The sequence below is a fragment of the Callospermophilus lateralis genome, chromosome 13 (genome assembly GCF_048772815.1).
Source record: "Callospermophilus lateralis isolate mCalLat2 chromosome 13, mCalLat2.hap1, whole genome shotgun sequence".
NCBI lineage: Eukaryota > Metazoa > Chordata > Mammalia > Rodentia > Sciuridae > Callospermophilus > Callospermophilus lateralis.
The window spans coordinates 75,180,725-75,251,392 of record NC_135317.1 but is presented as its reverse complement, the minus strand read 5'-3'; the positions used below and the strand labels follow the sequence as shown (position 1 = coordinate 75,251,392).

At 41.3% G+C, this 70,668-nt stretch overlaps 4 protein-coding genes across 6 annotated transcripts in view; 2 read left to right on the top strand and 2 right to left on the bottom strand.

Annotated features, from left to right (window-relative positions):
• Positions 1-6,049: 6,049 nt before the first annotated feature.
• On the bottom strand, positions 6,050-11,567 carry C13H1orf116 (chromosome 13 C1orf116 homolog). The gene is made up of 3 exons (XM_076832328.1): positions 11,463-11,567; positions 8,776-8,953; positions 6,050-7,590 (listed from the first exon to the last, which is right to left on the bottom strand). The coding sequence occupies exons 1-3, from the start codon at positions 11,565-11,567 to the stop codon at positions 6,050-6,052; spliced, it is 1,824 nt and encodes a 607-aa protein (XP_076688443.1).
• Positions 11,568-28,612: 17,045 nt separating this feature from the next.
• Yod1 (YOD1 deubiquitinase) lies at positions 28,613-35,710 on the bottom strand. The gene is made up of 2 exons (XM_076832327.1): positions 35,368-35,710; positions 28,613-34,266 (listed from the first exon to the last, which is right to left on the bottom strand). Exons 1-2 carry the CDS (start codon positions 35,708-35,710, stop codon positions 33,563-33,565), a joined length of 1,047 nt encoding a protein of 348 aa, XP_076688442.1. The 3' UTR covers positions 28,613-33,562.
• Positions 35,711-37,435: 1,725 nt separating this feature from the next.
• Pfkfb2 (6-phosphofructo-2-kinase/fructose-2,6-biphosphatase 2) lies at positions 37,436-62,645 on the top strand. 3 transcript variants are annotated; one of them, XM_076832326.1, is made up of 17 exons: positions 37,625-37,714; positions 38,735-38,845; positions 45,501-45,626; positions 46,161-46,257; positions 46,897-46,963; positions 47,084-47,158; positions 47,508-47,564; positions 48,461-48,585; positions 50,215-50,422; positions 50,869-51,015; positions 51,773-51,877; positions 52,673-52,802; positions 53,453-53,515; positions 53,755-53,819; positions 54,431-54,610; positions 55,237-55,305; positions 55,526-55,706. In XM_076832326.1, the coding sequence occupies exons 2-17, from the start codon at positions 38,755-38,757 to the stop codon at positions 55,565-55,567; spliced, it is 1,647 nt and encodes a 548-aa protein (XP_076688441.1). In that variant the 5' UTR covers positions 37,625-37,714; positions 38,735-38,754; the 3' UTR covers positions 55,568-55,706. The 3 variants fall into 3 exon arrangements, with proteins under 3 accessions (XP_076688440.1, XP_076688441.1, XP_076688439.1); XM_076832325.1 differs by lacking the exons at positions 37,625-37,714; positions 55,237-55,305; positions 55,526-55,706 and adding exons at positions 37,436-37,552; positions 60,667-62,645 and having other exon boundaries at positions 54,431-54,622; XM_076832324.1 differs by lacking the exons at positions 55,237-55,305; positions 55,526-55,706 and adding an exon at positions 60,667-62,645 and having other exon boundaries at positions 54,431-54,622.
• A 3,077-nt stretch (positions 62,646-65,722) lies between these two features.
• Positions 65,723-70,668, top strand: part of C4bpb (complement component 4 binding protein beta) — a 10,460-nt gene continuing 5,514 nt past the window's right edge. The window contains exons 1-4 of the mRNA XM_076831813.1: positions 65,723-66,705; positions 67,087-67,192; positions 67,772-67,942; positions 68,980-69,156. Coding sequence (XP_076687928.1) covers positions 67,132-67,192; positions 67,772-67,942; positions 68,980-69,156 — 409 coding nt within the window. The 5' untranslated portion in view covers positions 65,723-66,705; positions 67,087-67,131. The remainder of the gene's footprint in view (positions 66,706-67,086; positions 67,193-67,771; positions 67,943-68,979; positions 69,157-70,668) is intronic.

The window sequence follows — 70,668 nt, the reverse complement described above, 5'->3', positions numbered from 1 at the left end:
ATTGGAGGAACACTCCACTGTTTCAGCTTGAGGAAAGCTATGATTAATGTAGTCTTCGTATGGTGGGGAGTCGGAATCTAAATTACATATGTAGTTGATAGCAACTACATTGTGTGCTAAGTGTTTTTATACATATATTATCTACTTTGTTTCTATTCTTAGAACTGCATGGAGTGTTTATATAGGATATGAGGTGTCCCCCCAAAGCTCCTGTTAATGCAGGCCTATTCCGAGGTAAAATGATTAGTCCATCCTAGTTTGAATGGACTGACTGGGTTGCAATCCTAGGCAGGTGAGGTATGGCTGGAGGAGGTGGGTCACTGGGGGCATGCTCTGGAAGGGTGCATCTTCCCTACAACCCCTTCTCATCTATCTATCTATCTATCTATCTATCTATCTATCTATCTCTGTCTCTCCTTCCTGACCCTATCAGGAGCTGAACCCTTCATTCACTGGGCCCTTCCTTCACTGTTCTGTCTCACTTTGAGCCTGGAGGAATGGAGTCGGCTGTCTATGGACTGAGACCTCTGAAACCGTGAGCCCCAAATAAACTTTTACTCCTTTAAGTTGTTCTTGTCAGGTGAATTGGTCACAGTGACAAAACTGACTAAAACAAATATTATTATTGTCTTACTTTATAAGATTTGATCCTGTTTTAATTTGAGTTCATTTTTCCTCCATTAAAAAAAAAAAGTCAGATGTGACTATAGGTCTGTAGTAACTACAGCTCTCAGGGAATTTTGCAAGTTTGAGGCCAGCCTCAACAACTTAGTGAGGTCCTGTCTCAAAATAAAATAAAAAGGGCTGGGGATGTAGCTCAGTGGAAGAGCACCTTTCTAGCACGCAAAAGACCCTAGGTTCAATTTCCAGTACCAAAAAATAAAATAAAATATAATAAACAATAACCGTTGAACAGCATATAGTTCCCTGAACTACACAGAAAAAGAATATAAAGAAGGTACAAAGAAATAACTGGGAAAGGAACTAAGGTAGAGAGACCTTGGAAACCTGCCTCCCAAGCCTATGCTCTTGGCTACTCCAAGTTCCCAATCTTTCTCCTGTCTCCTTTCATCTGTCCATACATACATGCATACATTCATACATACATTTTATTCAGCTATTTTGCCACTGTGACCAAAAGACCCAACCAGAACAATTGTAGAGGAGGAAAAGTTGATTTAAGGCTCACAGTTTCAGAAGTCTTAATCCATAGACAGTGGAGTCCAGTCCTCTAGGTTCAAGGTGAGGCTGAACATCATGGCAGAACAATGTGGAAGAGGGAAGCAGCTCACATCATGATAATCAGAAAGCAGAGAGAGCATCCACTCTCCAGATACAAATATATATCCAAAGCCACACCCCAATTCCCACCTCCTCCAGCCACGCCCTACCACTTCAGTTACACTCAGTTAATTCCTGTCAGGGGATTAAATCACTGATTGGGTTAAGACTCTTACAGTCCAGTCATTTCTCCTTTGAGCCTTCTTGCACTGTCTCACATGTGAGCTTTTGTCTCACACCCAAACCATAACACCATCGGTCCATCCATCCATCCATCCATTTTTCTCTTTAAGTTGGGGCTTGAGTTGCATTATAAAACCTAAGCTTTCTTAGACTGGATTGTGGTTATTTTGGGTTAGGGTGTTGATCTTCCTAACTGACTTATTTAGACTCATGAAAAATACATTCCATGGATGTCATGGATCTAGGAGATAGTCCATTCTAAGCCCCCCATTTTATGAGTGACATGAAATCATCTTCTAGAGTTCACCTGGTCTGCAGCTCTGCCTGATACCATCGTTTTTCATACTATTTTGAACTCAGGATCCAGAGCAAGTGGTGAACAGGGACAATGATTCAACTAGGTAATGAGCAAGAGAGAGTAACAGCCTGAAATCAGACTGTCACCATTTTTTACCTCACTGGTGTGCTAAGTGTCAATGATGGTGGTGATGACTCAAGCAATTCACAGGGTCACCACACCAGGAAGGATGTGGAGAAGCCATCCCATGGGCTTTGACATCCTGATAAATCATGCCTCATCCAGAAAGATGTCTACCCTATTTTTTAAAAAATATTTCTCCAGGAATCTTGAAACCTTTTTTAAAGTTTCTATCTCTTTCTGCTTTTAGCAAAAGTTCCCACTTGTTATGTAAGTTTTTCCTCCTCTTTCCTAAAAATAAATAACTATAGAACAGCATATAGCTCCATGAACCACATAGCAAAAAGGAAGTTAGGGAAAACTTGAAGAACCAAACTATATGCTCATAAAATGCATGAGACACAATTGAGGGGAAACTGGGTTCGAGAATTCAGAAACGGAAGCAGTGGGCTCATCCTCACCAAGATGCAAACATCAAACTCAAATTCCGGAAACATGGCGTGGGTGAAGTTGAGTCACCTGCAGGGTGTGCCAAAGACTAGTTGTTACTTTGGACTTTTATAGGCAACAAGCTCTCTTTTATTTCTTCTCAGAACAGAATTAGGTGTGCACTTGGCTTCCAACCCTCTCTCTGTTTGCTCCCTTTGAGAAGGAAAGAACAAGTCCCTAAAGATAGTACTATAATTATGGAGCCAAGTGCCAAGTACTAAACTTGACATATTTTATATCACCTTTCCATCCCAACAATCTTTAAAGAACAGTGGTATTTCCTCCATTTCACAGATGAGAATTCTGAAGTTCAAAAGTTAAAGTATCACTCCCAGGGCTCCTGATTGGCCCATGACGGAGGTTGACTTTGAGTCTAGAGTTGTATGCTTTATAGTCATTCACATGAGGAAAAGAGTATTCCTTCTTAGGTTCTGATAAATACGTTCAGGATTCCTCCTTCTCACCCCTTGGTCTCCACTTCCACTAATCTAAGAGATGTAGTTTCATATTTGCATAGTGTTATCCTTCTTTGCCTACATAGGCAACCAGGGATCCAGAGAAAGAGGGGTTCATCTCATATACTTGTGCATTCTGTAGACTCTTCAACCTTCTCCTCCAGCTTAAATCTAGAACATCAATTAGGACCTGCTTTCCTATCTTTCACCCGATCTTCCTTCCTTGAAACAATCAGCAATGTTTGCACACCTGCTCCCTCCAGATTACAGGATGAACTCTGCCAGACCACACTTCCCTCTGTGGAAGAAGGCAGGTAAGAGGTGAGTGGCCCTGACCCAACTTCAGTGCAAGATGGCCTGTAGGTCGGCCTTGCCACCACCCTGCAGTCAGAATGCAGAATTCCCAAATGAGCACAGGAGTGGTGACTCGGAGGAGCAGCTGACAGCACCTCTGAAAACACAGATCCCACTGCACCAGGCTGAAGAGTGGTCACTTCTTTATTCTGAGAATAGTTTTTGCCTAAGAGCAGCAAGACTATAGTGCTGTAAAGCAGAAATCCAAGGTCAAGAGCTATCACTTTGGTTTTTCAGATCAAATTGATGGTCTTTACAAATTTCCTCCCAAAATTCTTTGAAAAAAAATAACAAAACCCATTCTCACCTTCCACCGAACCAGTCCAAGCTGAGTGAAGAGAAATCCTATACGAGCACAAGAGAACAGACCCAATTACCTCAGGTCTAACGTCACCTCAGGTGGGTCTAGCATCACCCTCAGGGAGGTAGATCCATCCTCACTGGGTCTCCTTTTTCTCTTCAAAATGAGATGACTTCATTTAGATTTATTATTTTATTCCTGAATTCCAAAGACTATCCTTAAAGCAGAATATATTTTTTGAAGGACAAGGACATGAAGAGCATGGTATCCTTAAATAACCAGGTAAAAGCGTCTTTCAGATTATGAAACTGGGGAAGCCAGCTCACCACTAGGATGAGGATGCTGATGGGCAAAGTGCAGGCTGTTTGTAACTCTGCTTTGTCTGGGAGAGAAGTTTCATTTCCCAGGGGCGGAAACGAAACAGGTGGTAGTCCTGACCAACCAGTGTAGGTTAGCATTGTGTTGATGCCAGGGCTCTGGATTCCCACCAAGTCTCAGTTGATGGCTAGTCTTATGTTTCCCTATTAATCAAGGTAATTCATGAATAAGGAAGAAAGCTATCATTCCTCAGGTTGTGTCTTGAAACTTACACACGAAGCAGCTCAAAATAATCCAGTATGTCCATTCGTTTCTCTAGAAGGTGGCTTTCTCTCCTTATGGGAGTCTGTAATAAGATATAGCTTGGCTAGTGTGGGAGTCCCCATCAGCTGTGACAGAATGGGTCCTCACTCAGGGCTAGGAATGAGGCACCAGGCTTTTGGGTGTGAGTGTGTGTGAGAAGTGTACATAGAAACCGCCACACCCACACCCCACATACCAGGGCAGGGCGGAGCCATCTGTTATCCTTACCCTAACCTTCTCATCATGTTCAGAAATTCTGAGTTTGACAGTGATGGGTCTTTGAGGACATGGGCCAGAAATGCTCAGCAGAGCTGCAGGGCACCTTTCCAACAACAGTCCCTTTATCTACCCCTCACACCTGGTCATGCTGAACTCCAACCAAGTCATAGGCATAAGACGTATTTCCTAAGGGGAAGTGAGGGTCATGTCTAGCCATGTCTAATCCAGCTTGTACTCACAAGTCCACACCACCTACTCATATTACCCTCTTTTGGCATTTGCTCAAATTGTACAGCTTGGTCAGAGAATTTGCAGGAAGAGGCGTTCTGGTTAAGAATGAGCTATTATATAACCACTTTCTGAAGGTGGAATAAAAACTACAACGCTAAATATCCTGAACATTTAGTCCTGGTTGCTTCAGAAGACACTAGGGTCTTGAAGGACCTTAGGGATCAGGCTTCGACAGTGATTATGGACTTTTAAGGTGGTACGTGGAAGTACAAGAGCATGGTTAAGGGAGGCAGCAGAGAATGGGGATCAGGAGCCCCAGATCCTTGATTCAGCTATTTACCAAATGCAGAGTGACCATGAGTGAGTCTCTGCCCTTCCCCAGCAGGGTTGGATAGGAGCTCTTCTAAGATTCCTCTCAGCTCCAATTTTCTATGTATTGTGCTGATTTCTTATCCTTGGAACTGTGGACATTTGAAAATGATCTACAATAACATAGGTCTGAAACAGTTCTGTGGTATTTATAAAACCTCTGGGCTGGGGGCTTCCACCTCAGTATTGACCAGTCTTCTAGTCAGTCATGTGCAGAGTGAGAAAAAGAGCAAGAGAGCAGGAAGCATTGTAATACCAGAGTCATGGACCACAGCACAGTTTATTATCGAATTTCTCAAGCCCACCGACAAGAACTCTCACCAGTGCAGGCAGAGGTATGAGTGTGTGGCCTCTTATCCTGCCTTCAAGACTGACAAGAGCTGTCCTCTATCAGTGAACTAGGAGGTTTAGTCACAGGGAGGGGTCCTCCAGTGGGACTGGTGACACTTAGAAGGCAGTGGGTGAAGAGATAACACACCAACTTCTCTAGGCTCAAGGCCTTGTCCAGAAGGCCTGAACTGAGAGAGGGATCCAACAAGGTATGAACCAGTCTCCATTTCCCGCAGGGATTCTAGGAGGCCCACATTCATGTGAACCTTTATGTGTAGATTATAACTCTTCTTTTTGGGGGGTGGTGGTGGTGCTGGGATTGAATCCAGGGCCTTGTGCATGAGAGGCAAGCACTCTACCAACTGAGCTATATCCCCAGCCCCACTATAACTCTTCTTTCATATCACTTGCATTTCCATCATCCCATTTGATTTTTTCTGGCCTCCTTTCTCCATTGAAAGAAAATTTTCAACAAGAGCAGAACTCTGAACAATGCCTTTTTGTGTTACATAAAGAGTGCCAGTGATATGTACAGCTCCCCCAAATACACGTGCACATGCCCCCCCGCCCTTGTCTATTTCTTCTTCAGAGTGATCTGTAGAGATGGTCAACGGCACAACCACTCTGAACTCAACACATGCTTGAACAAAAGTCTCTCCTTCCCATTCGCCTCCAAGAGCGCAGAACCGGTGAGAGGAGCCCATGCCTGCCCCAGCCCTAAGCCGTGAGGTCACAAGGCTCCTAAGTGGAGCCCGCAGCAGTCTCTCCTCTTGGTTTCATCTTGGTGGCACTGGTGGCCTACTCCTTCAGCAGCCCCAGCTTCTTCAAGGCCTCCCTCCTATGTTCATCAGAGACGCCCTTTGGGGAAATCTTGACACTGACACAAGGGGGTCGAGGAAGCTTGTCACGGCTCTGTCCTTGGTAGGACAGCCGCTTGGAGCTCTGGCCCTGATCCAGGTCAGTCAGCTTGCCCACCTGGATACCTGCAAAGTCCTTCCCAGTGCCCAGGGAGGCAGGGCGGGGCCGAGAATTACGCCAGACACTGGGTGAGATCTTGTCCAAGAAGGAACCCTTTCCCAGAGAAGTGCTGGTTTTGGGACTCGGGTCTTTCTCAGCAGAGAGGTAGCTGCTCAGTCCCACACCCGAACGCTCCAGAGTGTTGGACTTGAAGTTCATCTGTCTCAGGCCAGGGATGTTGCTCTCCTGGAGAGTCAGTCCTGAGTCTGGCTTTGGCTGAGTTAAGCCACTATTTGCCTTTGGGGCCTTAGGGATAGGGATTGGTGTGGATTTGGTAGCTGCAACTTTCCCAAGAGAGGGTTCCTGGGCGGGAATCCCAGTCTTGCCTGGATAGGGCCCCTGAGCTAGAGCTGATGCTGGAGGCTTCATGGGGGAAGGTCCCTGAGCTGGAATCTTCTCTGCAGCAGGAGCAATTGCAGCTATGGGAGCTGGAGCGGATGGCTGAGCTGGAGCTGGGGCTGGGGGACCATGGCCCTGAGCCTCCTTGAGTCTGATGGAGCTGGTGGGCCTACTCAAAGGGAGACTGGGCTCCTCTGGGTCCTGGGGTAGCCCCAGCTTCTCCAGTGCTTCTCTGCGTGCTTTCCTTTGGTCCTGCAGTGAAGAGGACACCAGGCCAGATTCTCCAGCCTCATGGTGTCGGGACAGCCTGTTCTGGGGATCGCTGTGGAAGCTGCTTCGGCTGCTCTTCAGAACAATGTTGGGTGGCAGCTTCCGGGGCTTCGGGGCTGTGAGGGGAGCCATTCTGGAATTTGGATCAGCCCCTGGTGGGAGGGAAGCATCTTCAGCTCTGGCATTCCAAGTCAACTCAGCAGGAGGAGGCTGTGGCTTTCCTGAGGCCCCTGTGGAGCCTTTCCCACTGGCTGAGTGGGACATGGCCTCTGAATCCCCCTCCACTCTCTCCAGGGGGCTGAATGGTGGGTGGAGTTGGGGCCTAGGCTCTCCTGGCCCCTTGGGCAGGCTGTCTTTCCTACCCTGCTCTGGCTGGGCGTCCTGAAAAGCCGCAGGCGGGGGGATGAGTACCACGTCCAGGTCAGGGGCAGTCCCCAGGGGATTAGCTGGTGCCTGGCCGGGCTCCCTGCTCTGGCTGGCTTGCTTTTTCTCAGGTTTAACTATGAGTCCCTCAGATTCTCCAGGGAAGTGGCTGTTAGTCTGGGTGGTGCTTTTCCTGAGGTTCTGATTTCCGCCAATGTGGATATTTCTGGGGAGGCTGTAGGAGCCAGACTTGAAGCCCAAGCTGTGAGGCTCAGGGGGACGGAATGAGGAGGAATGAGTCACCTTCCTTGGCTCTGGTCCTTGCTGAATGATTGTCTTCTCTGAGTTTCCTGCGAGGGTCAGGGAGAACAGGTAGAGAGTGGAAAGAGGTGAGAACCCTGCTGCAGAGGGGAAAACAAATACTTGAACTCTGCTCTCCAACTAAGCAAGGAATGGGTTTCGTTTTTTATTTTATTTTATTTTTTTGCTTTTAAAGGGCACCACTCTTGTCTGGAGGTCATCTAGTCTAATAGATCAATAACAGCAGATTCCTTTTGACTGAGGATTATTTTTTCATGATGGCTGGGGAGAGGCTGACCCCTGATTGCTCCACATCCTTTACTCAGGCTTCTCCAAACTTCTTCAAATGCATCAAAATCAAGGTTGGATTTAGAATTGGTTCTCTCTAGTTATCTTGGGGCTCCTGGGTAACTGAGCCCAATAGAAATATTTGAACAAGTGATTTGCTCTTGATCTGACCAGTCTGTCTTCTGCTTTCACTTTCTATGAGCCCCTGGCCAATTCTATAATAGCACAGTGTCCAGCACCAGAGTGACATGACCTCTTTCCTTCTTGCAAGCTCAGCAGGTGCCTCAGGTGCTGCAAGGGGCACAGCCCATTAATTACTCTATCTATAGGGAGGGTGTAACACATTGTCAATAAATATGTGATAAATAAATTAATAAATAATTGTAACCCTGAAACCAATGGGACTTTCATTGATAGTAAAGTCCTCCCTAAACTCTGGGACATATGACCCATGCTTATGTGCCTTCCTGTCCTGTCCTCTTCTACTGAGCCTGAATGCCACCCTCTTCAAGAAGGGCCTCTAGGTACCACCCACTGCAGCTGGGGAGTCCTTCCCTCTTCTTATCTCCTGTGGCCCTGTCCTCTGGGTCGTCCAGATTAGCTCCCTGGAATGACTCGGTCTGGCTAGAGCCAACCACCCAGCCTTCCCTGAATTCCCTCCTCCACCTGGGGGTCATGTCTCTTTAGAATTTTACCACAAAAGGATATTAGCTAGCCAAACCCCTTCCCCTCCCGGCCTCTGATACTTCACAGAAAGACATAAAGGACTGGTTTGTCCGCAGTCCCTCCTTCCCTCTAGGGACAAGGCTTTATTCTGGCCAAGAGAGTGGTGAGAAGTGCAGAGTTCCTCCTGCCTGTGAACAGAGACCAGGGGAGCTGGGAAGTGACCAAGAGGCACTGATTCTCTGGGTGTTGGTACAAGTGCTCCCTCAGTTGGATGGGCTTACTCTGGGGAACCGGCTGTATGACAGGCAGTGTTCGGAAACCTCGGGGAGTTGTGGCTGGCTCAGACTCCTCCGTGGAGAGTGCACTGTCGGCCTCAGTGTCCAATGAGCCAATGGTCTCCTCCAGGAATAGCAGACACTCTTTCTCTTCCGCGGACAAGAAGTCGTAGCTACTGTCACTCTGCAGAAGGGGAGAGGGAGTGTGAGAGGGAGCTATCACTGGAGAAACTGGTGGGGCCTGAGAATCACCCTGCTGTGGGGAAAGAAGGCTGAGGAGCTAGATGCTCTCGCTGGTAGCTGGTGCAACTCTGCAAACTCAATGGAGTTGTTTCCTACATTTGCAGGCACCAGGGAGGATAGACATTGCCGGGCTGGGGCCCCTGCAGCACCCAGATCTGGTGGCTGGGCAGGCTGATGGCAAGGGTGCTTTCTTTTGCTTGATCCTGGGTGGAATGCTTCTGGGCACAGATCAGAAGCAGTTCAAGTTCTGATTTCAATTCTGTGTGACCTTTGTCAAGTATTTCAGTTTCTCTGATTTAACTCTAGATTATATGCACAATGAAATGATTTGACCTGAAACTCGAATGGTATTACTTTTAACTTTTTAAAATACTTCTGCATACTTGATCTGGTATGTCAAGGACAATATGAAGACAAACAGGAAATGCAGCCAAGTACTGGCTGCCAGGCCAATGGGAACAGTGGCATGACTAGCCACAGATAAACTTACTAAATACTTTACACTTGACTTTGAAATATGTTCCATGCTGGATTCTTTCCCCCTTATAAATTTACTTTCTTAATGGCATTTGGCTCTGGCTAATATTCAAATAAGAATGCATTTCTTAACCAAATATTAACTTAAGCAGGGAGGGTGGAGAAACTGGTTGATTAGGTAGGAAGGGAAAGCAACTAAATAGACATAAAATGGATCATTTATGTTGTGAGAAAGCACATAGGGATATTTGGAAGATGCCATCTCTGATGGTTCTGCCCATGCTGTACTAAACCAGGAAGTTTGATGAACTAGTTGATCTTCAAACAAGGAGGTTGAAGGAAAAAACCAAAAGGACAAGTGGAAATGTCCTAAGACTTTTCTTGGCCTCTCCATCTGTCCTCCTGGAATTTGGGACATCTCAGAGTTGTATATTCTCAGATCCCCTCAGATGGCCAAGGAAGATTTTAAGATTACCCTAAAAATATCCTGCAGGGAAGACAGGATGATTAAATAACCCTTCCAGTTGCCTCTTCCCTTAAAGTCATCTGTCTGATGATTGTCTGGGGCCTGCATGTCAAGGGAAGCCCCAAATATAGCTCTTGAAGTTACTGGAACAAATATCTTCTTTACTGTCTTTTTCTTCTAAAATAGCCTTGCTGGGATAAGCCAACTCTTAATTTCTCCTTTGTGGGTGATTCACTCTAAAAACCTGGAATCCCTGTCACATTCTGTGTCCAATGGAATGTGACAACTACTCATACTGGCTTCAGTCTATCAGGAACAGGATGATATCTCCCTGTCCCCATCCTCTGGGATCACAAAAAAAAATCTTGCATAGGTTGTTTGCACTGTGTGTGTGTGTGTGTGTGTGTGTGTGTGTGTCTTTGTGTTGCTTTATCTGCTCCATTTTACATATTAAAACCCATTAACTATATTAAACATCCTTGACATTCTGTAGAGATACTTATGATCTTTACATTTTCAAAGACCTCTATAAAATATGAAGCAATACAAAATAAATTCTCTGGGTTATTATGCATGTGACAATGAACAAGAAAGGGATGCTTACATTTGGATGTAGGGCAGATGGACACTTTCACACAAGCCTTACAACTGAGATTTAAATTCATGCTTCCCCAAATTATAATTTGTTACATGCCACTCACAAATAGCTGAACGGTGATTTTCAAAGTGTCTCAGTCTCTCCTAGATGGCCTTTTCTACACAGCGACAAGTGCTAAATGCTAAATGCTCATTTACTTCCTCTAAGACTCCAGTGAGTTAGGTGTTAACATTATTCCAATTTTAAAACTGAGGAGACTGGGGCTTAGGAAAATTAAGTAATTTGCTTGAAGTGACTTAACTAGAGAACCCAGATCGCTCTGGCAATAAATCTTAAGACTCCCAATTACTCCATTCTTTTTTTAAAAAGATTTTTAAAAACTTTTTTGTAGTTGTAGATGGACTGAATGCCCTCATTTTATTTGTTTATTTTGTGTAGTGCTGAGGATTGAACCCAGCGCCCCACACATGCTAGGCAAAGGCCCTGCCTCTGAGCTACAGCCCCCGCCCTCCACTCTTTTCGACCTTCCTAGATGACTGAAGTAATGCCCTTTGTTGCAGACAACTTCATGAACCCATGTGCTGCAAGGATCTGGGTTCTAGTTTCCACCATGACCTTGGTTCCTAGGCCTGCTAGGAACTCCTCCGTTGAACTCCTCAACCTAATGAAAGCTGGGGACTGGACGGGGTTCTCATTGATCCTATCATTCTCTCTCTGAGGTTGTCCCACCCTGTGCTCTATAGAACCAACGGTGACTCAGGCAGAAAGCACCCAGCGATGTGGTGATTCACTTGCTGACAAGGAAGATGAAAGAGAAGGTGCGGTGGCAATGAGGGTGGCAGGGCAGGACGGGCAGGGCGGAGCAGGGGTGCAGAGAGCGGGCCAGCCAGCAGACGCGAGAGTACATACAGATCCCGAGCGGGTGGAGGTGGCGCTCATCATGCTGTCGCAGCTGCGGATGCAGGTCACGGGTTCCGAGCCAGGCCTTGCTGGCCACAGCTCCCTCTCGGGCATCGCCCGAAGCAAGGTGCAGGGATGGTGAAAGGGACTCCCAGAGGGGAAGCGAAGAGAAGCGAAGAATGTCCCAAGCTGGGCCTGAAAAGAGAAGAATCAAAGCCACTGTGAGCCAAGGCTTCTGCGAGGCTCTGCCCAGGCCCCAGGGCAGCAGGGCTGCGAAGACATCAAGCAAGCGGAGAACAGGAAGGGGGCCTTGGAGGGCGTGCCTCCACGCCCGCAGCCTGCGCAGAAGGACATGGGACCTGGCTCAAAAACATGCACAGGGACAGACTTAGGTGGTAGAGAGGCAGTCTAGTCAGAAAGCAGCTTCTATCACTTCTCTTAGTTACCATTTTCCTCCTAACCAGGGAGCTTCACCTACATTGTCTTTAATATAAACAATAAGTATTACAAGGTTTAATCGATTGGGCTGTGGAGATAGTTGGGCCTGGGTTCAAATTCCCATTGAGCCATTTAGAATTATTTTACCTGAAGCAAATTACTCTTTGTAATAATATTTGTAATACCTCATTGAATAACGTAAGGATTAAATGAGAGAAGAGCACAGTTTAGTTGGTAGTAAATACTCAAACACTTAATGAATAAAATAAATAACTACTATTGTTCTTGTAATAAGAAAAAGGCAAGATACATCGAGGACGAAATTAAAGTGAAACAAGGGAAGTAAGAACTTAGAAAAGAAGGGTTCTGCTTAAATATAGACAATAGACTTGAGAGAGAAAAAAAAAAAAAAGCAGGGCCCTTAATTGAACTTGCTTTTTAGTCACTTTGAGAATATAATGTAATGAAAAACTCCCTGTAAAACACTTTGTGCATCGCAGGGCCTGCTGTCAACTGCTGTCAAGGTCAACTTCATCAGCGTCATCACGTCCACTGCTATGATGGCTATCATCATCTTTCTAGCCTCTGAGACATGAGCTTGGCACCTGCAGTGATTGACACTAACCTAATTTCCCTCCTGTGCATCTCTCCTCCATCATTGTATATATTCCCAATAAAATTCCCTAGCTGCCAGAGGAACAAGAGAAAAGTTCTATATAGCTTCATCTTGACTTCAGCTCCTTAGGGGAAAAAATTTCAAGTTCATGGTGACAACAGTAGTATCAAAGGAAGTCAGTGTTGTTTTCCTACTAAAAGTCCCAGTGTTGTTTTCCTACTGAAGTCAGTGCTTGTTGGAAATAGAATCGGGCAGGCCAAGAGTGACTCTTGTTAAATTAAATTCTAAAACAATTGTGATCAAAGAACAGTTTCAAGGTCAAATAAGAAGTTGGGGGAGAACTTAGAATTACAATAAAGTTTATCCAATTCGGAATCCATATTTTGCCCATAAAACCATGCTCTATTTTAATTACCTCTTCTACTTTTCCCAAGATACTAGATAAAGCACCTTAGAAAAATGTATTCTCTAGGAGATGTGAGGACTCAGGATTTGGAAGCCAGGCAGATATCCCTTTGATTTCTACCAGTAGTAGCTTCCAGTGCAAGTGTGAGGTTTGGGCAGGGTTGGGTGAATCAAGCCTTCTAACCTGTGAGAGCTGGAAAGTATAAGGCTGCATGGAACTACTCTTGGAAGGGAGGAAGGGGCAGAACACTGTAGAAAGAAGAGGGAAGATCCCCAAAGAGCCAGACACCTGGGGTTCATAAAGGTCCACAGTTCTCTCAGAAGATAAGGAGGGGAACAGAGAGTCAGAGATACCCAGGAAACCCAGTGATAAATTAACATTTAGATGGTAGAGATGACTTTTAGGGTTTCCTCTGAGGTTAGAACCTCAAAGAAAAAGGCATGTGAGAAATCATGTGGATGAAGTTCAGTCATCCCAGCCACACACCATTAATGACTGTCCAGGTTCAGAGAGCACTCACCCATACCTACATTCTTCAGGGTTGAGGCTGTTACAGCAAAGGGAACCCATCTCTCATATGCTTTAGGCACACAGGAGGCACTCAAAAAATGCTTGCCATCTGTCCTGGTGTCTGTTGGGTTGAGCTGTTGGGAGGTTTCTCCTTGGCTTCTAATCTACTCCTGTAAAATTATTCTTAAATATTTTATATCACAGATAATATATGGCTTAGTGGAATTTGGGCAATGTTTTCAGTTAAATTAATATTTATGAGCACCTAATAGGCAGCGGGGGTATAAAACAGAATAAGACAAAAGCATTGTTTTTAAGAAGTCAGTGTTGATCCAAGGGTCTGGTTTGGGGCTTCAGGTTTTTTATATGTAAAATTGGGGCAATAAATATTTAAGGTGATTCACTATAATTAATGTAATTTTCTCTCTGAATGAGTGAGCAGATGCTCCTCTTACTTTCAGAGAAAATTGCTACCCTTGATCTTCCAAGTATGCTTCAGGCTTTGCAGTGGGTCACCAGGTTTCCTTCTTCCCAGGGAGGCCTTTCGCGTTCACACTGCAGACCTTGAAGAGTAGGAATAGTCTTGCTCAGCAAGAACTTGGCCCGCTACTACTTACAAAGTGCTCCCAGATATGCTCGTTGGACCTTCAGAATAACCTGGTAACTGAGACAGTTGGTGACATTTTCTTCATTTCACAGGTGTGAAACCTGGGGCTCCTCCCACTATCTCTTACCAAGAAAAATGGTAAAAAAACCCAGAGCTACATATTCAGGACAGCTATGGATCTGGGCCCCTCCAGAGGGCTCTCAGGGACAGCCAAGTTGCCAGAGGGTTTGCACCTAAAGAGGGGTCACTGATCACTCCTGACTGAATACTAAAGACAGGATTGGCATCCTCTTCATTTATTTCATATCTTAAACCCCGTGCATTTTCTGGTTCAGACCTATATTTCCAGGACAGTTTATTGACCTAACGGCAGATACATATTTCCGGAGTAAAGAAATGACACTAGATGGGTGTGGTGGCACACTCCTGCAATCCTAGAGACTCAGAAGGCTGAGGCAAGAGAATTGCAAGTCAAAGCCAGTCCCTGAGAAATTTAGTGAGACCCTGTCTCAAAATAAAATATATTTTAAAAGGCTGGGGATGTAGCTCAGCCCCTGAGTTTAATCTCCAATATGGGGAGGGTTTCTTCGTGAGGTTAGCACCTCAAAGAAACAGACATGTGAGAAATCATGTAGATGAAGTTCAGTCATCCCAGCCACACACCATTAATGACTGTCCAGGTTCAGAGAGCACTCACCCATACCTACATTCTTCAGGGGGTGGGGGTGGGCAGGGGGATGTGCAAAGAAATGACGCTAAATGCCAGGGAAGATCATGTCATCGGGCACCGTATTAATCAATCTCTGCAGAGATGATGTGAACTTGAAACCAAGCTGAGTGAGCCCGCAGGTGCTGACACCTCATCTCTCTACGGAGCTTTCTGACCCAAAGAGTTTGAGCAGTATTCTTCCCATCTTTCCATCCCCCCTCACTGGCTTTGCCCAACCCACATACAGCATTTCCTTCTACCAACTCCATAACCTTGAAACTTGAGGGCTATATCAGGGTAGCCATCGAAACTGGAGGTATTTCTGCCAGATAAGAAACCTGAGAAACAAGCACAGCAGTCAAGGTGAGAGTGTAGTGTCTTTTCACCCTTGACCTCTTTGGGGGACTTAAGAGAAGGGGGGAATGGGCTGGGAAATATGCATAGCCTATTGTCAGAGCCACCCATCCGAAGGCACATTAAATATTAACCACTCCACTGAAACTAGCCAAGTCTTGGACAAGAGTAAATAAACCGCATGTGGCACTCTGGCATCTGAAGCCTGTGCGGTGGGAGAGGGCTCCAGTCCCAGTCTAACTTCACTGGAAGAGACTTTCTGAACAGACCCAAGCCCCGCTTATCAGCCCCTTCCATGAACCCCACCCTATATCCTCCAAGAGCTCAGCCTCTCTTCTCAGTAGTCAGAGAGGTTTTTGCTGACTACCTAGAAATGTGCCTTGGGCTGGAGAACATCCTAAGAAATATTCCAGGAAGACTGAAATCTGCACTGTGTCATCTCCCTCTCTACGAGCACAAGGACACGTTTCTGTGAGTGTCAGGAAACATTAGAATCTCTTTTTCACCAGTGATATAAGGGAAAAGATGGATAGAAATACCCTTTGCGCAGAAGGGCCTTATTAGACACAGCTGGTGACCTTCTCTGCTGACAAGTTCCCCATCACAGGCGGTCCTCAGGCAGCTGGTGTGCTGGGCTGTTTCTGTGGTATGGGGGAAGCTAACATCTAAAGTTCCATTGGCCCCTTGAAACCCCTTTGAGTACTGTGTGCACCAGGCCCTGGGATCCTGTCCCTGAGGTCTTTCCACTGCAACAGGAGGAAAAGAGGCAAAGTTAGGGACCAAAGTGTTAACCCCCAAGGTGGAATGGAACGCTGACTCTTCTACAGCCAGCTTCCTTAAGCAGGTACCCCTGCCACACAAGGGCCACCTGGGACACCTGAAGGAACATAATGCAAAACCGCTGCCCTGGTCTAGTTCTCCTCTCTGTGGACTTTGCCACACTATCTTGGCCTGAGCCCCACTTGGAACTCTGACCAGACTCAACATGCAGCCGTAAAATATCAATGTGGGCGCGGCCCCGGCACAGCCCTGTAGCTTTCCGTTTGCCAGTGTCTATATCTACTATTAGGAAAAGTTGGAAAAGTAATGAGTTGAACCCAAATAAACTTGACTTTGTAGCTAGATTATTGGTGGGTTTTCCAAAGATGAACTGGTAGCACATTTTAAGGTTTTTCTGATATCATAAGTCCTTACAAACAACCTAGCACAGTCCATACCTTACATACCTGTCCAGCAAGAACTCCATTATCAACACCACGATCGAACATATACACACTGCGCCCTTTATTTAAATACAGATAGACACTGAGTTGGTAAAGCCATGGGAGAGTTTCCAGTTAGAAATGTAATGGAAAACCAAGGCACTCTACTCACCCGAGTGAACCCCGTTTAAACTTCTTCTGCTCAAACTTTTCTCTTTCAAAATCGTACCTCAATCTCAATTGCTCAGAGATGGAAATTTCCAAAACAAGTCTATTTTCTTTTCTTGTTTGTACAATGTACAATATGCTTACCCAACCTAAATAAATGAAAAGGCTTTCCTGGTCCTGGTCTAAATACTTAAATCTCAGCTACTATCCTGCTCTGATCCCAGGCTGGACTCAAAGAATTGAACACAGGAGGAATCCTTTAGTTGGGGTGTGGAGAGACACCCCATTTCTCCCAGAAACCATGTAGCTCTGACTTCTTCTGAAACCCCTCCTCTTGCTGCAGAATAAGCAAAGTTGGTTAGTGAGTCACTCACCTTCACTGGGTCTGGGGGCTGAAGGGAGGAAAGAAATACCCTTTTATTTCAAAGGGCAGAGATGGAGACAGACACTGCTTCCCTGCCTCCTGCTGTTTTCTTCTTTTGACCTCCTCCTGACTTACCTACACAGGTAAATGCTTCATCCCTGCTGCCTCACCACACCCAGCCGCTGACTCTCAGCCAATCCTAGCTTCCCTCCCTACTTCTCATTCCAGCTGTTTCTCCAGGGAGGGTGTGGGTGGGAAATGATCGGGCGGCGCTGGTCTCACTTAGCCAATCACATCCTGCTGTCCCTTGCTCCCTCCCATCCCCCTAACATTTAGAGCCAATAAAGAGTCATTAAAAAGAAAAAAGGGCGGGGGAGGTCTGGAAGGTGGAGGAGCTGCAGTCAGTTTGAGTTAAGCATGGAGCAAAGTAGAGAAAAGAGAGGTGGCAGGGAGGCTAAAGATACTATAACTTTTAATCTTGATATAAAGAAACACGGGCTGTCCCCCTGGCCAGTGTGCTTTCTGTGGTCCTGTTTAACTCTTGGTTTCCTGTCCTTCCTCCCAACTTTCACCTGGAGAAGTATTTCCCTGAATTCTTCAGGATAAAACCCTCAATGACTAGTTTTGCTACTAGCTTTCAGAACTGCTCATGATCACTTTTGTCTCAAGCCTTTTCCTAGCAGCCCATAAAGTTAGCAACTCCAGGTCCACTGAGCAGGCACCCTAAGGCCAGGGATGCTGTAGTTGAGCCACCAGTGCCCCCACACTTGCCAACAACCCCCTTGGCCTCCTTTCTTTCTGGGGGAAATGGAACCATTTTTCTCCCTTGAGGTCCCTGTGCTGATGAAAAAGTGTCCTGACAGCTTAGAAGGAGAGAACTGGAACTCTTGTTATTTGGGTCCCTGGTTTCTTTGGGCTGCTCACGGAAGATGGTAATGGATATTAAATAAAAACAAACTAAGCTACCAACCAGTTTAGCAACTCCTGTCTCACTTCATGGGCAGGTTTTTGGCACCTGTAGGGTGAAGAGAGTAGCTAGGAGAATCCACTGCTTTCAGGAGGAACTCTTCCTCCAGGTGTGGAGGCTACTCTCCCAGATGTGGTTTTTGCCCAGAGCTGATCTTTCCTAGGTGAAGGTCATCTCAAATACCCATCAGTTTTTAAGGTATTTTGCTTACTAGCATTACAAGGGCTGGAAGAAAAACTAAGATTGATGCACATAATAATTGTCAGCTCTTGTATGCTAAATATCATGCAAAGTATTCTCATGAATAATTTCTTTTTTAATTTCAACCTCAAAAGTTAGGCACTATTTATTACTATGTAGATTTCACAGGGAGGTTAAATAACTTGCCCAAGGCCATGTTGCTAGGAAGTGTCAGAGCAGGGATTTTAATTCAGGCAATATGACCTCAGGGTTGCTATTTATCAATATGGTGCCAATCTGTCTCTATTTTGGAGAAAACCTGAGTGATAAACATAAAATACACAGACAGTTTTCTGATCTAATACTACCGCTTAAATTTATCCTTTCCTATTTCATTTATGATTTAACTATTCACATGTTTAATAAGAAGATGACACATGGCTTTCATCTTTTCTCTTTCTGTGATCATAGTTGGGTAGGAAATAAGATGTGCAATGATCCTGGGCCAAGGTGAAGGAGAGGCAGGCAAGACTTTCAGTAGGAAGGAAGTTGGAGGAAGCCTGGATACCCAGCACCTTTGCAGCAGACAGGACAGCAGAGCTGCCTAAGCACTCCAGGCTACGGCTTGCTTCCTGATATGTCATTCAAACATGTGTGATGTCATAATACTAGCAAAACAGGAAGGGCATCTCCAAATCAGAATTTAAATACCACTAGAGTTACACCCAAGGATGGAGTCACTGAAGTTGATCCAGCTTCATAGGTGTGTGATTTGAACATTTGCTAAAAGAAAAAAAAATGACTTGTGAGCATTAATTTAAAAGAGGAGAGTAGGCACCATCTGTGAACAGACATAGTTTTGCAGTTTATAATAAAATTAGGATAATAATAGGGCCCTCCATCTTTTCCCAGGTAGAAGCAGGGACACCAACAGAATGACCCTTCTTTTTCTTTTTCCCTTCAGAAATTTCCTTTCAATAATTATGAAATATTTCAGATACCATAACACAAAGCCACTGTCACTCTGTTCAAGCCAAAGCCAAACATACTTAATAAACCTTAGCTCCTCTCTCTGTCCTTCAAAGCACACATACATCTTAACTGAAAGAAATCAAGTCCTGCCTTAGTGCTTCCCACCCTTCATGTTCTTACATGTTTTCCTTGGAACTGATCTTGGTTTTGCTTTGCTTTATTTTGATTTGGAAAAAGATGAAGTCTCTTAAGGTTTCAAGAGAATTGGGAAGGTGGCCTGGACTACAGAGGAAGGAGGACTTCCAAAGTCAGAAATATTTGGAAGAATGACTCCCTCCCGATGCAGGTCATCGTTTGAGGAGCAATGTGAGTTATTGCTCTATGTGTATGAATTCACATTTGATGACCCGACTCCGAAGTCTAATTACAGGTCAGCTCACCTGAGTCAGCGATTTCCACACCCCTCCGCCATCCTCCAGGGCCTCTGCTGTGCAGTCATCTCCTTTGTTGTCAGAAGCTCCTTTCTGATTCCTCAGCATGGCCTCCCCAGTGTGGCTCTCACTTCCCCATCCAAGTGTATGCATGTGTGTGTACATACACATATACACACCACTTCAAAACCAAAATACACCACAGACAGTAATTGTTCAATCTTGCCTCTTTGGGTTCCTTACAAAGTTGAACTGAAAGAAATAGTTGTGGACCAGCATTCAAACCATCCATGATTCTTAATCCTATTATAGTCACATCTATTAGTGTCTTCTCCCTTTCCTCTCCAAAGGAAAAATGAAATTACTTTGAATGCATGCAGTCACCATCCTTAGAAAACACTTAGTGGCTTCTCTGTTTAGGGTACTATGTACTGGGGCTCAGAAGGTAACCTCTTAAAATATTGAGGACAAAAGGTTTATTATCCAAGTAGGGACTAGGAAACCAAGATCTGGCTTTAAAGAGAACATGACTAGATAAGGATTCAGATGAGGGTAATTATAACTTGGCTATAAATCAAAGGTTTGATAGACCAGATTAACTCATACAATAGATCACCCAGTTCTTACCAGAGTAATATTAATACTAAGCCTAAAGTAATTAAATAGGAACTAAGGGATATAATTAAGTAGAGTTGGATGAAGAAGTTCAGGCATTACTTACTCATTAAGTAATTTCTGAGGTGTGCTTCATTTTTTCTGTTTTTAAAAGTAGTATTTCTTTGACCTACCTACAACAGAAATTTGGAGGATGTCCTTTTCTTCCCAAAGCATGTGAAAGTTTGAGGGCTGAGATAACCCATTAGCATCGAAGAGTTGGTTAGGAACATCGAACCTTAATATGTTCAAAATTGAACTTGTATTGTCCATGTCCAAACCACTGAAAAGTGTCCTTTGTTCTCTCTCCACATGCCAGCCGACTGCGTCATACCTGTTCTCACCTAGGCGCAACAATTTCCAGCCATCCTTGAGTATCTCCTGTGAGATAGCTCTCAAGTCTGTTTCCAACCTTCATTCTCTCTACTCTGATTCAGGACTTCACTATTTGTAGGATCATGGACCGTTAAAGATGGAAGAGAAATCGCTTGCTACACATCTTCCATTTTTGTAGATACACATCAGTTATTCCTCTCCTTAAAATACTTTCATGAGTCTTCACAGCATTCAGTAGGAAATTCCAAGTCCCAATTATGGCATAAAGGGACTTTCGTGAAGTTGCCCTACATGTGTGTCCTATCACATTTTTTTCCGTTTGTATTCTTTACTATGTCCACACCCAATTTTTCTGAAACTTCCATGATTTCATGCTTCTGGGCCTCCAACATGCTATATACTTTGTTTCCCACCCTTATCCTTCTAGCTTTGTCTATCCTTCCTTCAAAGTTCAGCTCAAGCACCACCTTCTTTTGGAATAGGATATTAGGTATTATTTCACTATAATCTCTTTTTAAATTTTTTTATTAATTTTTTAAAAAAGAAAAGACAGTGGAATGCATTACAATTCTTATTACACATATACAGCACAATTTTTCATATCTCTGATTGTATATAAAGTATGTTGACACCAATTCATGTCTTCATACATGTACTTTGGATGATGATTCCAACATCCTTGCTAATCCCCTGCCCCCTCCTTTTCCCTCCCACCCCTCTGCCCTATCTAGAATTCATCTATTCCTCCCATGCTCCCCCTCCCTACCCCATATGAGTCAGCCTCCTTCTATCAGAGAAAACATTCGGCATTTGTTTTTTGGGGTTGGCTAACATCACTTAGCATTATCTTCTCCATCACCATCCATTTACCTGCAAATGCCATGATTTATTCTCTTTTATTGCTGAGTAAAATTCCATTGTGTATATATGCCACATTTTTTTTATCCATTTATTCACTGAAGGGCATCTAGGTTGGCTCCACAGTTTAGCTATTGTGAATTGTGCTGCTATAAACATTGATGTGGCTGTGTCCCTGTAATACACTGTAATCTCTTATTCTTTTATTTTTTATTTTTTTTTAAATTAATTTTTATTGTAGGTTGTTCAAAACATTACATAGTTCTTGATATATCATATTTCACACTTTGATTCAAGTGGGATATGAACTCCCATTTTTACCCAATATACAGATTGCAGAATCACATCAGTTGCACAACCATTGATTTACATATTGCCATTCTGGTGTCTGTTGTATTCTGCTGCCTTTCCTATCCTCTACTATCCCCCCTCCCCCATCCCCTCCCCTCTTCTCTCTCTACCCCCTCTACTGTAATTCATTTCTCCCCCTTATATTTTTCCTCCTTTCCCCTCACTTCCTCTTGTATGTAATTTTGTATATCCCTGAGGGTCTCCTTCCATTTACATGCAATTTCCCTTCTCTCTCCCTTTCCCTCCCACCTCTCATCCCTGTTTTTTTTTTATTGTTGGTTGTTCAAAACATTACATAGTTCTTGATATATCATATTTCACACTTTGATTCAAGTGGGTTATGAACTCCCATTTTTACCCCGTATACAAATTGCAGAATCACATCAGTTACACTTCCATTGATTTATATATTGCCATACTAGGGTCTGTTGTATTCTGCTGCCTTTCCTATCCTTTACTATCCCCCTCCCCTCCCCTCCCCTCTTCTCTCTCTACCCCCTCTACTGCAGTTCATATCTCCCCCTTGTATTATTTTTCCCTTTCCCCTCGCTACCTCTTGTATGTAATTTTGTATAACCCTGAGGGTCTCCTTCCATTTCCATGCAATTTCCCTTCTCCCTCCCTTTCCCTCCCACCTCTCGTCCCTGTTTAATGTTAATCTTCTTCTCATGCTCTTCGTCCCTACTCTGTTCTTAGTTACTCTCCTTATATCAAAGAAGACATTTGGCATTTGTTTTTAAGGGATTGGCTAGCTTCACTTAGCATAATCTGCTCTAATGCCATCCATTTCCCTCCAAATTCTATGATTTTGTCATTTCTTAATGCAGAGTAATACTCCATTGTGTATAAATGCCACATTTTTTTTTATCCATTCGTCTATTGAAGGGCATCTAGGTTGGTTCCACAGTCTTGCTATTGTGAATTGTGCTGCTATGAACATGGATGTAGCAGTGTCCCTATAGTGTGCTCTTTTTAGGTCTTTAGGGAATAGACCGAGTAGGGGAATAGCTGGATCAAATGGTGGTTCCATTCCGAGCTTTCCAAGAAATCTCCATACTGCTTTCCAAATTGGCCGCACCAATTTGCAGTCCCACCAGCAATGTACAAGAGTACCCTTTTCCCCACATCCTCGCCAGCACTTGTTGTTGTTTGACTTCCTAATGGCTGCCAATCTTACTGGAGTGAGATGGTATCTTAGGGTGGTTTTGATTTGCATTTCTTTGACTGCTAGAGATGGTGAGCATTTTTTCATATACTTGTTGATTGATTGTATGTCCTCCTCTGAGAAATTTCTGTTCAGGTCCTTGGCCCATTTGTTGATTGGGTTATTTGTTATCTTATTGTCTAATTTTTTTTAGTTCTTTGTATATTCTGGATATTAGGGCGCTGTCTGAAGTGTGAGGAGTAAAGATTTGTTCCCAGGACGCAGGCTCCCTATTTACCTCTCTTATTGTTTCTTTTGCTGAGAAAAAACTTTTTAGTTTGAGTAAGTCCCATTTGTTGATTCTAGTTATTAACACTTGTGCTATGGTTGTCCTATTGAGGAATTTGGAGCCCGACCCACGCTGTAATCTCTTAACACAAGGACATATTTCTAGCTTTAACCCACTAGGTTGTAACTGTCCTCTCTCTCTTCCTGTAAATTTTGAACTCCTGAAGGGCACTACATTTTTGTATGTATAATTCTTCTAATAATTATATATAAGGCCAAAACCAATGATAACTTTTTGGCAACTTAAGTCTTTTTTTTTTAAAGAGAGAGTGAGAGAGGGAGAGAGAGAATTTTTTAATATTTATTTTTTAGTTATCGGGGGACACAACATCTTTTTTTTTTTTTTGTATGTGGTGCTGAGGATCGAACCCGGGCGGCACGCATGCCAGGCGAGCGCGCTACCGCTTGAGCCACATCCCCAGCCCGCAACTTAAGTCTTTAACAAACTTGCCTTTTAAAAATCCATTCTTTGAGATTGCAGTGATAGATTATCCATGTACTACTATAATTTTATTATATTTTCCCTAAATTTGAATAAAGCATAGAGGTCTTTGTGTATGTGTATGCTGCATTCCACCTGAGGAAATAACTGGAAGTGTGAGAGTGCATTGTATGTATATTTATAAGAAATCATTAAACTTTTTTCCAAAGTGGTTGAACCATTTCATATCCTCTAGGGCAATGTTTTGATCCATATCCTCCATATCCAAATCATAACAATCCCTGTGAGTCTGAGATACTTACAAAGGCCTTTAGCTGATGATGCTGTACTTCATAATGATTTACAACACATATCTTGTAAGAAGTTGACTGATTTTATCTTTCTTAATAGGCTTCTAGCGTGCTTTATGTTCTTTACTCTTTGTTATGGATATCTAAAAATTGATTAGTACATAAGAAATACGTTTAATAGTACTTGCAAAGAAGCTTAGCTTATAGCAAGTATTCAGAATAGAAATCCCTGGAAACACCACTGGTCTCCTAGCAAATGTCTAACGCTCTATACAGAACTGCTTATTGAAATTGCCAATCTAATAAATCTTTCGCTTCCTAAATTTGTTATTTCGTGAACCGCTCTTTAGATAGTTTGCATAAAATACTCCATCGGTGTGAATTTATTAATATTTATTTGCTATAATGACTCATCTTATCAGTAGACAGGGTCACAGGACAGAATCAACAAGGCAATAGCCATAAGAGAGGTGAACTGATGAGACTGCGGCTGTCTCTTTCTCTAGAGTTGGCCCACATTCTCCCTTCCTTCAACCCTAAAGCCTCTTGCTGTTAAGATGACTGGCATATTCCCTTGAATATATATATATTTTTTACTTGACTCTAAAAGACATCTCTCCCTTGAGCTAGCCTTTGTTCTCTCTTGAATATGTATCTGCTTTTCTACATGAAACTGTCTCTGAAAAAAAAAAAAAAAAACTAATGAAACTGTGACTATGTTCTATTTGCTGTTGCCATTGGTTACCAGAAATGTCACCTTTAACTTTCTGCTCCATATAACCAGCATTTCCTACTCTCACTTTTGATTTGATATTATTGGGTTCCCCTGAGCCACCAACACCTCTGTGTTGATCACATGACAGTGGATTGGTACCTGTGAGATTCACAGGTAACTGCCTGACAATTGCCACGATTCTTTAGGAAGCCAAATTTCCCAAGTCTGAAGCCACTCTTTCTCCTCTTTCCTCAAACCTTCTACCTCTCTTTTACCCTTTTCACTTTCAGATAATAATTTTGCCAAAATTTTTAAAATATTTAGTGAGAAAACAGCAGCCAGGCTGTTTCCATCACCAAATTTACAAACCTACCCTTCCATTATACTCATTTTCTTTTTTGGTACAATAGAGTACATGTTCTTCCTGTAAAATTCTATCATGTACATGTGCTCTGGATCTCATATCATGAACTCAATCTCTGCAGCCTTTTCTCCTGTCACTTTGACCTTTCTACTGAAAATATCCCCACCAGCATTCAAATACACCATGGTGTAGCATAGTGCCTCGGGACCATATAGCCAGCTGCAATTCCCTAGTTTTTCATTTACTAGTTGTGTGGTTTTTCCAAGCCTCAGTTATCCTATTTATAAAATTGGGTTGATGCTCCCACTAGTAGTAGATTAGTTAATACCTGTATATAGTACTTAGGAGTGCCTGGTGCATAGTAAACACTTAATATATATGAGTTGCTGGTAGTTTAAAGCTTAAATCTTTGCTCCCATGGTCCTACATTTCTCTCTGACTGTTCTATGTCCGTTGGCTCCCCTTCACAGCCATACTTCTTGGGTTGTTAACATATCTTTCCTTACCTTTCATTTACACTTTTAAAATTTTTATTTACTTTTTAATTTCACCAAAGTTATACTTACACAAATATAGACAAATAATTCTAAAAGACTTACTAGAAAACAATACTAGATACATAATTTCCTGTTCTCCAAATTCTTTTGGGATTCCAGTCCATATGTTTATGCTTTCATATTTTCTCCTTTCTACTATGCAAGATAAGGACTTTGCTCTCTCTTATACTGTTCTTTGTCCCTCCTTATGGCATCTACACCTACATCCTCACCCCTATACATTTTTGCATTTTAATACTTAATATGTACTGCATATATATTATTTCCTTTCATGATTTAATAAGTGTTTTCCACAGTTGTGCAATGAGATATACTATGGTTACTCTTTCTTTTCCATGTTGCTTTACACGCCCCTCCCACCCATTATGTAAATCTTTTCTCAGCACTTTCAAGGACATTAGGTATTCTATTAATCTCATCCTGGAAAAAAATTTCCCAAAGAATTCTGACCTGTTTTCATTTGGCTAGGTTGTTCACAAGGGAATTCAATGACTATTGTTTTTTTAATATGTCATCATTTTTAGAAAAATCATTTCACTTTGCTCTTTTGTTGGATTATCTATAGAATTCATCTCTTCCTCTTTCTTGGGTTATCTTTCTTCTTTTGCTACAACACATTCTCCAACAACTTCCTGAGAATAAATGCATAAGATCTTGTTTGCCCAAAACAATACCATTATTCTATCCATAGGTGTGATTGATGGAATGGCTAGATAGTGTTTTGGGTTAATGTCTGCTAGCTTCAAGTGTTGTTAAAAAGCCCAAAGTATTTCTGATCCTAAATTTTAGGTCCTCCTCTTTATCGCCAATATTCTGATATTTCCATGATGGTGATGATGATGATAATGATGATGATGGTGATGTGCTAACTCTTAAAAGTCTTTATTTGAACTTCTTTTTCTAGTTCGGTCAAAACCCCTTAGAATTCCTGATTACAAGAGCTAATAAAATTCCCTTGAGAAGCCTTATTAATCTGATGTTTTCCTTAAAATGCTCTAATGTCCTCTTAATGATTTTATGATAAATATCAAGGCTAATGTGTATTTCCTTATACCTTAACTTCATTTATTCATGTTTAACTCATCAAATATATATTGAATGTCTATTATGCATCCAGTACTTCATTAGGTCCTGGGAATACAATATATAATGATAAAAGGACAGAACTGGTTGGAGTATACAAACTAATTTGGACACAAATATAAACAATCAAATACAACCTGGTAAATATTAAATGGGGTAGGTGCTTAATAGAACTAAAGGCACTCTTATCTGGGACCCTACCACTTCATTTTGAGTCCCTCTCCTTATTTAACACACTGTGGACAGAATGATGTGAAAAATACTTAATTTCCTTCTGCAATATTGTGTTTTCAAATGCTATACCTCCTACTTAGAATGTTCTTACTTTTCAACTAGTTCCCATTCATGCTTCTGTTTTTGGCTTAGATGTCACTTTCTCAAAAAGGCTTTCCTGGATTCTCCAATTTTAATTTGGTTCTCCCACCCATTATCTCTTCAACCCCTAACTTTTTATTCCTTTACAGTAGTAGGTGTTTTTATTTCTCACTCCAATATATACCCAGCACCCAGGGCAGTTCCTGGCACATCAGATCATTAAAACATACTGAATAAATTGGTATCTATGTAATCCTGAGGCATTTGACACTGTATCTTGCAACAAGTAGAAGTTCAGTAATGGTTTGTTGTTTTAACAGCTTGTCTAATTATTACTTATCTTCTTTAAGCCAAATTTAAAGTCATCTTCTGAGCCTTCATTCAAGAGTAAGAAAAAGAAAACTGGGTCTTTTGATGTTAAAGGATGAATCCAATGGGAGTATCATTTTGTAGGTCAACATAATCCAATCTGTTCCTTATTTTGTACTTTTAAAAGTGTGATTTGATCAGTTTACTGTCTTTATCATATTTCTGAGAAAAACCTTTCACCTGTTTCCTTTTTTTGGTTGGATTATCTAGAACTCATACTTTCCTTTTTCAAGCTCCAGCAAAAATAATGTAATCCAACAAAATTTAGAAAAGACTTATCCACCCCAATGTGAAGAGTTAAGCATTTAATGTTTTTTTTAGCCTGTTGAAATTTTTGAATTGCCATCCATTGTACTATCAGTCTTCAGTTTTCTCGGGATTTACATTAATCTGTAAATTTCATTAACTGGTAGTGAGTGAAAATAAATACTACTGAATAGAAGTCAGAGGTATCTCTAAAGCTCAACAATGATTTAAAACTGATTGTTGGGCCCCATCAACTTCTGAGAATTTTCATTTCTTAACAAGTTCCTAGGAAATGTGTTGAGAAGCATTGCTTATGGGCAGTTAATTTTCAACAACCTACCATCACAGAGCCAAGACTACATATAAACCTTTAATGTGGATTGGCTTACTTATGTTCAATTTATACTGAGCCCAGGATGTATTTTTGTCCTGGTACAGATTAGATTGCATTATTATGGTTCTACTTCCTTACTTTTAAAAACTTATTGCAATGAGAGTTAAATAGGTTCAATTTAGAGGGCCTAAATTCTGATCAATTCTAATAACCCTAGTATTGTTTCAAAAAAGTATTTAAATGTTGACATCAAAGACAAAATAAGTTCTTTCAGAAATATTTCCATTTTCAAACAGATGTAAATTAATACAGATTTGTCTATTATCAATGAACAGCAACCCTAGGCACAGTGGTGCACACCTGTAATCCCAGCATTTGAGGGAGGCTGAAGGAGGAGGATCGCCAAGTTTGAGGCCAGCCTTGGCAACTTCGCAGGGCCCTGTCTCAAAATTTAAAAGGGCTGGGTATATAGCTCAGTGGTAAAACCCCCTAGGTTCAATTCCTAGTACCTAATAAATGAAAAAAAAAAAAAAAAAAAAATGAACAGGAGCATTCAGTCTTCCAACTTGACAGAAATGATACTGAATTTGAGCTTTGGGGAGCAGATTTAAGGGAAAAAAATAGTTAAGGTTAATTTCAAATATTCTCTGGTGTTAAAAAGGAGAAACACATTCTCCTGTTGAGTCCACCTAAATTATAACCAAAGCAGTTGTCTGTTTGATAATATCTAACTTGAGTGTCGTGGCTGTCCATTGGCTTTCCACCCTGATCCCAAAATATGCTCAAACAACAAGGTTTTCATTCATTTATTCTTTTAAAACAAGTCACTTCATACAGCATTTATATATTTAAAGTCATACACCTCATAAATAAAATCAATGCATCTTAATAACAATGGCAAATTCACATGAATTTTACAAAATGAAATTAGGTATCTTCCAGGTAGCAGCAGTGCATTAACTTTGAAAAAGAAAAAAAAAAAAAAAAGCTGGCAAATAGACAAAGTAAGATTTTGAAAACAACACTGTTCATTATTCTTCATAGGAAAAAAATATCTTATGTTAAGAAAAACAGATTTGTTTTGTTTTGCCTTTCTCTACTACTTTTTCAAGCCATATTCTAAAGCTTTAAGTTTGACAGCCTTGTGGTTTTCTTCTTGCTTTAGGAACATCTGCCTTTACTGTATTAATGCAGGAATTGCAGAACTATTGTTATTCTTTATTCCTTTGAACAAACTATACATACTTATTCTGCAGTTTAAGCTAAGTTCAAAAATCTTAAAGGAAAATATAACTTTGCTGAGTATATTTCCTGTAAACAGCTTGAGTCCTGGATGGCACCAACGTGAACTGGAAAATTGACATGAATTAGGTCCCCTGGTCCTTTACTTAATTTATGGATTATAATTAACTACATATTCTACACCAGACATAAAGTCAGACTCACAGAATCTTAATTCTAAGTCTTTCTGATGTTAACCTTTCTGCTTATCTTTAACTTAACCAAATCATGTCTCTTCACTATCACTAAACTCCTCCTACATGTAGGTTACTATTTTAGAAAACAAAAGTATAAAAGGGAATCAGCAAAATTCATATATTCATGGTCTTATACTTTAATAACACTCCTTTTCATCTATGTCCTTGCTACATTCTATGCCAAAAAAAAAAATGGAGGAAAAGGATTGGGGCAACACAAAGGCATTGCTTGGAAATTTTTCTGAAACTCATATAATTTATGACAAGTAATGCATTCATCTGACAATCTCTTCCTTTTTAGTGGGACTTTATTCTCCTACCCCTTTTTCTCCTTTCACTCTAAAATACCACAGGTTATCAACCTCCATTAAATGCATGTGAATCAAGAATCAAGTCAGCACCTCACAATTCAGTATCAATGTAATATCTTTTTCCAAGTCAAATATTCAAAGCACTATAACAAAGTGCTAGCTAGCGTTCGGAGAAGATAAAACATTTCCCCCAAATCAGGGAAGTTTCTTTTCATGTCGGATGAAATATGGCTAAATGATGTTGGCTCTATGTGACATTTTTAAGGCTTCTGACTTAAAAATCAGCTTCCTTAAAATAAGTTTACTTAGAAACAAAGAGCTTTAAGAATCTACATCTTTCAGAAATTGTTAGTCATCTTTGTGCTACAAGGACAAATTTCAATACTGCACTGCATAACAAATAATAAATCATAATCACTTCATAGCAATAACATATTTAATGCTAGGGCACAGATCATGCTCCTAATAGTTACTGAAATTGGGTTCTACTGTTATCAAAACACCAGAATGTTTACCACTTGATACACTAAACATTTACAGCAATAGTTGATTATGAAGAGCTGATGGTTAGCAGCTCAGAAATTTTAACGTCCTCAACAAGATCCCTATAGAGCTAACATGTAAACTTTTATTTCATTTTTTAAAGTGCTGCAAACAATAAATGTGTCTCAACACATGAAAGAACATAACTCTTAAATATACGCAAGTTTAAGAAGGCCACCTGATTTTTCAAAAGAAAAAAAATCACTCTGTTGCTTAATTGTACATACTCCCCCACTGTAATTTTTTCAAAAAGATTAAAAAAAAAACTATGATTAGCCAGGATACATTGAAACACCCTTGTTTTAATCTCTACACAGGACAGAAGAAATAACCTAAAAAGTTAGGTGTGGGCACTTAGGGGCATAAATAAATAAATAAATTCCTGATAATGATTTTGCTGGGACTTGAACTTCTTGAAACAATGGAATGACTTTATAGCTTGTAACAGGTTCAAGCTGACCAGCAGACAAAGCTTCAAGGGTACCACTTGACTATGTCCATTTCTCCCATTTCTCATTCATGGGAAATAATAATTAGCAAAACATGTAACATACCAATGTCTTCATATGACTAAAACAAAATGCTCGTGGATATTAATTTCAACTTCTGAAGTCACTCTATGAGTCAATCTTCATAGTACTATACCTGATCTTTAATCAGAAGAGTAAGAAAGAACAGGCAATAGGTTGGGAAAGCAGTCTATTCATTCTGCCACTAACTGTGGCAGAATGATTCTCATTTTAATTAAAAAAAAAAAATCTTGTATGACAGGCAAAAACTGAATAGGAAGAAAGATTTCATTCTGCTCCTCCAGTGCAAACTTGGGACACAGTTTCTTTTAATACTGCTGTAAGTACTAAATCCATAGAGCTTTCAAAATTCTCAAGATAAGGGCTGGGATATAGCTCAGTTGGTAGAGTACTTGCCTCACATGCACAAGGCCATGGGTTCAATCCCCAGCACCACACACACACACACAAGAAAAAAAAGTTTACTAAATGCAGTAGGAGGAAAAAACCCTTTAAATTCTGTGAGGCTTTCAGGCTTCAGTTTAGAATACACAGTTTAAGTTTTTAATTCTTAATTATTGTCAGCAAATAGTGTCTCATCTTAAATTTTTCCATGATCAGAGAACTAAAGTATTAGTGCTGAATTTCAGCAAATATTAACTTAAAAAGTGAATTCTGAAAGCAATTTGAATATCAATGTCTACCTGGTCAATGGACAATCTAGGTAAAAGATAAAATAGAATAAGACCCCCCAAATAAATACCTGACAATATGTAAATAACAATTATAATGAAGGGGCTTAATTTTAAAATGAGTGTTCTATGTCTTCCATGTTTTAAATTAACCCACTGTAGATAACATATACTCAATTTTAAAGTGACAATAATGCATGCTGGGAAACATCAAAACATGCCAGGCACATTATAAATTACTCAATATTTGCCACACAAATAAACTTCTAAATCTAAAATTTCAGTAGCAAAGGTCAAATTTGGCTCCTGAAGTGGCACAGAAAGGAAGGCAAATGTTATGAATAATGCTCAATTTGATGGATGCTACCCAGTAGTATAATCTTAATTTATAGTTTTCAATTTAATATTTTCTGGGGGAAATAAAGGAGCTACAAAAACCATCTAGACCCAATGACAGATAGGTATGAAGAGATTTTCATATCATATTCATTTGTTCATATGATGATTGCCGAACATTATGTATCATAAGCTCAGGAGCATTATTTTTTAAGGCTCAGTAAAAAAAGAAAATGAAACACTTTCAACCTTACACTGATCATAATAACTTATAATGCCTAAAACAGCAGTGCACACAAAAGGTACTCAGGAAATGTCATCTGATGATTTAAAGCACACTTTGTGAATTGTTCCTTCAAGGAACTGTCCTCCTAAATCATTCACCTTTATGTTCCTTTATTTTACATGGCCACTGTCACTAAGTAAAAGCGCTACAGATAATCTCAAGTTTAAAACATTTGCCAAGAAGATATGTGGAGTTATAAGTGCTTTAAAGTATCTACTGGTTCTCTATGTGAGATAATAAATAATGAAAACAAGATAACAAAACATCACAATATTAGGCCTCTTTACATTGTGTAAAATACATAACAAATTATAATTTAGCATTCCCTGATCTTCATAAGAATTAAGAGGTAGGAAACTTTATCTGGAAGATCTTGTGGTGAAGCTACGTTTTAAAGGGTGTGCCTTGAGGATTAGTCCACCAAGCAAATGGCTACACATCTGATATTAGGAAGAAGCAGAATTCAGAAAGCTGAATAAGGCAAGGATTTAAAAACTTTCATATTTTGGAAGTGAAACAAATTCATTCAATAGTATTACACCAATTACTTTAAAACTGTTCAAAAGTCAAAATATGAAAAGATAAGCCAAGTACTAATTTGTAACATGGAATATTCTAAAGAGCATTAGTGGAGGGATACTGGCAGAACAAAAACACTAGGTAGGTATGCAAAAGATCTTATAAAAACCAAACCAAGGCATAGCATTATCACTTTAGATGAAGACTTTTTCTTGGAGGAAGTGCTCTTAACAAAAAAGCTGAGGAAATTAAAGCCCTTCAGGCAAACGTGTATGTTTTTTTTTTTTTTAAAAAAAAAAAGCAAAAATTGAGCACTCAAATTTTAAGGAACTTTAACTTAAATAGCATACCCTGCTTAATTTTAAAATTTTGTCCAATGTGACAAACACTAATACATAAATTGCATTAAAACATGAGGCCAATGGTCTTTTAAAGCTTCAATAAGCTGCTTCAGGCACCTTTTCCCTCATACATTCTACTTTTATACACTAGAAATCTTAAACAGGACCCAATCAATTCCTGTTTAGATAACATTCTCAAGGAATAGACTTATCCCTGCAAAAATTGCTTGCTATGTACTTATAAGTGGTTAAGTACACACTTACAAAGTCTAACAAACTGCAGTATAAAATTAGTTTTGACAATTGTGAGTATCTTCAATTGATGAATTCTTAATTTAGAAACTATTAACTCAGTTTTAAAAGGAAGCAATTACTGGAGACACTGTGGTTCATGTCCAGTGGCCTTAACATGAGGCCTTCCACATTACCCCAAATATGATGTTTTCTTCTACAAGTTAAAGCTCCTGGATGCTAGTTTGTAATACTAAAATCCAATCTTCAGGTTAGTGTCAGCAAGTGGCTGAGGACCACCTATTCTGTCACCCCAGCAGAAAGAGGGCATGTATCACCACTGTAGACACACATCTGTAAACTTGCACACTAATTTTAATCTTAACAAGGAATTTCAGTGTCTTAGTGGTTTAAGTTAAAAGGATGGTTCAAGCATTGTGTCCTTTGTTCTTCAGGGTTAAGAATAGCTTATTAGAAAACCCAGAGCTTTCTGGATCGTGAGGTAGTAGGCTTCAACCCTCATTATGCATAGATCACACTTCTCCAAAGTTGGTATGGCCTGTCTCCTTGGCATGGTCCCTTGCTTCTGCTTGTCCAGTTAATCCTTTCTGACACACCATACATCTCAGGGTGAAGCGGTTTACATCAGTAAATTGTCTCATTCTTCTAGCTTCATCTGCTAGTTCCAGTGCTTGTACAAGAACAATATCATCATTAGAGGAGAAAATGGTCAAAGGAGGGGTATCTGGATCAGGGAAGTTACGCTGAAGCGGATCATAGTGGATGCCATCATAGATCAGTAGAACCCTTTTGGTATATCCTGCATCTTCTCCAAAACGATCAATTCTTACTGTTTGTGTATCTACTACACATATTTCACATTGATAAAACTTAGACAAAATTGATATCTCAATTGCTCCCCCCCAAGTATCATCCCTTTTGATCCAGTCACAGTACTCTTGATTTGTTTTTCCCAGTATTGCCTCACTATATAAGTCTGGATCACTTGCTACAATTTGTGCTATAAGACGTCTCATCTCAGGGGCACAAGCTGGATTCAAGACTCCACCTTCAACAACATAGTACACACTGGTAAAGAGGCAAGAGTTGTCGGCTGGGACCACAGTTCTGGTAAGCACAGGCAAAGTTTCCCTGACATAACTAGGAGCACCATGTTTTGTATATGAAGGTGAAGTTTGGGGTCTGGTTTGGTCTTCTTCAACGATCAGCATGTCGCCTGTTAAAAATAAAACAAATCCAGAACTGCGGTGAAATTAGAGACGAAATTAAATTACAAACAGGAGTTAAAGCATATAGTGGAGGGAGGCTGAGGCAGGAAGACTGGGAATTCAAAGCCAGCCTCAGCAACAGTCAGGCACTGAGCAACTCAGTGAGACCCTGTCTCTAAAATTAAAAAATACAAAATAGGGCTGGGGATGTGGCTCAGTGGTTGAGTGCTCCCGAATTCAATCCACAGTACCTACCCCCAAAGAAGAATACAACTTTATAAACATTTGTTCACTGACTCTTTATAAAGATAAAAACAAAAGAAAACAAAACACTTCAGATTGCATCCCAATTTAGTGAATTGGCTTGGAGTATATCCCTTTACATATATTTAAAAAGATACATTTTGAAAACAAACTTTTCTTACTTGCTGTCTGCATTTAAAAGCACAAACATTCCAGAAAATGTTCACCATAGACTAGGCCACTAGGGGGTTCTCCTCCTTCTGAAACTTAACATATCTACCCTATTTAGTGTTTACAGAGTTCTTGACAGAACGACGGAAAGCTTTTAATTGTCAATGTTGATGTTCAAGTTTTAATACTGAGCAAAAATTAACTGCTGTTGGTTAGAACTTGAAAGGGCTTTTAGTGAATATTTTAAAAAGTTAATTCGAAAATGAGTAATATATCTGTCGAACTATATAAGAAGGGGACTGCAAGAAGAAAAGGAAAGGAAATAAAGTATGATGCAATATTCAGATATTGGGGGTGGAGGGGGGAAACGCACTAGGCAAAGAAAATAGGTCCTATATTTTTATAATTTTGTGAATGCAAAGAAAATAAAATGAACGAGTTTGTTTCCAGGTTGATCTGAAAGCAGGTTGGGGAAGAGGGACTCTTAGGCTTTCGGCTTTTCTCTCAAGCGTGTGTAAACAAAGGAGTTGCTAGACACTTGCCCTGCCTCTGTCAAGTTCTCGCTTCTTTGATCTAGCCTCTCCCCTGGCCTCAAAGCCCCCAGCTGACCCACTGCTGCCTAGCCTTGCTGGTTCTCATTTCTCCCCTCAACGTCCTTCCAGGACTTCCCCAGGCCCCTTCCCCGATTCCCTTACCTGACTGGATGGGCAAGTCCCCCAAAGTGGTATCCCCGTTGCTGAGATCCAGGCATTCGGGCGGGTATCCGACAAGGATTCGCTGATCGCCGGGAGCGATCCCGGTGATGGCGGCAATTTGGCCCTGGAGTTCTCGCAACCGGGTTCGGCTGGACAGTCCCTGCAAAACATGGGTGCCATCCTTGGCCTTGCAGCGGAGCCGCCACATTGTGTCGGCGCGGCCGCCCACAGGCCAGACACCCGCAGGGCCAGCTTTGGTCCCGCCAGCCGGTTGGGAGACGCCGCCGGGGCAACCAGCCGCGGAGTGGACTCCAAAATGGCCACCTTTTGAGGGGCCAAACATCGCGAGATGTTGCCGGTGTTACAGTTCTCGCGACACTTTGGTTCGGCCTCTGCCTCAGTACTCCTATTAAAGAGCTAACTCTCTTAAAGCGATAACTAATTTCTCCGCCCACCCTCAGGAGCCGAAGGATAAATTTGTCGGTATTCCTAAAGTACAGCTGTTCTTGCTACCTGTACAGAGAGTGAGTTGCCGCCCGCGTCGGTAGCATATATGCTCAAGCGAAGAGGGCGGGGGAAGGAGTTCCTGAATCCAGTAGAGTGGAATGTAACCTTGCACCCAGGTCGGAAATTATTAAATCGGGACTCTCAAACTACACCAGGAGAATCAGAATGATAAGAACGCAAAAGAATGCCAAGATTGGTCAGTGAGTCAAAGGCTCTGTCAAAAATAATGAGACTCGTGACTAGACTCGTGGCTGCACCAAACATTGACTCATTGGGGTTAAGGGGGCTGGACCAGTGGCCTTTCCACCTCCGTGGGACTGAAACTTGAAAACGTCTATTTGCCACCTCAGAAAGCGCAGTATGAGGTCAGCATCTGAGCCTAGGGCGATTGCCTCATTCAGGTAGTGGCAGTATAAGGAGGAATGCAGAAGACTAAGGCTTGTCATCCGAATTCCAGTTCAATTCCTGGGTGTACAAATATGAAGACTTCATTCCTGCCTTCAGTATAAGTACTTACTGTAGTCCAGAGAGAAGAGAAGGCATAAGAAACATAACCGGGGAATTTCATAGCAACGTGGTAATGCTAGTTATATGGCCATTTTCAACCTTGTGTGTCTGGAACCTAAGACTATGCCTTGAAAATATAAAGTGTTCAATAACTACTCTCTGGATGGATAAAGACAGTTTGTAGGGCAACAATAACACGCTGAGAGTTGTAAAACACCTCAAAGAGTCTGTAACTACATGGCTGATCTGTTTTGAATGATGAATAATTCTCTGCAAAGGAGAAATAAATAAGATCCTGAATGTATCCATTTTTCAAGAAATCATTGTTCTTTTTCCATCCTGAATCCACAGCAAAAGTCCCACCCTTTTAAGAGGGGATTTATAGATAAAATTAAATATCAAAAGGGCCACTGGGGAAACTATCAAAGTGTAGTTCACTTGGAATGTGCAAACTCCATTAAAAGCTTCCATCTGTGAATAAATTTCATGAAATCTTTGCGTCTTTTCATATCTTTCACGACTCAGTTTCCTTTTTCTGCAGTTCTGGGGATGGCACCCAGGGCTTTGAGCATGCTAGGCAAGCGCTCTACCTCTGAGCTATATCCCTAGCTGCCCTCTCCAGTTTTTTGCTAGTGCAGTTTTCTCCTTTGTTCTTCAAGATTACTTACCATCGCAGATGATATAGGGTGGGGAGAAAAGGAGGGTGAGCTATTGATTAAGAGCGCAGTTGACTTAGATTTTAGTGTCTGACCTATTGGTGGGAAGGTTATACAAACACTATGAGTAATCAGCTCAAGTACCTGTGGCAGCTAGCGAAGCACCTTTTAAAGCTTACGTCCCAATTCATGGATCTTCACGAGGTCTAGGACTCAGGAATGAAAGCGTTAATATTCTCAACGTTTCCACCGCAAAGTCACACCCTCTCAAGACGTCTCCTTAGTACTCCGCTCTCGCGATAATATGAAAAAAAGTCTTTTAATTAGCCCCGCCCCCAGCCTTATTAGTTACCAGGCAACGACGCAACCAACCTCCGCAGTGCTGGGAGTCCTAGGAGCTGCGGTCTTTCTCCTTCACAGATCCATCTTCCTTCTGGAGCCAGGGACCGCGATTCCGCCTGGAGCCCCGCCCACTAGGTCTTGCAAGTTCTCGATTGGTTGATGATTCTCTCCAGGTGAGCGTTGACGCGCGAGTGGGCGGAGCCAGGCAGAGCCACGTGATTTGTTGGAGACTGTGGTGCCGGGCCCCTAGCCACAGTCTGTCAGCTCGGGTCTGCAACGTTACTAGGGAAGCGCCAGTGTCGCAGCCGGGAGGGGATCTTAGAAGAGATCACAGGGTGAGCGACAGCTACGCAACACCTGCAAGTGTCTAAGCGGGCGGGATGAGGGGTCTGAGTGCGCTGGGATGCGGTGCTGGGTAGAGATGCCTCGCCCTTTCGGGAAGTGCCGGCCGCAGGGCACAGTCTGGAGTGCAGATCTATAAGGATCCCGAGTGGCCCCAGCTGCTGTTGGGTTGAGGATTTTTGCCTTCAGTGAAGGAATAGCGCAAGGGCATAGGACCTCATGCATCACGAGCCCCCTTGGTTTCTGGGTTTGGGCTCTCCCACCCCAGTTCATATCAGGATTTAAATTTTATTTTGCAGGTAACCTTAGGGAAGTCATTTACCACCTTTGCACGTCAGGTTTCACCTTTACATTGAATCCCAGGAGATAAATAGGGAACCGAGCAAGGCTTGAGAAGAACACCAGAGGAGAACTTGGGATATGTTATGGCTGTCTCAGGGTCCAGTTACATGTTTTCCTTCAGGAAACGTGTTTGAGATTTTCCCTCATGCTCATCCCTTCTCCTCATCCCCCAAGTCAGAGTCTTACCTTTAGAGTGGAATTACTTTCTTGATAATGAATTTGATCTATTCTCACTCCCACCTACTCCCAATTCCCACTACTTTTCTCCCTAGTTTTAAAACTAGAATCTGAGGCCAGGAGGAAACTTGCACTTAAGCCACTTAATTTGATTTTTCCTCAATTTTTCAGTCTGTAAAATGGAAAGAAGCAATAGTGGTAATAAAATCTGCCTTATTAGAGGGTTTTGGGGAAGCATTTCAGGAAATAAGGTATGTAAATGTAAGCTCCTCACTCAGCAAATAAATACAAAGTTCCAGTTTAACTCTCTTATAGAACAGGAAACAGAGGATGGAAGATATTTGTGACAGGTAACTGTTAACTGGGAGAAACAGGAATAGACTTGGTTCTTGACCTAGTGTTCTTTTATTTATTCCACACTGCTCCTCTGCACTGAGTGTTTTGAGGGACATGTTCTTCCTTCCCTTCCTTTGCATTCTTTTTCTCCCCTTCAGGTGCCTCCTGAAGAGCTACCATGTCTGAGAATTCTACATCTTCCCCAGTACAGAACAAGAACAGATATGAACCCAAGACCGCTAATCTCCGAATGACAGATAAGAAATGTTGTGAGTTCTAAAAAATATAGTTCTTGGGAATATAGTTGTAATATTAGACTCTGCTGCTTAGTGGGAGTGAGAAATAATTCTTTGATGCTGGAAATTTAAAACAAAATTTTCAGAGGGCAATTTCCTGTCTGAAACAAGTAGACTCTGACCTTCTGACTAGATTGCTGGTGTGGCCCAGTGGTTTCTTCTTTCTTTTCGAACATCTGTATACTTGCTTAATGCTGGAAGTTGGAGCAAGCATTGTACAAACAGTGTATAAGAGTGGTAAGTTGTAGGAATTACTTGGGGCTGCTACTATCTCAGTTTCCTTTCATCTGTTGGGCTAAGTTCCAAGTGAGTACTGCTCACTATAGAAACTGCAGGTAGGAGCCAGTGTTACCTTGTGTCACTCCTACAGGCCTCAGGGAAATGAGCCCTGACAAGTGATTTCTCCTGGTGTCTTGGGCACTTTACCTTTTCCAGGTTTAGCTATTGTACTTTGCAAACTATTACACAGGAGCATTTCCATGTCAGTCTTTTAGATAGAGATAGCAGGAGGGGCTTCAGGGGGATGAAGCATCACTTCCTGTCCCTTGTCATCTATATTCCTTAGCATTTTATAGACTGCATAGCTGCTCAGAAGTCTGGAACTTCAAGTCCCAAGATGTTTCTGGAAACCTCAAGGAATGCTAACCCTATTCTCTGCTTCCAGATTGCACCTTTCCTTTGGAATCCTCTCAGTCAGTTTTTCTCACTTCAGTGGTTATATATGTCAGCAGGTGGAAACAGCCGACCAGCAGGAGACCAGGGAATTGTCTCTTGTTCAAAGCTTTCCCTAGAGCCTTGACTTTGATGTCAAGCTCTTGTCAGTTTCATGATTAAAATGATACTATCTCTTCCCCAGTCACCCATGAGGCCTGCTGGACAGAAGCAGCTGGTTTGGATGTGATACTGAGGTTGGCACACCTCTGTGATTAGGGTCTCCTTTCTCTGCCAGGACAGGGAGCCATGTGCCAAGGGCAAAGTGCCCCAGGAGAGATAACTAATATAGCATGGTTCTTAAGTGTAACCTCTAGTGTCAATGTCATACTGCCTGAGTTTGAATCCTGCTTTTATTCTTTCTTAGCTGTGTGTCCTTGAATAAGTTGCTTTCTCTTTCCATGCCTCAGTTTACTCCTTTTCAAAATGGGAATATCAATAATATCCTCCTGAAGAGTGATGTGAGGATTAAATGAGCAAATTTAGGAAAGCACAAATATAGAAGAATTTTGGACATAGCTAATGTATTATTTTTCACAGGTAACTATCATCCTCTTGGACTTACTCTTTTAAAAAAAATTTGTAGTTATGCATGGACAGAATGCCTTAATTTCATTTGTTTATTTTTGTGTGGTGCTAAGGATGGAACCCAGTGCCTCACAGGTGCTAGGCAAGCATTTTGCCAGTGAGCTACAGCCCAGCCCCTGGATTTCTTCTGTTGAAACAATGTGTATAAATAAAATTATATTCAAATGGTGAGCTGGGAGCTCACCATTTAAAAAGAGCCCTGTGAAGAATTATTTTTTTCAGCAAAGAGTGCTTTCTTATCTTGTTTGACAATATTGTAACTCAGATTTGGTGATCTAGGATGCACTTTTTCTTTTTCTTGTACCAGGGGAACCCAGGGGCACTTAACCACTGAGCCACATCTCCACCCTCTTTTTGTTTTTTTATTAGAGACAGAGTCTTGCAAAGTTGCTTAGGGCCTTGCTAAGTTGCTGAAGCTAGTTTTGAACTTGCAATCTTCCTGCCTCAGCTTCCCAAGCAGCTGGGATTACAGGCATGCACCACCATGCCTAGTTTAGGATGTACTTCTTAAAGGGAGTACACTCATGTTACTGCAATGCTTGATTCAAAGGAGAGTGGAAATCAGTTGTGGTTTTGCATGCCTATAATCCCAGCCTTAGCAATTTAGTGAGACCCTGGTCAAAATAAAAAGGGCTAGGGATGTAGCTCAGTGGTAAAGCACCTCTGGGTTCACTCCTCAGTAGAGAGCTAGGATGGGAGTAGAGAGCTGAATTCAGAGCTGATAACTGTGGGTATTTCTTTCTTTCTTTTCTTTTCTTTATATTTTTTTTCCCAGTACCAGGGATTGAACTCAGGAGCACTGAGCTATATCCCCACCCCTTATCATCCTCAGCAGTTTTTTTGTATTTTATTTAGAGACAAAGTCTCACTGAGTTGCTTAAGTCCTTCCTAAATTGTTGAGGCTGGCCTGAACTCTCCAACCTCCTGCCTCAGCCTCCTGAGCTGCTGGGATTACAGGAATGCACCATTGTGCCCAGAAACCATGGGTATTTCTGACTACATAGGACACCCAGTGTCATTCCTGGCTCTGCCTGATTCTGCACACGAGCAGGCTCTCCTACCTGCCTTCCTACCTCTTTTGCAATTTTTCTGCTTTAAGGGCTTTTAATTAAGGAAGCAGTAATCCCAGGTTTCTTTTATGTTTTCTAGGTTCTCATTTCTGCTCTGGGTTCTTAATTTCTCTTTTCAAGCTCTATTTTCTTCTCCAAACTGCTTTTTCTCCCCAAGTAGAGGTCTCTGGTTGTCCTAAAGCCATGGTCATTCATGTTGTATACCATGTTCTTTACCTCCCAGTTGGACTGTGAGACTGTGGCACTCACAATCAAGAGAGTAGAATACACCGTTATGAGACTATGCATTAGTTTTTTTTTTTTTTCCTTTTCCTTTCCTATGTACAGAGACATATGTAAGTTTGATTCTTTTAGACATCTTATTCTGGTGTATTCTATTAATGAAAGGAAGTTCATATCATAAGTATTCTGTTCTGCCACCACATCCTTTTTAACAAACTTACTATATTATGGACAGCTTTCCATGTTGGTAAATTCAGATGCAGAATGTACCTTGCTTCAGGTTCCCTGGCTGCTTAGCATTCGTAACAGCAATTGCTTTATCACTATCTCCACTGTTGTCCCCTTGCTGTTAATTACACTTGTGCTGGCTGAACTTGAGTCTGGGAAGTGACTGGTCTTGAGGACTGAAATCGGGGCTGAAGAATGACTTCAGGGAGCCAGAACCTCCAAAGGAGCATTATTGGGACTTTGGCTGCTCCAGGAATGGCGATTCAAAGGGACTGCTGGTTGAGATCCTTTAATGTTTAATGGCTGCTTTCCTGTGCCCCTCCCCGTAATTTCTGCTTTCAGGGTTTTCTGAAAACAGGAATAGGGGAATCTACATTTGTTGTTGTTGATTCTTTTAGGTTTTTGATATCTTGAGTAGATCTGGAGCAAATTCATACATGAACCTTTCCCTAAGTAAAAAAGCAGTCCATGTTCATGAATAATCCAGACAACACAGAAAGAAAGTGAAAAGTAAAAGTCTTTTAGAATCGCTCCCATCCTTTCTAAGCTTGATTCTTGTAGACATCTTATTCTGGCACATTCTATTAAAACAGATTCATACTGTATATATTCTGTTCTGCTGCCATTTCCTTTTAATAAATAAAAATTACTATGTTGCAGGATCTTTTCCATGTTGTTAAGTCCAGATTCGCCTCATTCTCCATTGTAGGGATATGTAAATTATCTCCAGCTTTTCTACTATCACAAAGAATGCTGCAGTAAACATCCTTATACCTTTGTGCATTTGTGTCAGAAACTTTTCCTACTAAAATAATAGGAGAAATGGCAGACACATTGTAGCTATTATTGATAAGTGTTACTAATTTGCTCTCCAAGGAAATTCAGTTTTGTAAGCTGCTTCCAGTATTTCAAGATACTTAATGGAAGTTGGACACGATCATCTATAGCTGCACTGGTTGACTAAAATATCAGTTTCCTTATTATTTGGCTGCATGTAACTTGGCTTTTTTTTTGCCCATCAGTAAAATAACAGGAGATAATCAGGTTTTGTTTTGTTTTTTTTGTTTTTGTTTTTGTTTTTGTTTTTTTACTTCTGATGAATAAAAATTAGATATTACTAATGAAGCAAGCTTTATGGACCCATTTAGAGTGAATGTTGGAAGAAGACCTTGACCATGGAAAGGATAGGAACTCTTGCTCTCCAGATCATTCTTCCAGGTTAGGATGGAGAGAATAGTTATGGTTACTGTGCTGGGTTAAGTACTGACAGGAGGCCCAGGAGCTGCAGCTGGGACTAAATGGGAAGTTGTGAGACCTTGAGTCTGGTCAAGAGCCTTGACCTTGACTCTGTATTGTGGAACTGTGGGCAATGCTTCAACTTCTCTGGGCTTGAGTTTTTCTTTGTATATGAGGGAAGTCATCAAGATAACCTTCTTCTTTTCTAAGTATGCTTAGGAAGAGAAAATGAGTTTACAATTAAAAAACCAAGTTAAACTGTATAATGGAGACAGATGAGAATTTCAGGAATGAGACAGGTTTCCACTGTCTGTCAAGAGATGGCATTACAGTGTCCCTGCAATGTGAAGTAACTTCCATTCAAATTTAAAGTTGTGTGGGGTGATTTTGTTTTTTTAACATACCGAACAGAATGTTCCTCCTTCTGCCAGTGTGGCAGTCTGAGCTAGGAAGTGTGGTTTTATATTTTAGTCTGGAAGGGAGAAGTCCAGGTTATAGGAGGTGTGTGAGTGTGTTCTGAGCCAAGGCAGAAGGGGAGATGCTGAGGGCAGGTTGTAGAGTCCCTGGGGGACTGTGTTCTTTTGTTCTTAGTATTTTCTGTCCAGCCTGATAAACAATGAGCAGCTGGCTCCCTGGTTGCCTTCTGAGTCCCTGGTAAGTATCAGACCATTTTAAGCTTTGGGGAGGCTAATAGGACCTTTGGGGGAAGAGCCTAATGGGCTGGAAGGTGTGGACGAAGCAATTCTGGAAACGCAGCTAATGAACCAAATCAGGGGGGATTGAGAAGAGTGTGCACTCAGCTGGAGAAAGTGAAGACCCAGGGGATTTGACTACTTGAACCTGAGGTAGCTAATGCCAGGCAGAGTACATATGCTTGTTAGGGGTCAGCTGTTTGCTTACCTTTGGGCTCCCTGTTTGGACAGAGATGAAAATCACCTTAGCTGCTCCATTACCTATGTGGAGGGATACTCCTGCCTAGAGTCAGGAATTTCGACACGCCCAGAAGAGAAAGGGCTAAAAACCCAACCTGTGGGTGCAGAGTCTGGGCGTACCCACCTCCCACCCCCGGGCCACTTTGGCTGCCTAGTATTTCTTGCTAAACACTCTTCTTTCCATGGTCATTTCTTTTCCTGGGTCCTTCTACCTACTTCTCAGTTGAAATCTTTTACCAGTTCTTTCTCCAAAGGTGAAAGATGCATTTCCTAAGCAAATGCCCCTATTTTACTGAATAGTTTCTTAGCGTGACAGGATCATCTTGTTCTTGTAAAGAAGCAGCCACAACTTGCAGGGACCCTTTTGGAAAGTTGTGCTGGGAAGCAGAAATTTCCATTTCCTGCCATGGTTGGTTCAGAGTCTTTTCCCATCTGAGCTGGAAGATCTTGAGGCCTCCCCCTCCCCAAGACCTCAGATTGGGTCTTGGCCCCAGGAAAGGGGCTGCAGCAGTACAGGTTCCTCCCAGCTCTCCTCTGTGGCAGGATGGGCGGGGAAGAGTATGACCTATGAGCAAGCTAAGGAGGGGCCTCTTTTTATGGAGAAAAGCTGAAGAGGGAGCACAGGATCTGGATTCCTGTGCCAGCTCTACCCTTGACTCATTATGTGTCCTTAGGCAAGTCACCTGACCTCTGAGCATTTAAAATGCCCCACCTATATAGTGAGACTTTTCTCTGTAAATGAACATAAGTTCATTCATGAGATAAGTTAATTTACTAAGAACGGATTGTTCCTGCTTTTCAATTGTCTTGCTTTTCAATTGTCTTGCTTTTCAGTTGTCTTGCATCTGAGTCAGGCTGACCCAGATGCCCTAGTGAATTGGCTCTAGCATGAAGCTTCCAGAGGTCTCTTCAAACTTGTATCAAGTAGGCTTTTCCTACCAAATCTCACTTAGAAATTTCAGTTTAAGGAGGACAAAACAGGCAGGTGAGCAGTTGGCAGGCTAATGTTTTGCCTGTGGCTGTGAGGGAATGAATGGGATCCTCAAGATAGAAACTCTGTTCTAAAAGCCTGCTAGTTGGGCATTGATAAAATCACAGCTCTATCATTTTTATGTTGCTAGGCAGTCTCATGTTAAGAAGGGTGCTGTGGTCCTCTCTACTTTAGATATTTCTATGAAAACCTGAGGAATATGGGAAAGACATTCCTTGGTTTGGGTACTTTCTGGAAATCTGTATGACCCTTTAACTTTATTTCAGGAGGATCTGCTCAATATATTCTTACTTTGTCTTCCCATTCCTCTTGGACCTTTTCCCCACAAGTTTAGGATGATTAAATAAGATTATGAGCTGGGCATGGTGGCACATACCTGTAATCCCACCCACTCTGGAGATTGAGGCAGAAGGGTCACAAGTTTGAGGCCAGCCTCAGCAAATTAGTGAGACTCTGATCAACTTAGCCAGACCCTATCTCAAAATAAAAAAGAACTGGGGGTATAGCTCTGTGATAAAAAACACTCCTGGGTTCAATCCCCATTACCAAAACAAACAAACAAACAAAGAGTATGACTGAATTTTCTAGACCAGTGCATAAACCTTATGGGTCTGTAGTCATTTAGTTCTGTTTGTCTCATTTCCTTCTAGCATGGGCCTCCTACATGACCAACTCCCCGACTCTTATTGTTATGATTGGTTTGCCAGCCCGGGGTAAAACCTATGTGTCTAAGAAGCTTACACGCTACCTCAACTGGATTGGGGTGCCTACCAAAGGTAGGTGCAAGTCATTCCTTGGGAAGTGAATGATGAGTTCCTGGGCCCCACTCACCTCTGGGAGACTTAGGCTCTCTTAAGGCATTAAGGTTATTGGGTGCTTCTGGGAGAAATAGTGGTTGCTTTCTCATTTATTGGATTCTCTTTCCCTGGACTTGTCTCCTCCTGGCCTGGATAAATTGGCCCACTTTTGAGAGAAAGCCTTTGATAAGTTTATTAAGAATTCAGTGAGAATAGGACTTTCCTTTTGTGAAATCCTTGCACATGCATTATGTTATCTAACCCTAGAAGTATCTTTGTGAAATAGACAGAGAAACACAGAAAGCTGAAATTCAGACAGCTTAAGACTTGTCCCAAGATCTCCTAAATCAGGACCTGAACCCAACTGTTTTGACTCTTAATATCATATTGTCTCCAACATACCATGGTACTTTTTATTTTCAACTCCTTGGCTACTCTGACATTAGGCCAATGTCCTCTTTGGTGGGGCGATGATACTGATTTGCTGCTGAAGGATTTGGGTGTCTTCTGCAGTGTTCAATCTTGGGGTTTATCGACGTCAAGCAGTCAAATCCTATAAGTCCTACGACTTCTTTCGGCATGACAACAAAGAGGCCATGAAGATCCGCAAGTGAGTCTTTTTTTAAGAACTGACTGCCAGGTCAACTCTTTCTGGGCCATCATGAGACTGAATGTAATGGGGCTTGTTTTTTCTCAATAAGTATCTTGTGGGTATTTTAAGTGGAAGTTATCTGATGGGCAGATCACCTTGGGCTTGTTGGGTAGAAAAACAGGTCTCAGGGAGATGGCTGTAGGCTGTGCCTAGCAAGAGAAGATACATGTGTTGGGGCACAAAGGAAGGTATAAGATGATATAAAAATTTAAAAGGAGCCAGGCATGGTGTCACATGCCTGTCATACCTGGGACTCGAGACCCAGGCAGGAGGATGGCAAATTGAAAGCCAGCTTCAGCAATTTAGCAAAGCCCTGGGCCCTAAGCAACTTAGCAAGACCTTGGCTCAACATTTAAAAAGGGCTGGGAACTTAGCCCAGTGGTAAAGCACCCCTTGATTCAATCCCCAATACCTCCCACAAAAAAGAAAAAAAAAAAAAAAACTTAAGTAGGGGAAAAAGATCAAATTAAGGAAACAATTTGACCAGAGGGAAACTAAGTGAGAGGGGATGAGATTCCTGCAGCAATCCCACTGTTTGTGTCCTCCACTGAGTTTGAGCCCAGCTCTTCTTGCTGATTTTCTTTGCTCTCATGGCAGACATTGTGCCATGGTGGCCCTGGAAGACGTTAAGACCTATCTGACTGAGGAGAACGGGCAGATTGCGGTGAGCTCTGGGGTTTCCACCCTGTCGGCAGCTGAGCTCTCAGTCCCACCTTGGGTCTGCCTTGGTGTGGGGCTCCATTTCTCTGTCTCCATTCATTTACCTCATGTGTTTTCTGCCCAGGTATTTGATGCCACCAATACTACCCAGGAGAGGAGAAAAATGATTTTGAACTTTGCCGAGGAGAATTCCTTCAAGGTAGGATCTGACTCCATGGTAGATTAAAGGGAGAGTAGAGGCGGGACGTTAGGATGGGGTGTGGATCTGTTTGACTCTGGTGAGGATGGGATTGGATATCTGATTCTCTTCTCTTGGGGTATACCCCCGATCCTTCAGTGTTTTCTTTCAGGTCCTTTCTCAGACCTTTAGCCTGTATGTTTGAGTCCCAGGGGATGTGGTAAGAGCTATTTTAAAATGAGGAGGCTTGAAGGATTTTCATGAAGAAAATCCTGGGAGATGTGGTGGCTGGGTGGGGTAGGAGCATGTACTCTTAATTAACAGCTTGGTATTTTGGGCTTGTTTATAACTGCCTTCTCTCTGTGGCCAGGTATTCTTTGTGGAATCTGTTTGTGATGATCCTGATGTCATCGCTGCCAATATCCTGGTGGGTGACACCCCTATGTTTCACCCCTTTCTCACCTTTGTGGCCTGTGTATATATGTGTGTATGTATGAGGAAGGGTAGTGATAGAGAGAAATAGAAGTGTTAAATGTCACAGAATGATCTCTTTTCTCTGTCAGAGAGAAGTGCCATTTTGTATTTCCGTATTGTTCCTTAGGGAGAAAAAAATAGGCTTTGCGGAATAAAATAAGCATTAGCTGCTGAAAAGAGACCAAGTCTTAGACTGTGCGAGTCCTGGCTTGTGTTCTGTTATTATCTGGGTTCTGAGACCTAGATATTATCCTAGATCAGACTTTTCATTATCTGTTAGGGCTACCTTACAGGAATGTCATCTGCCCTGAAATTATCTAACATTCTGGTCAGCATTCTATACACCTAGCTCCTCGTGCCCTGTGCCCTGTGGGGTCACAGCACAAGACAGTCCTTATCCAGTGGGTTGTGTCGTGCTGTGCCAAGTCATCATCTGACATGCTCTCCCAGCAATGTCAGAACTGGGGTCACCTGAGGGAGAGGCACTGGGTCCCAAGTCAGGCACTGGGCCACACTGGGCCTCTTCTGAGTGGCAGTGGGAGAAAATTGGAGCCCATTCTGTTTTCCCAGGAAAGTACATAAAGGGATTGGGCCCAGGAGCAGTGTCAGCTGCGTGACTGCCTCTGTCCTTCAGCCAAGGGCAGGCACATGACTCCCCAGTTGTCTTTCCCTTCTTGGTTGCCAGGGTCACAGGACTAGGGAGGGAATGCTCAATGAATGGAGAGTGCCACCACTCCAGTGAAAGGCTACTTTTATGGACCTCTTTTTCTTTTCTTAACAGTGGCTATTTGTAGGAGGGCTGTTGAGGGCAGACCTCTGACAAGACCCTTACTATTCCTTTGATTTCAGGAGGTAAAGGTGTCCAGCCCTGACTACCCTGAAAGGAACAGGGAGAATGTGATGGAGGACTTCCTGAAGAGGATTGAGTGCTACAAAGTCACCTACCAACCCCTTGACCCAGACAACTATGACAAGTGAGGTTTTAAGGCCATGGTTAGAAGGCCCTGAAGAAGGGGTCTCATTAGGAAAAGAGCCTTTCTCACTCTGCCCCCAACTTCCTCCTAGACTTGTAGACGTTGTATTATTCCTAAGAAACAAGGTGTGGATTGTGGCTTTTATGTGAGTTGCATTTTAAACACTGACATTTTTTTTTATCATCAATTTTTCCTCTCTATTCTCTAGAGCAAAATTTTTTGCATCTCGGCATTACTGACATTGTGAATGGGATAATTTTTTGTTGTGGGGTCTATCCTATCCATTGTAAGATATTTAGCTACATCCTGGGCCTCTGCTGACTAGATGCCAGTAAAATCTTTGAGCTGTGACAACCAAAAATGTATAAAGTCATTGTGAAATGTCCCCTGGGAGACAAACCCACTTAAGAATAACTCCATATCAGTAGTTCTGAACTAGGGTGTTACAGGACATCCTGGGACATGTGTCATCATTTTTTATCAATTTTAAATGTTTATTATATGAATTATGTAATGTGAAATATGTAATATGTATGTTAATACATATGCTAATATCACATGTAATATAACACATATATAATATTGTACATATTATATTTCGCACATATAAAATGCATGTAAAGCCCTCAGAACGTTCCTGATTTAGAAATATCTGATTGATACTAACCATCATTACTATAGCAATGTCTATTGGTGAGGTGATAAAGAATATAGATGAATTCACCAAATGTAAAGTATGGGAGCCATAGTGAATGTCAAGTTCATGTTGAAGAAAAATAGTGTACACATGGAAACCTGGGGGAATGTTTCCTTGTGAAAGAGTGTGCATTCAGGGCAGTTAACGGCTCTATTCAAATAAGGATACAGCCTTGCAGCCAAGCAAATGATGAGACCAGTGTGCCTGGGACACCATTAAATTGCTGCAGTGGTCTGTTTAATGTTTTGAACAAGTGTACATATTTATAGATTTTATCTCTGGTTGTAGGATATTGGGTGATTTCTATCATTTTTGGCACTAGGGATTGAACCCAGGGACACTCTACCACTGAGCTACATCCTCAGTCCTTTCTATTTTTTTATTTTGAGACAGAGTCTTATTTAGTTGCTTGGGGCTTCACTAAGTTGCTGAGGCTGACCTTGAACTTGGGATCCTCTTGCCTCAGCCTCCTGAGTCCTGGGATTATAGATAAGCACTGCCATGCCCCACATCACTCTATTTTTTTCTTAATTTTTAAAATAAGCCCTATTACTTTTATATTGAGAAAAATCTTATGATGGCCACAAAGCAGGCCATTTTCAGCAGTGGCTCTGAGAGAGGCTTGATTAGGTAGATGGAAGGCATGGGTAGGTTTCTCTGCCTGTGATTATGCTCTCCTCCCCTCCTCTCATTTTTGGTGGCACCATATTCTTACCACCCCAGAGGGGGACTGTGCTTCTCACCAACTTTGAGGCTTAACAAACTCTTTAGGTTACCCTGTCTAGTGCCTTATGGGAAGCCTGAGTTCTGTTTGCCTTACCCATTGTATGGCACAGTTCAGGTGTGTACCACCCTGCCCAGTTCCCCTCCCCAACCTTACTTATTCTCAGATTGTTTTACCCTAGAAGTTTTGTTTTCCTTCCCTGTCCTAGGGATCTTTCTTTCATCAAAGTGATAAATGTGGGCCAGCGTTTTTTAGTCAACAAAGTCCAGGACTACATCCAGAGCAAGATTGTCTACTACCTCATGAATATTCATGTCCAGCCTCGCACCATTTACCTTTGCCGGCATGGAGAGAGCGAGTACAATCTCTTAGGAAGGATTGGGGGTGACTCTGGCCTCTCTGTGCGGGGAAAGCAGGTGAGTCATTAGCTAGCTGGCTAGATTTCCTAGGCTTAGAATTAGAAGGGCATGGTAGAGGTCATCTATTTTATCCCTGTATTAAATCCCATTTGGGCTTAGGCTGTGGTTTCAGATGGTCAGGCAAATGCTCAAGATGTTTTCTTGCTCATGGCTCCAGCTTCATGTTAAAGTATGGTTCATTTGGAACTATCTCCACTGTGATCATTCAGCCATTGAATATTTATTGGGCATGACTTGTATACTTAGCACAGAACAGGGTGCTCCAGTTCAGGTTCATTTCCTCTTGGGTTTATATTTTGATCATGGTTCAACAAATTGCCCCTTTATAGGCTGAGTTAGCAGTGTGTGTGTGTGCTTTGTATGAATGTGTGTGTGTATGTGGGTGAGTATATTGAGTATGTGTATGTTTTCTTTTTTTTTTTATTTTTATTTTTAAACCCCAGTTTTCTCAGGCTCTAAAGAAGTTTCTAGAGGAGCAGGAAATAAAAGACCTTAAAGTGTGGACAAGCCAGTTGAAGAGGACTATCCAGACTGCTGAGTCTCTTGGAGTGACCTATGAGCAGTGGAAGATTCTGAATGAGATTGATGCTGTGAGTGGAGTCTCTCATTCAGGTGGAAATTCTCAGGAGTCATGATTTGGGCAGTTTTGTCTAGAAACTAGAACCACCAAGTAAAAACTTTGAGGAAGCTGAATCCTTAGCCATGTGGGGGGGATTGGGGGAGGAAATGTGGAACACCCATCAAGGCTTCCTGCCTACTTAAAGATCAGTGCCAACGATGGGAACCAAACCAATGTTTGACCCAGCCATTCTGGTACCTGGGGAGACTGGGGCTAATGAGGACTTGTTTTGTTCTTTTGTGGGATTTCCTCCTGGGAAAAAAGAAGTAGCTAATAACCCAGTTTTTATTTTTAATTTCTACTTTGATCATTTGATCAGCTATTCTGGGAAAGTCCTTCCCCAAATTTTTCTTGGCTTTTTCTAACCCTGAACACAGAAGTAGACATTAATTTTTCCTTCCCTCCTCTCTACTAATTTATTCCTCCTTCAAGTTCTTCAGTCTCATCAGTGTCCCTCCTTCCCTGCTTCCTATTCCTTTTAACTTGTTGACTCTTCTTGACCTTTACATTCCGCACAGAAGTAGGAGAAAGTGACAGCTTTCTCTCTGCTGTGGCTCCCATCCATGGTGCCCGTGACACCCTGGTTACAGTCAGCTGCAGTCCATGAAAGGACCCAGCATAGGGCCTGACACATAGTAAGCAATCGGTGTTCTTCAGTGGCGTCTTCTTTCTGTGGGATAGGACAATGTGGGCCAGTCCACCTCCTCAGCCAGTGTGGCTTCTTGCAGGGCGTGTGTGAGGAGATGACATACGAAGAGATCGAGAAGCAGTACCCAGAGGAGTTTGCTCTTCGAGATCAAGACAAGTATCTGTATCGCTATCCTGGCGGGGAGGTGAGACTTCTCATGTGGAGTAACTACCCAGCCCTTTGCTGGTGGGGGAATAGCTTTAATTTGGAGGATGGATTGATGTGATCGTAGGGGATGTACAAAGGTAGCCTAGCCATCATTTACCTTCTAACCTTTGAGCCATCCTGTGTTTAATTCAGCTCAGGCAGTCCAATGCCTCATTAATTTGTTAAGATCTCTAGAGAAAAGAGTCAAAGATGTCCACTGAGTCGAGAATACTATGGAATCAGTCTGATCTTTTTTACTCCTTTTTTTTTTTTTTTCCATTCTGCTCCCTCAATCTCCCACTATCCAAGTGAGTCTAGTCACCAAGTAAATATATGGGGCATGAATTACTTCTCTGTCATCTTTAGTGTTTTAGACTATTTCTTTTTCTAAGTGGCTTCATATTCTAGAATGTTCAAGGCGAAAATAAATAAACCAGAATGGCAGAGGTCCAGGAAACTTCTAGAAGACTCTCATTGCCTTATGCTCTGCCTATTAGTCATGGGAACTACAACAACAAAACACACACATGCAAGTTGAATTCAAACTTGCTTTTCGTGACCTGTGATTTTCTTGGTCTTAATATTGCTATTTAAAGATCCAAGAAGTATTCTTAAGATACGGGCAGGGGTGGGGGTGGGCAGTGGCATTTAGTAAGCAACATGGAGTCACTGAGCCTCCAGGAGGAGAGCCAGCCTGGGCAAGAAGTGGCCTCTTGACTCTGGGATTCAGCCGCTGGCCTGGCTGCCAGCTTGCACCTGGCCTCTTACCAGCCTGCTCCACTTGCCCCCACAGTCATACCAGGACCTGGTACAGCGGCTGGAGCCTGTCATCATGGAGCTGGAACGTCAGGGCAATGTCCTTGTCATCTCCCACCAGGCTGTCATGCGATGCCTCCTGGCCTACTTCTTGGATAAGGGCGCAGGTGCTATTTGAGGGAAAGGCTGGGGACACATCTATGGGGAGAGAGCCTGGCTCATAGTGGCACCAGGATTCCTGGCAACTGGGCCTCCCCCTCTTCCACTCAAACTAAAGTACATTCTTCAGGCAGTGGTGTGGGGCTCCCAGCAGCCACTGGGTCAACTGCTGGCTGAATTCACTCCACTATTACAAAAGCCCCGGTGGAGGGTGGCTGCTGCTGGTGCTGCTTGATTCTAACTGCTAAGGGGCCAGTGTCCTGCTAACACTCCTGGCAGCATCAGGAAAGTGAATAGTCCCAGCTTGTCACTCTGGCTACTAGGAAGGTGGTACCTTAGAAGTATCTTCATCCTTTGGGTTGGGGGTGGGCAGCTCTTTCCAGGTAAGAATAGTAAGGAAGTGCTGTTTCCTTTTCTGATCCTTCCCTTCTCAATCTCTTTGAGCCACCAGAAGTTTACAGCTGAAATGGCCTTATTTCCTTCCTTACCACTCAGAAGAACTGGGTGGCTTCTTAGTCATGATCATTGTGTGGGGCTTAGGGAAGGAGCTGTTCAACTCTAGGTGGTGGTCAGGGTTGAAGACTAATGAGTTCAGAAAAAAAGTCACAATTACTCCATGATCTAAGACACTTCCCTCATCCAATCTTTCTGCTTTCAGATGAGCTACCATACTTGAGGTGTCCTCTCCATATCATCCTCAAACTCACTCCTGTGGCCTATGGTAACTATGAGCTCAGGGACTGGCAAGAGGTGGGGATTGAAGAAGGTCAGATGTTTGGGTTTTCTCTGAAGATTGTCCAGAAATTTGAATGCATCACGTCCATATGTCAGGGACGTTGCATTAGCATTTTGCATTTTTAAGGGGATGTATGTATAAGTGTGTGTGTTGGAGAGTTTGTTTTCCTGAGGAATTCTTCTTTGAGCTTTCTCCTGAGGGCCTTTCTTTCCCTTGTTTCTCAGGGTGCAAAGTGGAAACGATTACGCTCGGAGTGGAGGCTGTGAACACTCACCGTGAAAAACCAGCTGTAAGTATTTTCCCATGGACAAACCTGCCAGGTTCCCACCTCCCTGAGTCCTTGAACCTTTGACATAAAGAGATTGGGGGTTTCTTTTATGTACAAAAGAAAAGCTGATCCAGAATTCATGGCCTCCATAGTCTGCTTCTAAAAGGCAACCATATGGGAACTATTAATTTTAAATCAGTACCTCTTTCATGAATCTTAACCTTGAAAGTTGGCTCCTAGAAATTCAGTTAAATATGGGAAGTGCTTGGCTGAAGTGAAATCCAGACTCCCCGCCCCAGGAAGGCTCCCTTTAAAGAGCAGGGTTCAGAGGAGCTAGAAGGTGGGGTCAGCAGGTTGAGGTTGGTTCCTGCTCTGTCCCTGTGATTTGTGTGGCCTGAAGTAAACCCCTTTTTTTTGGCGGACCCCTTTCTGGTTCTGGGATCTGATGATCAGGGAGCTTTCCCCCGCTGTGACCCTTTGATTCCCCTGGGGCCAGGAGACCAGGCCACGTCCTGGGTGAGGCCAGAGGAACAGGAGGAAGGAAGCTGCTGTGGTTTCGAGCGTTATTAACCTTTGTGAGTGAGCTTCTGGCGTGGCTTTCATTTGTGTGGTGTCCCTCCATTTCCAATCAGAACAACCTCCCCAAGAACCAAACCCCTGTAAGGATGAGAAGGAACAGCTTTACGCCTCTGTCCAGTTCGAATACAATAAGGCGTCCAAGAAATTACAGTGTTGGGAGCCGGCCCCTCAAGCCCCTCAGCCCTCTCCGTGCCTTGGACATGCAAGAAGGGGCCGACCAGCCGAAGACCCAAGTCAGCATTCCGGTGGTGTAACCGTGTGTTTCCCTTTAGCCCTGGCCTCCTGCCCTTGTCACTAATCCCCAAGGAGTCATTTAACTTCTATCGCCACCCCTTCCCTCAACACCTCACCATTATTCTTAACCCAGAATATGAGATCACACATGTACAGGCCAACTCTAGTCATTCTCCAGTTGGAAACAGCTCCTCATCCAGGGGCAAGATGGCAAGTTGGGTCTTTTAGGATGGGGTGGTCTGGAGAAGGAGAAAAAGGACACATTCTCCCTGGGGGCTAAGCAGGCCTCATAACTTGGTTCTTTGTTCTCTGGTGTCTAAACTCACTCATGTCCTAGCGTTGGTGAAGTGGGGATGGTGGTGAGTGAAGGGAACCAGGAAAGCCCAGTTTTCCTTCACCTTGTCTCTTTAATGTGTATTTAACTCACAGTCCTTACTTAACTATCTCTCGTTTTCATCTCCCCTCTGGATTGTCTAGTATAATGCATGACATTGTAGTGTCTGTCAAAGAGGGAAGGGGCAGTTGGTGTGGGAGAAGTCCAGGTCCCAGTGGTGTTTTCTAGTGGGTCTAAGTGGATCTGGACTGGAGGAGTCTCTCCTTTCCCCTCTCCTTCCTCTCTAGCCAGGTCCTGAAAGGGCCAGCCCAGGTTACAGAACATCCACAGAATGCTCTGGAGCTTGCAAGTGGACATAGGGTGAGAGTTCTTATCTCTTTTCATGAGAAACAATCCTATGTTTGATGCCCTGGGGGAACCTGGCCCTGGGGATGTGGGACACATCTTGGTTTGTATTTTTACCTAGAAGAGCCAGGGGTAGTCCTTTGCTGGCTGTGGAGTGGGGTTCAGGAGAACAGGGTGGTCTCTAATCCTTGTGGGCCTCTCAGTTCAGCCAGATCTTTTTTCCTGTGGCTTTCAGGTTCTTTGCCAATCACAGCAACTTTCCTGCCACAGCCAGTGACCTCTGGGGCTTTTTAGAAGGATGGAGTTAGATTCTGGAGTCACCACTGATGTCTGAATCACTCAAAACAAAAGGCAGAGAAGAGCTCACTCCACTTCACCAAAGCTGCTTATTATTTTCCAGTAATTTCCAGCATACCCCTAAAGTTATTATTATTTTAGTAGGAGAAATTTTTTTTTCCAAGTGTGGAAAAGCTTGACATTTTGAGAATTTCATGCAGTCTAGCTCTTTCTTGACTATTCTAATTTATCTATTCATTTCTGTCATCTCATTTTCTTTGTAGGGTTTGAAAGGAATTGTTTAAAGAAGGAACTCTTAGCCCCTTGATAGCATATAATGGTTTTCCTTCTATTTCAATTTTGTATATAAAATAGATGAATGTATATACGTACATTTTTCTGAGAGATAAATCTAGAGTTCTCGTGGGATTTTTAAGATAGGTGGTCTCCTGCCTATCCGTTTACATTTTAGAGTTAGCAGTGGGAACAAGTTAACTATTTCCCAAGGGTTTTTGTTTTGTAATAGAAAACCTTTCATCATGGCTCTCACTTAGAAACCTTCCTTGGGATCTCCTTTATAGCTTTGGAAACCTACACAGGCCTGGGTCCATCTGAGTCAGGCTGAATGCTGACTCAGAAACTGGAGTTGAAGTCTGGACACATATGTGTTTAAATAGCTTCCCTGATGATTCTGATTCATACCCAGGGTGTTCCACCTTATGAAGCTAAGTGGAAACATACCAGATAGTAATTTCTTGGACAAAGGATCAACCTTAGCATTCTGAATTCCTCTTAATTCTAAAAGGACAGTTCTTTGGAGTTTGGAATAGATCACCAAAGAAAGTGAAGCAGGCCTCTCAGTTAGGCTGCTGTGCTTTAGAGACTTACTGTGGGTTCTAGTTTCACCTTTCACCCTTCACATTGTGCAGTGATGTGGAACAAACCTCTAAATGACCTTGAATAAAAGCTGGGTTTCCAAGCACCCTGGAGAGGGGTCCTGAGGTACAGTCTGTGAGATGAGGAAGGTTGTCTCCACCTTGAGCCCTTCACTTTTACATTCCAAGTAGAATACCACAGCTGCTTTCCAAAGGCTGCTGGCCTAGAGTCTTCTCAAAATTGTGTCTAAGACATAAAATAACCTACTCTTCCTGTCAAGCTGTTGCACAAGGTCTGTAATAGTATCTTTGTGGGGCTTGGAGCTGGATGGGGGAAGAAAGAACAGAAATAGAAAAAGAAAGGTCCTTGTCCTCAAGAAGGTTACTTTAAGAGACAGGGCATGTAATTTACAGCAAATGAACATTCACAAAAGAGCCATACCCTGAGTCTGGAAGTGCTGATGTTGCCTTGGACTACAGATTGCTTGTGACTGTTCCCTTTTCCAATGGCTGTGAGACCAAAAGTGTTAGGGGATAGAAAGACCCCATCTCCCCAGTGTGAGAAGGAGAGCCTGGGAGGTATGTATGGCTCTTTTACAGGGTTGCCTTTTCTAATTTGGTTGGGATGATGGCAACTCTAGCCCAAATGGTTATTCGATCTGTTCTCCTGCTGCGAGGTGACAGTAATTTAGAGATAATAAATGAGAAGAGGGAGAACTTTGATCCAAAGATGAGGGTTTAGATGGCACCTCCTCTTAGGCACAGGGGCCTTCTCTGACTGACTAGCATTGTGTTAGTCTGTTATAAGCACTGTCATTAGAGACAGGTCACTGGATGTTCGTTTTGGCACTCATTCTGCTGATAATACTTCTAATCTTCCCCTGTGTTAGTTTGCTATTCCCAGAGGAGTAATGGAGGTGACCTTATCCTCAGATAGGACAGGGGACGTTGGAATTTGAAAACAGCACAAGTTTCAACTTTCTTCGATTTTTGATCCCTTCAGAGATGTTCACAAAAGAAGTCAAGAGAATGTAGAATTGAATAGAGCTCTTTGGGATTTTAGGGAAGTCCTACTTCCCATCTTTTTTTTTTTTTTTTTCTATTCTTCTTCCCCTTGTTACTTGAAATGTATATTGGTAGTAGATACCTGTTACTATGCTTATGTCTATATCACAAGTTCTACAAAGAAAGGATGGACTCCAGGGAACCTTTTGCTGAGGTTTTAATTGTTGCCATGGGGGAAATAGGTGAGATACTGGTATGAAAACCATATTTGTTTTTGTTAGTTCCAAGCTGAATGAGGATGTCTGTAACAGATTTTTGAAAGGATTTTGTTGCAGATTCAGAGAACCCACTTCTCTTCTGTTCCCACTTCCTAATTTCCAAATTGGAATTTAGTTCTTATTTATTATCAATAGTGTCTTTTTTGTTTTGGTAATGGGCTGGTTTTACATCGAATTGGAAAGTAGAATAGAAAAATTTTTTTTCAAATAAGAAAACCTTTTAAAAGTCTTTTTAATCTTAAGATTTTAAATCTTTTAAAAATCTTTTATATGCATTGTGCTGGGGAATTTCCCTATGTCATTGTGCCTGGGTTTTGTTTTTGTTTCCCAAGAAATTGTAGTAGAGGATAAGATGTATTTGTACTCCTAGATGGAATGGTTGAGTGTTTCTTGTGAAGATCTGATAGACCTCTTGCAACACATTTGATCTTCATATGCACTGATATTTGAAGAACACTATATATACCTGTTTGCAAATAAACTCATCTTTGGGGTTTTCTGGGAGCAGGAGATCTGAGTTCTAGAGTTTTCATTGGTGCTTGGGGTGGCCAGTGGACAAAGGGAAACACATCCTGGGTGATGAAATCTCATGCACATTCCACTATTCTAGCCAAGCCCAGAAGCCATTGTATCTGTTGACAAGAGGTTTGATAGACATACCCAGCTTTTCTTATATGTATTTTGACTTTTTGTGTGTGTTTTAAAATGTTTTATTTTAAAAATATATTGTCACATTGTCATGGTAGATCCTTGCCTTTCCCTAAAGATGACATAGACATCAGAAGTGTGTCCAGGAATTTTGTTTAGACTCTTGGTGTCCCTAAGACTATTTCTAAAGGGGTCTGTGCCTACTGACTGTGGGCTCTGATAGGGTCTGCAGGCCGACAGTCTTCTCGGTTTTCTCATTGTACTGTTTGTTAGTATGGTAAGTTATTGTAATTGTCTATCTATGGCACATGTCCTGCAAAGAAAGGAACTAAACACTGTACATTTTCTTTATAGGGAAGTTCTGTGTGCTATAATTTTTCATAGACATTTCTTATATAATAGTGGTTAAATTCTCAGTGTTTATAAAGATGATAGTTGTATAGTGTTTTGTGAACTCAGATAAGGGAATGCCTAGTCAGAATCTGAAGTTGTGATTTCTACTTGAAGTCATCTTGTCCAGTCGCCTGCTTTAGAGTAAGACTTTTCTTTCACTATCCATTCCTGAATCTTCTGTCCTCAGCTTATCCTATTAAGGAATATAGCATTCTATTGAAGAGTGTTATTGTTTTTAATCTGCCATGCATTTGACTTTTATTCCTAATATAATAAATGCAAAGGAAATTTGCATTCAGAAACTGATTTTAAATGGGCAAAGGTATTCTTTCCCATAAGTCTTTCACTGGGTATCTGTGGCCAACATTTACTTACTATTTTTGTATCTGAATTGCTTGTATACATTTTTATTGTTGTTGAAGTAACAAAATCAACTCATTGTAATACAGTGATGGTTTTCTATGGCAAAAGCAAAGAACTGAATGCCACCCTCTTTGGAGGGGACTAGGAGTGGGACTGAGCCCCAGAGATTTGAATGGAAATGGGCTGGGCTGGGAAACCCAGGAACAGAGTTCTACCGTGGACTTCCCAGGCACAGCTTCTGTTGAACATAGGAGCATTAATCTCTAGCACCATTCTGATTTAATCTGGTGACATGATGACATGAGTTTTTACTTAGATCCACTAAAGGTGTATATAACTGTATTGGAAATGTGCTTTTGTGTGTGTGTGTGTGTGTGTGTGTGTGTGTGTAATGGGTAAATAAAATTGTTGAGTAACTTGAACCTATCAAAAGGCTTATGGGTTTTTTGTTTTGTGTTTTGGGCTATGTCCCCACCCACACCCTCTAAAACTTCATTGCATGCTGAGAAGACTTGGACAGACCAACGTGGGTTCTCAGTGCGACTATAGACAAGACTCTCTTTCACTACCTTTTAGGGAAGATGGGAAAGACATGGGAAGTGCATGAAATTGGGTATTCATGTACACCTGTTGGTACCTATGCAAGAATTAAGGGAAAATTACTCTCAACCCTATGGTGCTGTGACTCCTACTAACAACATGTAGCTCATATTACCTATTAAAAAAAACAAAAAAACTTGTGAGATCTTTTACAATTTAGTGTTGCTTTTAAAATATACCCCACCTATTTTTACAGAGATTAACAGCCAATGGTAAAAAATGGTTATTTAACAACTTCTAAAACAGGAACTAGAGCTGAAATTGTTTTGCTATTCTCATGCCTCATTCCTTATTACTCTAAGAAGGGCCACAAGCTCATTAGAAATGCAGAGTCTCAGGTCCCCGAATCAGACCCTCATTTTTACAGGATCACCAGGCACATTTAACATTTGAGAAACATTGTTCTAAGGGGAAGAACTCCTCACAAGGTAAAACATTGAATCCAAACTTAGGGGAAAAAGTTGATCTGCTCTGATCACTGACTTCAGAATGGCCTGGAGTAACTACAATGGTAAGGACCCTCCTCAGAAGCCAAGTAGCCTCTGACCACAATGTCACTTTTTTGGCATGGTCTTTGGCTGAAGTAGGCTGCATACTCTCTTTTTGCCACAGGAATCTTGACCACTTCTGCTTCATATCTTAGGTATGTAGCTTATGGTCCAGGTCTGCAAGGAGCACCTGGCTCAACATGGTTACAAGGTCAGCTTCTCAGGGAAAGAAGCCCTTGTCTATGCCATTAGAATTTGTCTTGACTCCTCAGAGTACAGGTGTGTGTGCAAGCACACCAGTGTGTCCTTGCATGTATGTGTGTGGAGGGGATGGGGGCTTAAGGGTAGGGGACACAATGGAAGGGCTGGGCTGAATTCTGCTCTATTTTTCTTCATTCATCTATTGGTTGTGGTATAATGGCTTCGCTTCTCTTCCTCTTTGACTCCTAGGAAGTGAATACTGTGCCGACTGAGCATAAACCTGCCTCTGTGACGTCCTTCACATTGCACTCCTGATGGTGTGGAGGCTGAGGCCAGACCTCTCCAAGGGACTGGATCTTCTGAAAAACTTGGGATGTCAGCTCCCCTGAGGCTAGAAATGGAGGTTAAGTGGGGACTGCAAATTCATGGCTACCAAAATGAGTCCTGACAAAAGTCACCACATTTCTTTCCCCATGTCTAATGGGAATATCAGTTATACTGTGCCTCAAAACATTTAACAGCCGGAACCAATTAGTTTTCATCATCTCTTTGTTGGGTTTGGTCCAGGTTTGTGGATATCATTCTGTTTAGGCATTTAGCATCCTACCTGTGACTGCAACCCTAGCTGTCTGTTTGCCCAAGGTGCACATGTACTTCTTCAAATGTGGTTTCTGAGTGAGAGGGATGAGCTCCAGGAAGCCTTTTCTGTGTAATAAGAACTGGTCTTTGCATCCACCGCAAGCCAGCTGGCCAGAGTCCAGTATACATATGCTAACAGCCACCTCTTGATATATTATTGGAAGTGAGACAAAATCACCAGGTAAATGGAAGGTATCTGAGAAATTCAGTACCTAGAATGTCTCTTCTGAAGTGATAGAAGTCAGTGTCAATAGCACCCTTTTCATTTAGAAAAGTTTTTCTCATTTTAGGCCCTTCAGGGGAGAGTCTGACTAGAAGACTTCCCCAAAGGTTACTCTTCTTTAAGTTCTCTTTTGTACAGCTATATTTTCCACCTGATGCATGTGCCTCTCATAGCTGAAGAGAACTGAGGTACTTCTCCTCGGTGACTGGAATGAGGGCTGGAAAAAGAGAGTGCCATTTCATTTATAACCCCATGAAGGAATGGAAACAGCTCTTGGGCATTAACTCTATTGGGAAATTTTTTTTTTTTTTTTTTTTGGCTTTGAAACAGGTAAAGACAGACCTATCCTCTGATGGGATCTGTCATGGTGACCTGGTCTCTAAGAAAGCTGTGCCTGTCATTTCAAGAAAGCAGTCTATTGATGTCTGTCTCTGATCTAGTTCACTATCTTGATCAACTGGTCTCCCGTGTCACACCACGGGAGAAGAGAAGAACCAAGACTTCAGTGCATTTGCCACTTGCTTACCTTCCAGAGAAACCAGATCACCATTCCCAGATCAGTGATTGTCAAATGTGCAAATATGTCTCTGTGAATGTGACTTTAATATGTTGCTGCTCTCATGGAGGAAGAATGCAGAATCCTCACAGGACATTATATCTTACAAACAAAATCTATTTTTTTTTAAATTTTAAGAATAGTACAGTTTGGGCTTTAATTATTACTTTTTTTTTTCTCACTCCAATGCACACTTACTGGGCAAAAGTCTGAGTAGCAAGAAAAATAATGAGATTCAGCTTTCCCTAAATGGTTCTTTTATACTGTGGATGGTGCAGGAGACTGTTACTGACTATGTGAAGAGCTGGGCTGGAGGCAGCTCAGCATCTGGCAACTGGGAGCTTATTTTATATGCACAAAGCTGCCTTCAGAAGGCTCCTTACTCTGCTCTGTAGCAGATGGTTTTCATCTGGCTGCTTGTAGCATGCTGTACTGTATTGATTTGTTGTTCTGATGCAGATTTCTTTCTGCATCTAAATATACTGTTTTCTGATGATTAATGTTTTAGTTATTTATTTATCCATACAAAGCATTTTTATATCAACATTTGCATGTATTTAATCAGAATGTAATATAATTTGTGTTGTCAGCTTTTTGGTAGAGGCCTAGATGGTTTGAACTTTTAAGTCTAATGTCCATAGTGTTCCTTAAGTTTTCAGAATGTGGATATCTGTAAAAGGATAGTAACCATGTGAAAGCACAGTGGACTTTTTTTGAGCACTTTTTTCCTCATTGATTTTTATTATAAACCAAGAGATGCATTTCTCTGGAGAAATGTTCATCTCCTGGATAAATAAAATCATGCTAAAATATGTGAGTAATATGTATTGTTTTTGCAATAAGAAAACACAATAAAAGTTATTTTAATTAAAATACATTAATTTTTTAAATCACACACAAAAGAAGATAATATTTGGAATATTATACATACATAAAATATTAATACCATTGTTCAAATATATTTGAAACTAAATTCTTTTAAAAATTTTCTCAAATTATTATAGTATATATATTTCCAAGTATAGTAGTGTTTTTAATCAGTGACTACTATCTTTATCAAGTTCCACTAGCATTTCAGAGGGATCTCAATGGGATTGTTACAGGCAGGCATTGTTGGTATTCTAGGCATTTATTTATTCAACAAATATTTCATGACTGCCTGTTGGTTGATAGGCCATGGATCAAAGTGCCTGCCTTTTTTCTAGAATTTATTATTGAAAAGTAAAAAGTTAACAGCAAGTCTGTAGCTCATCCCTCCCTCTGGGAATTATTTCCCCTTCATGAATAACCTTGAGTAAAACCATTATTAGATAATATTAAGTAAATTGGTATGGTAAAAGAACTTGGTGCATTCTTCTTGGGATAAGTAGTATCAGACAAAAAATGTTCATAAGAAGAATAATAAAATTATAGCATTTGATGATAAATGGATGGACCCAGAGAATATCACACTAAGTGAAATAAGCCAGACTCAGAAAGCATTTCCAAATTCTCTTAATTCAAAGATTCTTCGGACAGAATGAAAATTATTTATGAATTTTCCAAGTTTGGAACTAAGTGAGAGATAGTGGTTGTAAGTTTTGATAAATGTGTTGGACTTTGATATGGGTGTGCTCTCAAGGGTATAATTTCCTTGGAAAGATCTTTAGTCATTTGTAATTTAATCAGCCGTCAAGCCATCCTTGGTCAAAGGCTGGGAGAGTCTGCAATCATTCTCTTCCATTTACAGATAGGTCATTGAACACCCTATTAAAAGATATCCCTTGGTACTGTTGAAATGTTTGTCAAAGCCAATAGCTCAGAGCAAGGTAAATGGTAAGATTTGTCACAGTGAAGGCACAAGAAATATACCATACTATTTTTACTATTTTTATATGTCACTAGTAACAAAGATATCAGGATTAGAAAATGACTTCAGAGAGTGCTCTGCGTTGTATGATGGCCATTGGTTGCTTTCTCATGTTGCTTTATTATACCATGTTAAACCTTTCCAGGGATTTTACTAGGGACCCAACTGTAAGGAGGCTCAACCTTGAGACTACTAGCTTGCCTTTGTTGGTGACAAAACTCCACTGGCTCTTCTTATGGCAGTCTGGCAATAGCCCATTCCCAAATTTATATTCTCTAAGCATAGTCTGCACCACTGACCTACATTCATTCTCTTCAGTTCATTTGAGAATTTAACAAGCCAAGTAAAAAGGTAGACACTTAGAGGTTTTACATACAGTTCCCAGAAAAAGGTAGACACTTATGGGTTTTGCTTACAGTTTATTTACTTATTTTTTTTTTTAGAGAGAGAGAGAGAGAGAGAGAGAATTTTAATATTTATTTTTTAGTTCTCGGCGGACACAACATCTTTGTATGTGGTGCTGAGGCTCGAACCCGGGCCGCACACATGCCAGGCGAGCGTGCTACCGCTTGAGCCACATCTCCAGCCCCATTGCTTACAGTTTAGAGGTGTCATGACCTGAAACCCATCCTTGGGTCTCAGTGTAGAAAACCAAGAGTTTGCTCTCCTTTGACATGGTAAAAATACGTGTACTCAGATGGCATCCATTTATCTCTAATTCTAAGTTCCAGAAAGCTTTGAAAACCAAGTTTTCTTCTAACCCATGTGACAGTAAAATTATATTTGAACTTTGTGAGGATATTTACAGTCTCTATGTATCCCATTTAGTGTGAATATTATATTTCATGAAGTAATATTAGAGTAAGTCAATAGTATAAGCAATATGAACTCTATAAGGTCCTCAGAGTCATGCATCTAAAGTAAACCATTAAGATGAAAAGGTATTTACAATTATTTTCTGTAGTATGTGCTCTAGTTTATGTTTGTATTTATGTAGGACTAAGCCAGATTTTCTTTCCCTTTTTAATCTTTTATTGTACAAACTCACACATATGTATAAATAAAACTCTATGTAAGACACTGAAGAACATGTATTCCTCGAGAAGGAGAATATGTGGTATGTTAAAAACTATTCAAAACTTGGACTTAGGCAAAAAAGAGATCAGTAGAATAAAATTTCAGTGAGTTACTGGGCACTTTTTTTTTAGCAGACCCCTTAGGGATTATCAATTCCTTAGGATATGCAAGTTTGATTTTTTTTATTATTCTTTTACAACCCTCTAAGAAGTTAGTTTGTAGCATGGATGAAAATATGAATTACTCTTATCTGAGAACAATGCAAATGATTCATGATCAGAACAAAGCAAGTGAGTTTTGTCCATTTTGTTTCAATTAATTTCCATCAATGTACAAAAATCAATTCAAAATTGTATTGTTCTATAGGACATTAACTAGTTTTACATCTATTGAAATAGAATGCTTTTGACTATATAAATCTCTTTCTCAAATTCTTCTCTGAACCAGTTATAGCATCTTTAATGACATTAATACATCATCTGCAATGACATGTTAATGAATTAATGAATTCATTTTATATTATACAAGTGTCATATTTTTAACTTTGAAAATCATTCTTTAGAGGTGCTTTTACATAATAATTGAGAAAAGATGAATTAAATAAGCAAAATACAGTACATGATAATTAGTATGCATTTGATTTGATGGCTCAGTAGAGTTTCTAGATAACTATATTCTTTACATTTATTCCAACATTGCTTATTTCATTTTATTTTGAGACAGGATCTTGCTTAATTGCCAAGGCCTCAAACTTGAGATCCTTTTGCCTCAGCTCCTGAGCAGTTAAGATTATAGGCATGTACCACCACACCCAGCCCTGCATTGATTTTATTCATTTAGCAGACAATTCTGCTTTGCAATATGGGGTACAAAGGTATACAATACAAATGAGGCACAAACCCTTTTCTAGAATTGTTAACAGTTTAGTGTTGAAGTGTAGATGAAGGAAAAAACCTCTACCCTCTTAAACTCAGTAGCTGTAAACTGAGAATTAAACTGAAAAAGACTGATTAGCAGAAAGAAAAGAATAAGAATTTATGCAACTCAAATATGTGTGGGAGAGCTAAGTAGCTCAAAGGAGTGGTTAGAATTGGGGGTTTATATGTCATTTTAATAGGTAAAGTGGTGGAAGAGAAAAGTACTTACAGGAAAAGTACTTACAAATAACCTTTTGTAATGATAAATGGGTTTTCAGGAGAACAAACAAAGATAAGAAATTTTGTAATAATGTTTGTCCATGTAGGTATGAGTGGTCTGTATGCTTCAAGGCCATAAAACTCCCTTGGAGAAGAATTTGGGATAGACTTTATTTGCATTCTCTCTTCTGGGAGTAGATCTACATTTAGGAGGAATTTATGTCTACCTCATTTTCCAGAAGTTGCTGCTTTTAGTGGGATAAGGGGAAACTTCAAGAAAGGTTAATTTCCCCTGCATATGTTGAATTTGAAATGTCTTCAGCTTAAAATAACTTTATACTGAAGTGGCATATTTGGGAGTGGCAATTCTAAACTCCTTCAAGAGAAGAATATAAACAGATCATTATAGAGTAATAATAATGTATGGAGAATAATATTCAAGATGTTACTGTGTCCTTAGATGCTTTATATTTATTTTATTAAAACCTAAAATTTGGTAGAATTTCATAGGAATTTTATCCCAATTTTATAATTAGAGCACAGAGAACCAACTAAGTGTTACAATAGTTATGAACAAGATGCTAATGAATCGCAAAGCAATGTAATGTGCTTTTCTTACCTAAAGAAAGAAACCAAAACATTCCTCTCACCTCTCTTCATTCATTTGGTTAACTGATCTCAGGCCGTATCCTGCCCCAGGAAGAGCCACAGAGTGGGAATAATCCTGGCAAAGGAGGCAAAGGTATCAATGCAGGATTTAGGAGCTCTCAGATTTGGAATCATGACTGTCATGGAGGTATAGAGACAGGTAAGTTCAGTTTGCTTTCTTGAGCTTTGTCTTCAGTGTTGCTTTACAGCCTTTGAAAATCTGGTGTTTGGGAGAAGGGGAGGAAGTGGCACAGAACATTGACTCCTATCTGGGAAAGTACCATTGATTGGCACCCAGTCTCTACCCCCAGTGCTAGAGAATTGCAGAAGGTGGACTGTAAACACTGGCAAATATTGAGACATCAAGGTCATGGCAAGACTATTTGGCCCACATCTGTTGGGGAGGAATAAACCTCAGTTGAAAAGGACTGGAACATTTCTGAAACTGGCTACTAAAACTGGCAGCTCTTTAACCACCGTTGTGTTTTTGCAAGGCCCCTACCCATACCAACTTTCTTACTGCTCTTATTTCCTGTGGCAGGGGATATATATATACGTACATATTTGTCGAGTAATTGATCAACAGATGTTTTATCGGCTCGTGTGCTGTCTTGTACCAGTCATGTGGTTGATTTCTGCCTTAGATGGTATGTATGCTTTCTTTAAACTCAGCTTACAAGGCACTTAATCTCAGATTTAGGGCTATGAGGCATTCTGTCTAGGGTTTTGGTGAAATTTACACTTGTGATATTTGTTTCCAAAATAATATTTGCTTGAAAAATAAAAGTTACACTTATGATATTGAAAAATATCAAGTTACTTCACCTAATGCTCCATATTCATGTGGGCTTACTGTGTATTTAAGGATGACTCTGCTTTCTGAAGTGGGTGGTTACCCTTGACTTTCCCTTCCTATTCTGGGAGCAAAACTAATACCAATGTCAGTATTCTGAGAGGTTATACTTGTTATAAACTCCAGAACTTCTATTTGAGAAGGGAATTGTTTGTGTAGTAGATAACCTATGGCTGAATTTGAGTGGAATGCCTGATATCCTTTTGGAAATATAACTTTGGAAATCTTGAGAAAGGGAGGGGCAGGCATGTATGTGGATATGGAAGAGTACAAGCTATCAGCACCAATAATCCAGCAAAAAGACACGGACGCAGGGATCTAGAGGGACTTCCTCGTAGTGCATGTTATGCCAATTTGTTTTTTCTTTCAACAGAGAGCTGTCTAGAACTTCCCCCAGTGAACAACAGCATATTTATTGTAAAGGAGGTGGAAGGACAGACGCTGGGGACTTACTTTTGTATCAAGGGCTACCACCTGGTAGGAAAGAAAACCTTTCTTTGCAATGCCTCTGAGGGATGGAATGCCTCCACCACTGAGTGTCGCTGTGAGTTGGCTGACTCTGCTTCTTTGCCCATATTGTCATCTGGCTATATTCTTTTACATTCTCATTCCTGTTGTCTATGCTAAAACTTTACTTTTTTAAAAAGATCTCAATTTCTAGGTATGCCCTTTTAAAGTAGCATAGTGGTGGAATGTCTCTGGGAAGACACAAGATCAACTCTTGCTGGGTATTAATTTAGTTGCATTAATAGAATCAATTATTCCTACAGCTAGGAAAAAGGTTTTCTCTTCATTTTTATTTCGTTTTGTCTTCTTGGTGCTGAGGATAAAATCCAGGGCGTAGCACATGCTAAGTAAATGCTTTACCACTGAGCAACACCCTCAGCCCTTGAAAATTTTTTCATCACTTAAACTACTTTGTTTTTCATTGTAATGTATTTAATATTGTACTGCTTTAAAAACTGCTTTAAAAATAATATAGGAAAATATATACAAAGTCAGAAAGGTCAAGTTAACATAGATACTCATTCACAGCTTCATCAGTTACCAATACATGGCCACACCTTTTTCATTTATATACTTACTTTATTATTTTGAAGTAAAAACATCGTATTTTATATTTCACTCCTCATATATTTTGAACTGGGAAAAATTTATGCTGTCTGTGTACCTATACCAATATTTTTATCCTTCATTTACATGAAGAAATTCATATCCCTCTGCATTTTCTCCTGTTTTTCCACACCATGGGAAGAAAAAAAATAAAACAAACAAAAAAATGAGCTAGTGCTGGCTGGATGAAAGGGAAGGCAAGATTTGCTTAAAACATAGGCCCAAGAATTTTGAGGAATGCTTAACAGGATAATGAATATACTATTGGTGATTTCTAGTTATGTGCTTCATTGTGTTTAGCAAATTCAATTGCTGATTCATGTCATTCTTATGCTTAGCCAAGACCATTTCTGCCCTGTTTATCAAAACCTGTATTGATATGATTTGCTATTTTTTTCACTGGTGTCTAAGAAGGTCAAGAATTTGCTGGGACAGGCTATTTAGATCACTGTCAGTTTTCTTCTTCAGTGGGCCACTGTCCTGACCCTGTGCTGGTGAATGGTGAAATTCAGTTCTTCAGGCCTGTGAATATAAGCGACAAAATCACATTTAAGTGCAATGACCACTACGTCCTCCAGGGCAGCAGTTGGAGCCAGTGCTTAGAGAACCACACCTGGTCACCTCCCTTTCCCATCTGCAAGAGTAGTAAGTACCAGAGAAATCACTGGGAATCCCAAACATCCTGATTAGCACACTGTCACCCTAGTCATTCCCACATCCCTGCAATGCTTTCCTCTTTTTTTTTGCATCTGGGAATAGGATTAGATCTAGCCAACAGTCAAGAAATAAACTGAGCTCACAGAAACAAATCTCAAGTGATATTCCAATGAAATGAATGGCATCCAAACAAGGGCTCTTTCTAAGATCAAGTATGATTTAATGTTTTTATTTGAAAACAATACAAAAAACAGACAGGGAAAAGACCATGAATCATTCATTGCAAAATTATATATAGCAGGTGAAAGTCCCTCTTTGTATCAGCAAAATTCAAACCTCTCAGAAGTAATCAGTTGGATGTATTTATTCCATGTCTTGTTGGTCCCCCCCCCCCTTCCTTCCTTCCTTTCTTTTCCTTTTTGTAGTACTAGGGATTGGGCTCCAGGGGACTCCACTGCAGAGCCACACCCCACCATGATTATTTTTTTCTAAATTGCCCAGTCTGGCCTGGATCCTCCTGCCTCTCTCTCTTGAGCCTCAGGGATGACGGGGTGTGTGTGTGGGGGGGTGAGCCATGACATCTGACTCTTTTAACACCTGGCTCTTTTTCTTATGTTTATGCAGACATTTAAAACAAACACCAAAGTGAAATGTTTTGAATTAAATAAACACTAAATAAGCATTTGTGTGTGTATACCTATAAAAACAAGCTATTGCTATACACATTTTAAATTGCTTTTTTAAAATTTTTTTATTTTTTATTTTTTTAAAGAGAGAGAGAGAGAGAGACAGAGAAACAGAGAGAGAGAATTTTTTAATATTTATTTTTTAGTTATCGGCGGGCACAACATCTTTGTTTGTATGTGGTGCTGAGAATCGAACCCGGGCCGCATGCATGCCAGGCGAGCGCACTACCGCTTGAGCCACATCCCCAGCCCATAAATTGCTTTTTTTAAAAAATATAACAATATACCTGAGTATTTTTCCAGATCAGTAATATAGCTTTACCTCCTGCTTTTTAATAGATACATAAAAGTATACTACAATTTATTATACATTTATTATACTGTTGGACATGTATTTTATGTCCATATTTTTGCTATTATGAAAAAGGCTGAAATGAATGTTTTATAGGCCTCCCCATTCACATCCTTATGCCTATGCTATTATTTCTTTAGGATAAATTCCTAGAATAATTGCTATGACAAAGGTTGTCATTATTTACAGAATATATGTAAAAGATCCATGAAAAATGTTTTTTGTTTTTTTTTTAAATTTTTTTATTAGTTGCTCAAAACATTACAATGATCTTGACATATCATACATTTGATTCAAATGGGATATGTAATCTTATTTTTCCACATGTACAGATTGCAGGATCACCTTGGTTATACAGCCACGTTTATACATAGGGCCATACTAGTGTATATACTGTTATACAAAAATGAGTATTTAAAAATCAATGGGTTTATTTTCTATTAATAATTATTAGTTAAATAT

Bases quoted from the DNA above. Each gene is read 5' to 3' on its own strand.
- C13H1orf116 (XM_076832328.1), bottom strand. From the start codon at position 11,567: ATGCCCGAGAGGGAGCTGTGGCCAGCAAGGCCTGGCTCGGAACCCGTG. The intron at 8,954-11,462 runs GTATGTACTCTC...CCCCTTCTGCAG, and splicing joins CCTCCACCCGCTCGGGATCT to AGTGACAGTAGCTACGACTT. The intron at 7,591-8,775 runs GTAAGCCCATCC...TGACCCTCGCAG, and splicing joins CATACAGCCGGTTCCCCAGA to GAAACTCAGAGAAGACAATC.
- Yod1 (XM_076832327.1), bottom strand. From the start codon at position 35,710: ATGTTTGGCCCCTCAAAAGGTGGCCATTTTGGAGTCCACTCCGCGGCT. The intron at 34,267-35,367 runs GTAAGGGAATCG...TATTTTTAACAG, and splicing joins GGACTTGCCCATCCAGTCAG to GCGACATGCTGATCGTTGAA.
- Pfkfb2 (XM_076832326.1), top strand. From the start codon at position 38,755: ATGTCTGAGAATTCTACATCTTCCCCAGTACAGAACAAGAACAGATAT. The intron at 50,423-50,868 runs GTGAGTCATTAG...TTTAAACCCCAG, and splicing joins TCTCTGTGCGGGGAAAGCAG to TTTTCTCAGGCTCTAAAGAA. The intron at 53,516-53,754 runs GTAACTATGAGC...CTTGTTTCTCAG, and splicing joins ACTCACTCCTGTGGCCTATG to GGTGCAAAGTGGAAACGATT.